Here is a 72,089-nt window from a genome sequence, read left to right on the forward strand (position 1 = left end):
TGTACTGTTAAAGGTCTCAGGTTGTTGTACTGTTAAAGGCCTCAGGTTGTTGTACTGTTAAAGGCCTCAGGTTGTTGTACTGTTAAAGGCCTCAGATTGTTGTACTGTTAAAGGCCTCAGATTGTTGTACTGTTAAAGGCCTCAGGTTGTTGTACTGTTAAAGGCCTCAGATTGTTGTACTGTTAAAGCCCCAGGTTGTTGTACTGTTAAGGGTCACAGATTGTTGTTCTGTTAAAGGTCTCAGATTGTTGTACTGTTAAAGGTCTCAGGTTGTTGTACTGTTAAAGGTCTCAGGTTGTTGTACTGTTAAAGGCCTCAGGTTGTTGTACTGTTAAGGGTCACAGATTGTTGTACTGTTAAAGGCCTCAGATTGTTGTACTGTTAAAGGCCTCAGGTTGTTGTACTGTTAAAGGCCTCAGGTTGTTGTACCGTTAAGGGTCACAGGTTGTTGTACTGTTTAAGGTCTCAGATTGTTGTACTGTTAAAGGCCTCAGATTGTTGTACTGTTAAAGGCCTCAGATTGTTGTACTGTTAAAGGCCTCAGATTGTTGTACTGGTAAAGGCCTCAGGTTGTTGTACTGTTAAAGGCCTCAGATTGTTGTACTGTTAAAGGTCTCAGATTGTTGTACTGTTAAAGGTCTCAGGTTGTTGTACTGTTAAAGGCCTCAGGTTGTTGTACTGTTAAGGGTCACAGATTGTTTACTGTTAAAGGCCTCAGATTGTTGTACTGTTAAGGGTCACAGGTTGTTGTACTGTTTAAGGTCTCAGATTGTTGTACTGTTAAAGGCCTCAGATTGTTGTACTGTTAAAGGCCTCCGATTGTTGTACTGTTAAAGGCCTCAGGTTGTTGTACTGTTAAAGCTCTCAGGTTGTTGTACTGTTAAAGCTTTTAGATTGTTGTACTGTTAAAGGTGTCAGATTGTTGTACTGTTAAAGGCCTCAGGTTGTTGTACTGTTAAAGGCCTAAGGTTGTTGTACTGTTAAAGCTTTTAGATTGTTGCACTGTTAAAGGTCTCAGGTTGTTGTACTGTTAAAGGCCTCAGATTGCTGTACTGTTAAAGGCCTCAGGTTGTTGTACTGTTAAGGGTCACAGATTGTTGTACTGTTAAAGGTCTCAGGTTGTTGTACTGTTAAAGCTCTCAGATTGTTGTACTGTTAAAGGTCTCAGGTTGTTGTACTGTTAAAGGCCTCAGATTGTTGTACTGTTAAAGCTTTTAGATTGTTGTACTGTTAAAGGTCTCAGGTTGTTGTACTGTTAAAGGCCTCAGATTGTTGTACTGTTAAAGGCCTCAGGTTGTTGCACTGTTAAGGGTCACAGATTGTTGTACTGTTAAAGGTCTCAGGTTGTTGTACTGTTAAAGGCCTCAGATTGTTGTACTGTTAAAGGCCTCAGATTGTTGTACTGGTAAAGGCCTCAGGTTGTTGTACTGTTAAAGGCCTCAGATTGTTGTACTGTTAAAGGTCTCAGATTATTGTACTGTTAAAGGCCTCAGGTTGTTGTACTGTTAAAGGCCTCAGGTTGTTGTACTGTTAAGGGTCACAGATTGTTTACTGTTAAAGGCCTCAGATTGTTGTACTGTTAAGGGCCTCAGGTTGTTGTACTGTTAAAGGCCTCAGGTTGTTGTACTGTTAAGGGTCACAGGTTGTTGTACTGTTTAAGGTCTCAGATTGTTGTACTGTTAAAGGCCTCAGATTGTTGTACTGTTAAAGGCCTCAGATTGTTGTACTGTTAAAGGCCTCAGATTGTTGTACTGGTAAAGGCCTCAGGTTGTTGTACTGTTAAAGGTGTCAGATTGTTGTACTGTTAAAGCTCTCAGGTTGTTGTACTGTTAAATGTCTCAGATTGTTGTACTGTTAAAGGCCTCAGACTGTTGTACTGTTAAAGGCCTCAGATTGTTGTACTGTTAAAGGTCTCAGATTGTTGTACTGTTAAAGGTGTCAGATTGTTGTACTGTTAAAGGTGTCAGATTGTTGTACTGTTAAAGGCCTCAGGTTGTTGTACTGTTAAAGCTCTCAGGTTGTTGTACTGTTAAAGCTTTTAGATTGTTGTACTGTTAAAGGTCTCAGGTTGTTGTACTGTTAAAGGCCTCAGGTTGTTGTACTGTTAAAGGCCTCAGGTTGTTGTACTGTTAAAGCTTTTAGATTGTTGTACTGTTAAAGGTCTCAGGTTGTTGTACTGTTAAAGGCCTCAGATTGTTGTACTGTTACAGGCCTCAGGTTGTTGTACTGTTAAGGGTCACAGATTGTTGTACTGTTAAAGGTCTCAGGTTGTTGTACTGTTAAAGCTCTCAGATTGTTGTACTGTTAAAGGTCTCAGATTGTTGTACTGTTAAAGGTCTCAGATTGTTGTACTGTTAAAGGCCTCAGATTGTTGTACTGTTAGAGGTGTCAGATTGTTGTACTGTTAAAGGTCTCAGGTTGTTGTACTGTTAAAGGCCTCAGATTGTTGTACTGGTAAAGGCATCAGGTTGTTGTACTGTTAAAGGTGTCAGATTGTTGTACTGTTAAAGCTCTCAGGTTGTTGTACTGTTAAATGTCTCAGATTGTTGTACTGTTAAAGGCCTCAGACTGTTGTACTGTTAAAGGCCTCAGATTGTTGTACTATTAAAGGTCTCAGATTGTTGTACTGTTAAAGGTGTCAGATTGTTGTACTGTTAAAGGTGTCAGATTGTTGTACTGTTAAAGGCCTCAGGTTGTTGTACTGTTAAAGCTCTCAGGTTGTTGTACTGTTAAAGCTTTTAGATTGTTGTACTGTTAAAGGTCTCAGGTTGTTGTACTGTTAAAGGCCTCAGGTTGTTGTACTGTTAAAGGCCTCAGATTGTTGTACTGTTAAAGCTTTTAGATTGTTGTACTGTTAAAGGTCTCAGGTTGTTGTACTGTTAAAGGCCTCAGATTGTTGTACTGTTACAGGCCTCAGGTTGTTGTACTGTTAAGGGTCACAGATTGTTGTACTGTTAAAGGTCTCAGGTTGTTGTACTGTTAAAGCTCTCAGATTGTTGTACTGTTAAAGGTCTCAGATTGTTGTACTGTTAAAGGTCTCAGATTGTTGTACTGTTAAAGGCCTCAGATTGTTGTACTGTTAGAGGTGTCAGATTGTTGTACTGTTAAAGGTCTCAGGTTGTTGTACTGTTAAAGGCCTCAGATTGTTGTACTGTTAAAGGTCTCATATTTTTGTACTGTCAAAGGCCTCAGATTGTTGTACTGTTAAAGGCCTCAGGTTGTTGTACTGTTAAAGGTCTCAGATTTTTGTACTGTTAAGGGCCTCAGGTTGTTGTACTGTTAAAGGCCTCAGATTGTTGTACTGTTAAAGCTCTCAGATTGTTGTACTGTTAAAGGCCTCAGATTGTTGTACTGTTAAAGCTCTCAGGTTGTTGTACTGTTAAAGGCCTCAGATTGTTGTACTGTTAAAGCTCTTGCAGTGCACTATTTTAGTGGCGGTAGTGGTTGCAGCATGCGATGACAGTGAAATAAAGCAGTATGGCATTTATTAGTTCACTGTTTAACTTATACTGTAATCGTTTAGATGCTTCATCCCTTCTCAAGGTGTCCTTGATTGCTCTGAAAGGCGCCCACACATAAAATGTATTATCATTATCATTATCATTACTAGGGCAACATGGTGGTGCAATGGTTAGCGCAGTTGCCTCACAGCAAGCAGGTTCTGGGTTCGAGCCACAGGGTGGTCCAACCTTGGAGGTCGTCCCGGGCCGTCTTCTGTGTGGAGTTTGCATGTTCTCCCCGTGTCTGCATGGGTTTCCTCCAGGCGCTCCAGTTTCCTCCCACAGTCCAAAGACATGTAGGTCAGGTGAATCGGCCGTACTAAATTGTCCCTAGGTGTGGTGTGGTGTGGTGTGGTTTGGTGTGATGTGGTGTGGTGGTGGTGGTGGTGGGGGTCGTGTGATGGCCTGGTAGCCTGTACAGGTTGTCTCCCCGCCTGCCACCCAGTGATTGGTGGAATAGGCTCCAGCATCCCCGCGACCCTGACAGCAGGATAAGCGATTCAGATAATGGAAGGATGGGTTATTGTCTTATGGGTCAAAATGAGTCATAACAGCGTTTAACAGCAGAGGAAAGACTCTAAATGATGTTTTTTCAACCTGAAATGTGATGACTTTTCCTACAGTGACCCCAGCATTACAAAAAGTGAAACATGGTTTTTGTTCATATTTCCGTGGAAGCTGTGCACCACTAGGGTACTAAGATTGTCTTAGGGTCATGTGTGACCCTAAGACATGTCAGGGTCATGTGTGACCCTATAAAAACGAGTGGTGTCCACTGATTAAATGCAGTCTTTCTGCACCGTGAAGAGGGGAAACCCAGATAGTCACACAGTTTGTGATGAAGGACAGGTTGTGTCCTCATGCAAAACAGATTTGGGGTTTAGAATTAAATTAAGTTGCTGTAATTTAGAGGTTTCATGAAGTCGGGTCATAAAGGACCCTTAAGACAAGGCCAGTTTACCGAACGTGTGGACAACACGAGGGTAATGTATACATAAACAGATAGAGTTTTATCGTGTTTCCCCAAATTTAGAAATGAAGTCAAAGCAGGACATGTTCTTGCCTATCAAACTTTTAATATTCCCTCTCAGTGGGAGGTTTGTTCTGTTCAACATGATGTCGTAAATCATAGCGAGCTTTCGAGCCGGTGGTTCTGTTTGGGTGTGGGGGAAATAAGAGTCCTCCAAATAAGAAAGTGTTTATTCTACTCATTTTGTGATTAATACTGTGGAGGCCCTGCGTCCCTGGATGCCGATATCTCATGTCGAGCTGGCCCCCAGCATCAAAAGATAATTTCTTACGCAACATTAAATTACCAAAGCTACTTTAGCACATCACCGACCCGCTCGATCCCCAAGGTCTTAGTTCTGCCGTACATCTTCCACGAGTACCCTCTATGATCATCGAGACAAACTCTTTCATAACACAAAGCAATATTTCCACTTTGACTGATGAGCTCTGGGCCAAAATCCCCGTCCACAGATAAAACAAGTTGACAGGTGCTCAGTACTCACAGTGAAGGATTCACAACTTGGATGTACTTCCTGCAGTGGCAAAGGAATTTCAAAACCTGCCACTATGTCCAAATTCTACCCCACCAGCAGTGCCTACCTCCACCTCACCCATAAGTGTTTGGGGTGAGACACATCACCCAAGCCAGGCACAACTAAAACTAGACCAGATGCAAGCCAGGACCCTTATCACTGCAGCAACTGAAAGTAACTGAACTGTAACTGTATTTGTTCTCAGCTCAGTCGCCCTGATAGTGTAGTTTGTATGTTTAAAGGTTGTAAAGTAGTCTCTGCAGTTTATACTGTATTTCAAACTAGTTATTACATCAGCACTTTGCTGATCTGTATATACATTCTCCTTACCCTCGTGTTGTCCACACATTCAGTACACTGTCCTTGTCTTAAGGCTCATTCATGACCCGCCTTCATTAAACCTCTAAATTAAAGCAACTTAATTTAATTCTAAACCCCAAATCTATTTTGCACGAAGAAACCACCTGTCGTTCATCACAAACGTTGTGACTATCTGGGTTTTCCCTCTTCATGGTGCAGAAAGACTGCATTTACTCAGTGGACACCACTCATTTTTAGAGGGTCACACATGACCCAGACAGGTCGTGGGGTCAAACATGACCCTAAGACAATCTTAGCACCCGAGTGGTGTACAGCATTCATGGAAATATGTTGGGGTCACTAGGAAAAGTCATCAAATTTCAGGTTGAAAAAAGATAATTCAGAGTCTTTTCTGCTGTTAAACGCTGTTTATGGGTCCTTTTGACCCGTAAGACAACAGACGGGTGACTATGTTTCCTGTCAACACTATAATTTTCCCACCAGTGTCATATTCTCATGCATTAATACTGTATAATGCAGACTTGCTGCTTACATATTTCTCCAGTTGGTGACCTTGTTACAGTAGTTTGTCCTTTGTACTCTGTATTTAAGTGACAGCTTCTATATGTCATGTTACATCACGGTCTATATATGCTCAAACTTACTGAGGCAATGATGCGGAGTAGGATTCCGGTTCATAAAAAAAAATGTATGAACTGGGATCCTTTGTTCTCTTACGCTACTGTTGAGGTCAATATCAGTCAAGATAGTAAACAAATTCTATTATAGGAAAAAAAACAAAAACAAGAATTATATTGGGGACAAAGCATGCTATATGGGATAAATTAAGTGTGTAAGTCATGTCTAGTTTAAATATACACTACCGTTCAAAAGTTTGGGATCACATTGAAATGTCCATATTTTTGAAGGAAAAGCACTGTACTTTTCAATGAAGATAACTTTAAACTAGTCTTAACTTTAAAGAAATACACTCTATACATTGCTAATGTGGTAAATGACTATTCTAGCTGCAAATGTCTGGTTTTTGGTGCAATATCTACATAGGTGTATAGAGGCCCATTTCAAGCAACTATCACTCCAGTGTTCTAATGGTACAATGTGTTTGCTCATTGGCTCAGAAGGCTAATTGATGATTAGAAAACCCTTGTGCAATCATGTTCACACATCTGAAAACAGTTTAGCTCGTTACAGAAGCTACAAAACTGACCTTCCTTTGAGCAGATTGAGTTTCTGGAGCATCACATTTGTGGGGTCAATTAAACGCTCAAAATGGCCAGAAAAAGAGAACTTTCATCTGAAACTCGACAGTCTATTCTTGTTCTTAGAAATGAAGGCTATTCCATGCGAGAAATTGCTAAGAAATTGAAGATTTCCTACACCGGTGTGTACTACTCCCTTCAGAGGACAGCACAAACAGGCTCTAACCAGAGTAGAAAAAGAAGTGGGAGGCCGCGTTGCACAACTGAGCAAGAAGATAAGTACATTAGAGTCTCTAGTTTGAGAAACAGACGCCTCACAGGTCCCCAACTGGCATCTTCATTAAATAGTACCCGCAAAACACCAGTGTCAACATCTACAGTGAAGAGGCGGCTGCGGGATTCTGGGCTTCAGGGCAGAGTGGCAAAGAAAAAGCCATATCTGAGACTGACCAATAAAAGAAAAAGATTAAGATGGGCAAAAGAACACAGACATTGGACAGAGGAAGACTGGAAAAAAGTGTTGTGGACGGATGAATCCAAGTTTGAGGTGTTTGGATCACAAAGAAGAACGTTTGTGAGATGCAGAACAAATGAAAAGATGCTGGAAGAATGCCTGACGCCATCTGTTAAGCATGGTGGAGGTAATGTGATGGTCTGGGGTTGCTTTGGTGCTGGTAAGGTGGGAGATTTGTACAGGGTAAAAGGGATTCTGAATAAGGAAGGCTATCACTCCGTTTTGCAACGCCATGCCATACCCAGTGGACAGCGCTTGATTGGAGCCAATTTCATCCTACAACAGGACAATGACCCTAAACACACCTCCAAATTGTGCAAGAACTATTTAGAGCAGAGGCAGGCAGCTGGTATTCTATCGGTAATGGAGTGGCCAGCGCAGTCACCAGATCTGAATCCCATTGAGCTGTTGTGGGAGCAGCTTGACCGTATGGTACGCAAGAAGTGCCCATCCAACCAATCAAACTTGTGGGAGCTGCTTCTGGAAGCGTGGGGTGCAATTTCTCCAGATTACCTCAACAAATTAACAGCTAGAATGCCAAAGGTCTGCAATGCTGTAATTGCTGCAAATGGAGGATTCTTTGACGAAAGCAAAGTTTGATGTAAAAAAAATCTTATTTCAAATACAAATCATTATTTCTAACCTTGTCAATGTCTTGACTCTATTTTCTATTCATTTCACAACATATGGTGGTGAATAAGTGTGACTTTTCATGGAAAACACAAAATTGTTTGGGTGATCCCAAACTTTTGAACGGTAGTGTATATATATAACAAATATATATGGGTGATTCTTCAATTTGGGACACTTTCGGCTGTTGACATTTTGAAAAAAAAAATCTTTAAAATCTGTTTTTTTTTTTTCAAAAGTTCTGTTATGTGGTCTAGAACACATACAAGTTGTAACAGCAAAATGTGATGGTAAGGACAATTTTCACTTTTTGGAGACAAAGTTGGCTAAGTCCTAAACTTGCTAAGCTAACTTGTTAGCTAGCATACAATGTACAATGAATATACGTGAATAAAGGGGAATGTCTTCTTTCTGAACTAAAATACTCACTTATTAACTTGTTTGGTAATGATGCCTAATAATAATACTGTCAGATCGGGACATATAAATCTTCACATTACTCACATTTTGTGGACGTGAAAAAGTCACGCTTCTGCCATGACTGGGCACGCGCCTCTGGCACTTCTCGTTTCCACGGCAACCGCATTGTTGTTGTTTGAAAAATTTTGTTGCTCTAAAATGTTGGGTGTGATGGTATTGACAGATGTATGAGGGCAGCGATATTTAACTATAAAATATGATCAAATTGCACATATATAAACCATATGAATGTGAAAAGTCTTTTTAAATTATCACGAGAAAATGCAAAGTAAGGCTTTAATCAATTTAACAATTTTTATGACTTTCTATAGAGGGGAAGTTAAAAAGTCTGGGTTAGGGACAGTGAAACAGTGAAATTCTGGCACGTTTGAATTTTCAACATAATGAAAAAGCATTAAAATGTCATCATTGAGACACAAATCTTTTTTTTCATAGCAAACACAACCTACCTCGAACAAATACAATAATTGTTTTTTTTTTAAATTCTTGAAAATCTACCCTGGGGACAGAAAAACTCCCTTAATTGAAGAATCGCCCTTAAAACAAATTTAAATAACAAATTTAAATATAATATACATCAGACCTTTAGGTGTCGCTGTGGTTCGTGAGCTGAAGTACAGCTGGGTAATCGAGAGGGAAGAAGAGAGAGGCTTAGAAAGGAAATAAAGAGCTGGCATGGCTGGCGAGTTACACATTTTAGAGTCTCGTTTCTTATACAGTAAGAATATGACATGGTTTACATTACATTACGAGCTAGAACGACCCCTGCCTTTTATATCGTGAGTGTGCATGACATTCCAGATAAAACGAGAATGAAATCAAACCTTGAGGTTCCTCCCCGAGGCTTGTATAGAGCTCTACTGTTGACAGAAAATGTGTGTAAAGTAATAAGACACGTTAGCCCCTAGCTAACGGGTCTGACTCTTTAGCCGAGCGGTTAGTGATGTCGCCTTGTGGCGCAGTACACCCCGTATCGAATCCCGCACCGGGCAAGAAAATAACCGGTTACGTGTGTTATCCTGAAGAATATATTTCCCTAATAATTTTTTTAGCGGACAAGTTGGGATTTTTTTAAAACTCAGAAATTAAGACAGCCATGCCTGATTGTGTTTACGTAACGAAAAAAAAATCCCATTCAGTTAGTTTTTCAGTTTGAAGTGCATTTAGCATCATACAGAGTTCTTTCCCCTGTCCATGGCTTCAACTCGGAGTCAAATTCTGAATCAGAATTGGTTTTATTTTCCAGGCGACGTTTACATAACCAGGAATGTGACTTGACACAATTAAAAGTTTAGGGGATTTTGACTGAAAAAGAGATTTTGAGAGAAAAAAAGAGCTTTAGGTCAAATTGAAAGATAACGGTGAGAGGTAACACAAAGAGCCAAAGTAAAACTACAGTTGTCAGGGAGTTCTGTGATTTTTTGATGTCTACACTGAACTGATTTCAATAACTACTCTCCACATCAAGGAAACCACATTAAATGCAAATTAATGTATTCACATAACCTCCCCTCTAAACTGTCTACAATCACCTTGAAATGCCTCACCATCATCATCATCGGTGGCCACTCGAAGCGAGTATGACTGTCCTCCTGGGAGGACACCTGTGCGTGACTTTGTTTAACGTGGGGAGACTGGTGCTCAGACAGCCACAGCATGGCCCTTGACCTTGACAGATCTGGGTCAGGATCCTGTGGCATGGAGTCCATGGGGCCCATTTCTGCTGGAGCCTTCATCTGCCTTCCCAGCCATTGTGATGCTTTCTTAAAGTCAGCCATCATCCTCTGCCTGTTCCACCGTTGAGGTCTTGGTTGGATTGCTCTTTGTCAGGGAACTTCCCCTTGACCTTAACGTCTTGGGTGACCTACCAGGAGTATAGCTCCAGACGGCATTGCTCTCAGGACCACACAAGCTTCTCCACCACGACAAGATGACAATCCATGGAGAAGAAAATGCTTAATATTACATACTCACCAGCACAACCCATTGCAATGGTAGGATTTTGTGTAACCTATTTGGAGATCGTCTATGTAGTATTTTCTTATTTAGTAGATGCCAAAACTTTCAGTAGATATGGCCTTGAGTGTGAGGGGAGTAATTTATTTATTTATTTACACCATATGGAATGCACTATATCAGCAGGGTGGACACTAAACCTATTCCAACAAGGCCTTTAAAGTTAAGTTAGAATGATTTTATTTGCTTTTAATACAACCCTAAGGCCAAAGACTAGAGCTGGCTTGTGTTTCCGCCTGTGAATCATTATTCTAATGCCTGGTTTTAAGTTATAGTTCACCCCAAAAAGAAAATTCTGTCTTTATCTACTCACACTCATGCCAGTAGAAACCTGGATTAGTGTTCTGTTTCCATACAAACCTTGAAGAGGTTACCCAAAAAGATGTCAGAGCAGCTTTCTTCCAAACAACTGTGGGGAATGGTGGTCAGTTCATAGGAATTTCGTAAATGTCGAAAAAATTACTAAAAAAAGTACTGCAAACAAGTCATACAGCCCAATCCAAGGCCTCTGAAGCCATATGAAAGATCTGTGAGAGGAAAATACCAGAACTTAAACCATTATTTACTGCAAAGCTGCTCTGACATTTTGTTGGATAACTCCTACAGTGTTCTATGGAGACAGAACACAAATAATAATAATAATAATAATAATAACTTGGATTTAAAAGCACCTTGCAAGATAAAAAAAGGGGGAGGGGGGCCAGATAAGTAGAGAGCTTGACTTGTTGCGGAAACAAGAGGTTTATTTGCCACTGAAAGCCTCTCTGAAGAAGTGGGTTTTAAGCTGAGCCTCAAAACTATAGATTCACATTTCGAATTGAGTCATTCCAAAACTTAGGGGCAGTTGTGCTAAGGGCCCAGTCACCCAATGACTTGAGCTTGGTGGTGGATGGCTAGGAGACCCGTGTCAGAGGTGCGCAGGGAGTGGGATGGTGTATAGGTAGAGAGGAGATTGGAAAGGTAGATGGGCGCTTCTCCACGGAGGGACTTATAAGTAAATAAGTAAGTAAGAAAATAAGCAAGCAATTAAGAGTTTATTTATATAGCACCTTTTAAAGCAAAGTTAAAAAGTGCTGCACAAGATACAGATACAGAAAAAATAATCAACATACAAATACAGTTATATAAAGAAAAGTAAAAATTACAGCCCCATTATGGGGAAGGCAAGTTGGTAGAGATGGGTTTTGAGAAGTTTTTTTTTAAGCTGTTTACAGACTCAGCTAATTTTACGAGGGATGGGGGGGCTGTTCCAGAGGGAGTGGGTACTTACGGCAAAAGCACAGTCACCGTTGGATTTGCAGAGGGAGCGGGGAAAATGTTAAGGGACTCTGATTGGAAGATCTGAGTGGCCTAGAGGTGGAGTAAGTATGCAAAAGTTTAAAAATGTATAAAGTGACAAGACTATGTAGGGCCTTGTATGTGATAAGCATGTTGAAGTCTATTCTATACTTTATGGGGAGCCAATGAAGGGATGCGAGGATTGGTGTGATGTTGGATCCTAGATCGGTATTGGTTAGCAGCCTGGCTACAGTGTTTTGTATGAGTTGCAGACGGGACAGGGCTGCTTGGCTGACTACTACTACTACTACTACTACTTTTGGCTGCTCCCGTTAGGGGTCGCCACAGCAGATCATCCGTTTCCATTTCTTCTTGTCTTCTCCATCTTCCTCTGTCTCTCACACCAGCCACCTGCATGTCTTCTCTCACCACATCCATAAATCTCCTCTTTGGCCTCCCTCTTTTCCTCTTCCCTGGCAGCTCCATATTCAGCATCTTTCTCCCAATATACCCAGCATCTCTCTTCCACACATGTCCAAGTCATCTCAATCTTGTCTCTCTTGCTTTGTCTCCAAACAGTCCAACCTGAGCTGTCCCTCTAACATAATGATCCTAATCCTGTCCTTCTTTGTCACTCCCAGTGAAAATCTGAGCATCTTCAACTCTGCCACCTCCAGCTCTGCCACCTGTCTTTTCATCAGTGCCACTGTCTAGGTATGCAGCTCTGGTAGCTGAGTGTTGGAAGAATGGGTGGAAGGCATAATGTGAGTTGGTTGAAGTGGGCTGCAAGGGCTTTGCATGCCAGTCTCTACACAGGGTCCTGGGACTCTTTGGGATTTGTGGGCTGCAAAGAAGAAGAGCCATTAGGAACATCTTGGAAGCTGCAGAAAGGGCTTCCCGTTGGCTCTGGGTGAAGAGGGGTGATGCGTGGCATATTGCATTACCTGGATCACCCCCGGCTGGGTCGCTCGGGTGAGGGTGTCTGATGATAAGACCAGAAACACCTGATGACCCTGGGTTCATTACTGATGATGTGTCCAGGTTAAACCACATGGTGTATCAAAGAACTTCAAGATCTCTGGTTGATAGCATTGATTTGATTTTTGTGATGTTCTTGAGTTAAATGGCTCTAAGGTCGAAATTCAAATTTTGGTCAAAGAGTACACCCAGATTTCTTGATGAAAGTTTAACATTGGTGGCCAGAGGGCTGATACAAGGTTTCACTTCTGAGACAAACGTATTTGGACCAATAAGGAGAACCTCGGTTTTGTCTGAATCGGGCTAAAGAAAATTGAGGGATATCCATTCCTTAATAGTAGCCAGGCAGTCATAAATGGTGTCAATATTATCCATATCATTTGGCTTAATTGATAAATACAGCTGCATGTCATGTGCTGAGAGATGCAATTGAACTGATTAACTAGACTGCCTAGAGGTAATATGTAGATTGAGTAAAGGATGGGACCAGGGATTGAACCCTGCGGAACTCCAGAGTATAGGGCAATTGAAGACACAAAAAAGTCTATGACAACCTGAAACTTCGTGTTAGACAGCCAGAATGAGAGCCAACTGAGAGCAGAGCCAGAGATAACGACCCACTTATTTAAACATTCAACCAAGACGGAGTGATCAATAGTATCAAAAGCAGCATTTAAGTCAAACAGGACCAGGATATAATGTTCGCCATTGTTAGCTTGCATGAGGATGTCATTTGTCACTCTTAGTAGTGCTGTGCTGTACTATGTGGGTTGCAAAAGCCAGCCACCGAGGATACAAAAGCCAGTGCAAAAGCCCGGATAATTAGGGAAGGTTGCATCAGGAATGGCACCCGACGTAAAACCTTTGCAAATCAATTATGCAGATCAAAAATAAGATTTCCATACCGGATCGGTCGAGGCCTGGGTTATCAACAACCGCCACTGGTACTGTTGGCAGGCAGAGTGCTGGTGGAAACTATGCTATGTTGGGCGAAGCAGAAGGAGAGGGGGAAGGCATGTCCAGAGGTAGTGGGAGAGGAGGAAGGGTAAGGGTGTGGAGGTAAGATACATAGTGTATCCCCAAATTCTTTTACACACAAAAAGGGATACTTGCTACCGTCATGTCTCTTTGACCCACTCGGGTTCGTTGCATCCATCAACATCCAGGGAGAGCTCCTGCTATGAGAATTATCAAGTAAGGTTATTGACAGGGATTCCCCCTCACCTGAAGATAATGAATAAGAATGGAATACCTGGGTGAAATCACTGCAAGATCTCAAGCAGCTGCAGATTCCCAGACCATATGCCATCACCACCCTCTCTACCTTTCTGAGAAAGGAGCTTCACATTTTCTCAGAAGCTTCTGTCAAGGCGATTGCAGCAGTAGCATATCTTCATGTCATTGACAGAGAAGGAGCATGTCACACTGGATTTGTGTGTGGTAAGGCGAAGCTAGCACCACAAGCTGCTCACACCATTCCCAGACTGGAACTGGAGGCTGTTGTTTTAGCTGCCAAGATAGCAGAGATGGTCAAAAGTAAACTGGACTTCACTCCAGATGCCATGGAATTCTACACGAATAACAGAGTCCTCCTGGGATATATCTATAACCAGACAAGATGTTTCGATGTGCACATCAGTAACAGAGTGCAGAGTATTAGGAAAGTCTTAAGCCCAGCACAATGGCATTATGTCTCTACGAGGCATATCCCAGCAGACCACACCACTCGCTCCATACCAGCAGCTCTGCTGTGCTCTACCAGCTGCATGCTCACACGACCTGCTTTCCTGACATAAACTGAAAAGAAATCATCTCTGGAAGAGGAAAGGCCTCATCATTCCATACATAGATGTGGAAGTTCTTTCTCTCGCCACCACTCTATCTAGTATGAGCTCCTATCTAGGATCCCAATGCTTTGAGCGATTTTCTTCACTGAAGTCACTAGTGAGAGTCACAGCTTCTCTAGACATTGCCCAGTCTTATTAGGCAACAGATTGTCAGGACAGAACCTGCAGAGCATGGCACCACTGCACAAGGCCTTGCAAAGGGGAGGAACTGTTGCAAGCAGAAGCAATCATTATCAATAGTGTGCAGAGAACAGCTTACAAAGAAGAGTTTGCCTGCATTGCCAGTGGATAAGACATTTCAAGGAACAGTGCTCTGAAAAAACTGAACCCTTACCTGCACGATGGAGGCCTTCTCAGGATAGGAGGCTGGCTTAAGCATGTTGCTCTGGACTTCAAAGAGAAATTCCCTATGATTTTTCCAGGCTGCAGACTGAAATCTGTTTGTGGAACGCTACACGATCAAGACAAGCATCAGGGTCATGTATTCACTGAAGCCACTGTTTGCACTGCAGAGTATTGGATTGTTAGTGTTAGGAAGTGTATCAACAGTATTCTTCACAAGTATGTGACATGCAACAAGCTTAATGGGAAATTAACTGAGCAGAATATGGCAGACTTACCCATCGATCGCCCGAGCACTAAACCACCATCCACGTATACTGGGCTCCCATGTTTGGCCCTTGGACACTTATCGCAAGACATATGCAAGGAGGGCAGGAACAAAGCAAGTGATGGGTCATTCTATTCACCTGTATGAGCACTTGTGCCATACACATCGAGCTGATTAACTGCATGGATTCATCCACCTTTATAAATGCCTTCAGAGGGTTTTTTGCTGTGCGAGGACCTACCAAAGCAGATTCACTCAAATTGTGCGACCACGTTCATAGGGGCCTGTAAAGAGCTGGAAATCCTGCTGACTGATCCCTGTGAATCCAGAGCGAGGAGGAACCTTAGTGAAGCGGGCTGTTCATAGGTCTTGACTCCACCTTATTCACCTCACATGGGAGGAGCCTGGGAGCGGATGATAGGTGTCTCCAGATGCATACTAGAGTCCATGCTTTAGCAGACTAGCTTCTGTTGCTTGACACATGATGTGCTGTCTACCCTGATAGCAGAGGTCACAGGAATAATCAATTCAATGCCTCTCACTTCTATCTCAATGGACCCAGACTCACCTTTCTTGTTGACACCAGCCATGCTGCTTACTCAAAAAGTCTGCACTCTCCTTCCCCCTCCGGCCGACGTCAAGGAATTTCACCTCCACAGTCAACAATGGCAGGTGCAGCATCTTGCCAGCACATTCTGGGGCAGATGGAGGCATGAATACCTGGAAATACTTCAGAGCTGAAGCAAATGGCAAGAGGAATGACAAAACCTGAAGGAGGGTGATGTAGTCCTTCTTAAAGATGCTCAAGACAAGTGCAATGAATGGCCTATGGCCCTTGTGACCAAGGCATTTGCATTGATAGAAGAGTCAGAAAGATTGAACTCAGGGTTGCGAGACATGGGACAATCAAGATATTCTTTAGACCTGTTTCAGAAACAGATCTTATGTCAACCAAGGACTTATATTTTGAAGTCTTTCCTGTGGACATCCCCTATAATCTCAGTTAGTTACATAGTGGTATCTAATTAATACCAGGCAGGGAGTGTCATGGCACACATTCTGTGTCCCCAAATTCCTATTCTTTAGCACCCCTTGTGGCAGTTTATTGTAAAAAAACGTATTGGCCGTGTCTGCGGGTGGGAGGCCAGATGTGGGTATGTGTCTTGGTCCCTGCACGAGCGCCTCCTCTGGTCGGTTGGGGCACCTGTTCGGGGGGAGGGGGAACTCGCGGGGAATAGCGTGATCCTCCCACGTACTACGTCCTCCCCACAAAACTCCTCACTGTCAGGTGAAACCCCACACGTGCTGGAGGAGTCATGTGGTAGTCTGCAGCCCTCCCCAGATTGGGGGAGGGAGGGGGTGGAGGAGCGATCGAGATGGCTCGGAGAGTGGGGTAATTGGCCAAATGAAATTGGGGAGAAAAAAAGGGGAAACCCCCCCCCCCCAAAAAAAAATTGTGGCCCTCTCTATCATCAAAGTTACCCATCCCTGGTATGGAGGAAAGCTTCTATGTGTAATGTCAAGGTGAGGAAGGGGAGTGGGGCAGCTGGGAGATTCCTCTGTTGAGATGGCACAATTTAATTATATTAATTTCTATCTGTGTGTTATTGATACGATGGCAAAATGTATAACTCGTATCCACTGAAGATAATTAAATTCTGTTTGAAAAAAAAAGAATGGCTCACAGTAATTGAGATAATTCTTTCCCCATTTATTTTACTCCATTCCCACATCCAAAACGCCTTCTAGACAGTGGTTGCATTGAAGCAACTGCACCAAACAACCCCCCTTTCTTCTGTTCTTTAGAATATACGTATATATCTATATATATATTAGTCTGAGTTGGATTTTTTGTCTTTGTTCGAAAAATATAGTAAAGGTGTAAATTAAAATGCAATTTACTGATTGTTTACCATCTTTCAAGATGACAAAGGGAAAGATAATTACTGGAAGGAAGTGACAAATGTGGACATCTGCATTTTGTGAGGGAAATTCCAAGCCCAATCTGACTGTAGACAGTAAAAACACATTTAAACATGAGTAGTACATACAATTGTGATAAATCATATCTAGAATCCATTCGGATATGAACCAGATGTTAATACCAGATGGAAGCATCATCCTTGACATCAGCAGTCACTCAGAGTGGAACATGATTGTTCTCTCGTTGCTTTCTCCCTGCAGGAATGGATTCATTCTGGATTTATTACGCTGTTGGCATAAATATGTGGCATAAATATTGCAAATCCATAATCTGGACCTGAGAAATGCAAGCTGGTCTGACTTCTCTGACGTCATTGCCAAAAACACCAATGCAAATGCCCTGTTTGCTACTCTCGACAGGCTGACAAACCCTCCCGCAGTAGCCTCTGAATTAATCTAATTGATTAATTAATTAATTAATCTACCAGGGCCTACAATGACTTTGTCTCCTTCAGTGATAAAATTCAGAAAATTAGGCAGGCAGTGCCTGCGTACTGGGTATGTGCTGTGCATGTGTCCAAATAAAATAAATTCAAATAGCATGACACAATTTGATCCCATCAACCATAGAAACTTGGGGGACATCACACAATACCGAGGCAGCGGGAGGAGGATTTCTCCTGCTGCCTCGGTATTCTGCCAACAGGCTTTTTCAAATCTGGTTCTAATTGCACATCCTAAGATCTTCTACACGTTCAACACATCTCTTCTCTCGGGGCTCTTCCCCCGGGCCCTGAAAACTGCGGTCATCAAGCCACACCTGAAAAAGAATAATCTAGACACTTCACTAATGAGCAGTGATAAGCCCATATCAAACCTCCCTATTCTACGTAAAATCACTGGGAAGCCGTTTCCCAGCAGCTGAACAGCTTGGCACTAAACTGCTTCGAAGTCTTCCAGTCAGGATTTCGACCACGCCACAGTTAGGTTTGATTTTGTCGTTTTACAGTTTACAATTTATACAGAGAGTTTTAAGTGCTCATTGTTTCCAATGATATTCATTTCATTTTTGTTTTTGCTTTTTGTCCTTGTCGTTTTTTTTTTTGGTATTGTTTTTGGATACATATAAATCCAATCCTTACCCAAATTCCCCTCGGGGATTAATAAAGTATTTCTGATTCTGATCCTTGTAATTCCACTTTTGTAATCTAATTGACAACCCTAATCTAATGTAATCTGTAATCTAACTGACCTCCCCACCCTCCCCCCTGGAGGGAGGGTGGGGGGTAGGGTGGAGGGGGGCTACACTCATGTCATGATTACGCAAACATTTAGATGTCTGTACTCGTTGTTAACAAACGTTTGTGAACACTGAAGACAGCATGTCTGCACGGTGTTTAAGGGCTGAGGGGGAGACCGCATCGGGTCCAGCTCCATTTCGGGGCTCTATCTTCTGAACGGCCTGTTAACAGCCCTCTCCTGAATCAAGAGCGAAGGCGTGGTAGGGGGGAGGGGAATGCTCAGACTAGGAGTTGGTAATGGAAATAGGGTCCTTGGAGGGGGGGGGGGCTTGAATGGAGCTGCTGAAGTAGAGGGGCTGATGGCTGGGGAGTTTGGAGATTCAGTCCAAGCTGACGCTTTGTTTTCCGTTACTGTTTGGCCTCCTTCACTGCCTTACCAAACGTGTATTTTGCCAGTTTAAACCTTTGTCCCTGCTCCTAAATGCCTCCTCCTTTTCCAAACGATGCCATCTGTGTTTGGCTGTAAACCAGGTCTTCTCATTGTTGTAACACACCCTGGTGTGTGTTGGTATACAGCGGTCTTCACAGAAGCTGATGTATGATGTCACAGCCTCTGCGTCCTCGTCCAGACTGTCGGTGGCTGTCGTAAGCATCTCCCAGTCGTTGCTGTCCAGGCACGCGCACACTTCCTCTGCCGCTTTGCTGCTTCACTTTCTGGGTTTCCTTCCTTACAACAGGATTAGACAGTTTAACTTTCTGGTTGTATGAGGGGATCAGGTGAACCAAGACATGGTCAGAGTTTCCCAGTGCAGCACAGGGAACAGTCAAGCAGTTAATAAACTAACTGTACTTCAGGAGTTTGTGACTTAAGTTCCCTTTATTAAAGATGCCAAGGACAATATCATGGGAGTCCAGGTTATTTCGCTCCATATCCAGTATCTGATCATCAAGCAGCTGCTGTGCATCCTGCTTACAGTGGAATGTTAACCCCGACCGACCAGAATGCTGCCAACGTTGCATCGGTTGCTCGCTCCTGCAGATTTCTCCTCTATAACATCAGGAGGATTTGCCCATTCCTCACCGACGAGACGGCACAGATGCTCATCCAGGCTCTGGTCATCTCCCGGCTGGACTAAGGCAACTCCCTCCTTGCTGGAGCCCCGGCGTCGGCCATCAGACCTCTGCAGCTTGTTCAGAAAGCTGCAGCTCGTCTGGTGTTCAACCACCCTAAGTTCTCCCACACAACTCCCCTTCTCATGTCCCTACACTGGCTCCAAGTTGCTGCTCGCATCCAGTTTGACTCTGCTGCTAGCCTACAGGGCAGTGAAAGGAAGAGCTCCTTCCTATCTCCAGGCCATGGTCAAGCCCTACAACCCCGCCCGACCACTTCCCTCTGCTGCCTTGGGACGCCTTGTTGCCCCTCAGAGGCCCCTGCTGCCGATCGACCTGGTCCCGGCTCTTTTCTGTCCTGGCCCCACAGTGGTGGAATGAACTCCCCACTGATGTCAGGACAGTGGAGTCGCTGCCCATCTTTCGGAGCAGGTTGAAAACTCACCTCTTTAAGAACTACTACCCTGTTACTTGTTCTTAGCACTTATTGTATTCACTCATTAAAAAAACAAAAAAATCTCTTTCTTGTACTTTTACTTTAGCACTGGTTTTGCTCTTAGATGCTTGTTTAGATGCACTAGTAGATGACTAGTAGTTCTCCTGATTTCCTACGTTAAATGCACTTATTGTAAGTGGCTTTGGATAAAAGCATCGGCTAAATGACTGTAATGTAATGCCATGTAATGATACGAACTCCCGGGGGGAAGAGGAGGGTTTGCAGCAAACAATTAATGATTCCAGTTCAGGAGAAATGTCCGCACAATCACAGTTACGTCACTGCACCAGCCCTCATTAATGTAAAAGCAGATCCTCCCACCCTTGGCGCGTTGCCTGTCAGATCCATGTCAGGGTCAGCTTGGAAAAGTTGGAAGCTGGGGGGCTGCAGCGCAGAGTATGGTATAATTCCACTCAGCCACGACTCCATGAAGCACAGGGCTGAGGATAGAGAGAGGTTTTGGTTTTTCACCACTATCAGCAGCAGTTCGTCCAATTTATTGCACAGTTAGTACACACTGCAGAGAAATATCGCTGGCAGTGCCATGCATAAACCTCTCATCCAACAATGCATAAGCACTCTGGAGTGGTTTCCTCTCCTGCATCTCACCACTCGTTCAAGGGCCACAACTCCTTTCACCACAATGTCCAGTAATTCCACAGCAGGAGCAAGAAAAGTTGGGAACCCAGCCACTGAAGATGCACAAACCAGTGCATTCTTAGTGCCGGTCCCAAGCCCGAATAAATGGGGAGGGTTGCGTCGAGAAGGGCATCTGGCATAAAATCTTTGCCAAATCAAATATGCGGATTATATATGCGGTACTGTTGGCCAGCAGGGTGCCGGTGGAAACTATTCTACTGTTGGGCGAAGGAGAGGGAAGGCATGTCCAGAGGTAGTTAGAGGGGAGGAAGGGCAGGAGTGTGGAAGTGAGAGTCGAAACTTTGAATGTTGGCACTACAACTGGTAAAGGCAGAGAGCTAGCTGATATGATGGAAAGAAGAAAGGTAGGTATACTGTGTGTGAAAGAGACCAGGTGGAAGGGGAGTAAGGCCACGAGCATCAGCGGTGGGTTCAAACTCTTCTACCATGGTGCGAATGGGAGGAGAAACGGGGTAGGGGTATTTCTGAAGGAAGAGTATGACAAGAGTGTGCTGGAGGTGAAGAGGGTGTCAGACAAAGTGATGACTATGAAGCTGGAAATCGAAGGTGTATTGATGAATGTTATCAGCACATATGCCCTGCAAGTTGGGTGTGAGATGGAAGAGAAAGAATAATTCTGGAGTGAGTTGGATGATGTGGTGGAGAGTGTACCCAAGGGGGAGAGAGTGGTGATCGGAGCGGACCTCAATGGACATGTTGGTGAAGGAAACAGGTGATGAGGAGGTGATGGGCAGGTATGGTGTCAAGGATAGAAATGTGGAAGGACAGATGGTGGTGGATTTTGCGAAAAGGATGGAAATGGCTGTGGTGAATACATGTTTCAAGAAGAGGGAGGAACACAGGGTGATGTATAAGCGTAGAGAAAAGTGCACACAAGTGTACTATATCTTATGTAGAAGGCGCATCTGAAAGGGATTGGAGACTGCAAGGTGGTGACAGGGGAGAACATAGCTAGGCAGCTTGGGATGGTGCAGGATGACATTGGAAACCAAGAACAGGAAAAGAGTGAAGGCAGAGCCAATGATCAAATGGTGGAAGTTGAAGAAGGAAGACTGTTGTGTGGAGTTCAGGCAGGAGTTAAGACAGGCACTGGGTGATAGTGAAGAGTTGCTGGATGGCTGGACAACCACTGCAGAAACAGTGAGGGAGACAGCTAGGAAGGTGCTTGATGTGTCATCAGGACAGAGGAAGGAGGACAAGGAGAGTTGGTGGTGGATGAGGAAGTACAGCAAATTAGACAGAGGGAGAGGTTGGCAAAGAAGAAGTGGGCTAGTCAGAGATGAAGAACGTAGACAGGAGTACAAGGAGGTGCAGCATAAAGCAAAGAGAGAGGTGGCAAAGGCAAAGGAAAAAAGCCTATGGTGAGTTGTATGAGACACTTAAGAAGGGGAAAAGGACTTGTACCGATTAGCTAGACAGAGGGACCGAGCTCGGAAGGATGTGCAGCAGGTAAGGGTGATCAAGGATAGAGATGGAAATGTGCTGACAAGTGAGGAGAGTATGTTGAGAAGGTGGAAGGAGTACTTTGAGGGGCTGATGAATGAAGAAAATGAGAGAGAGAATGTTGGTTGATGTGGAAATAGTGAATCAGTAAGTTGTTTTTTTTAGACATTTATTTCTAGTTTTTCCCCTTATCCCACCCAATTAACCCAATGGCATATGGCCGGAACTCTTGTCGAATAACTCCCCTGGCTCACGTTTCCACAGGAAGGAGATAGTTGTAACACCAGCTTCCTTCACACTCGTGTCGGCTGCGCTCGCTATTTTACACGCTGAAGCCTCGCATGGATTGCCTTACCTTCAGGCCGCGAAGGAGACGTAGGGAGAATGCTTTCGGTTGCTTGGCTGTAGGCGTCAAGCAACCGTAGGGCCAGAGGGGTCGCTGGAGAACGACGAGTGCCTGAACACTACACCGATCTACACACACTATCTCTTGGGTAAGGGTGGCCTAATGAATGCCTTACCCCGTGGACGCTCTGGCCGTGATCGTTTATGGCGAGTCTGGGATATGAACCTCCCAGCCACATGATGAGCGGACTGCAAGAACGGCGGTTTATTCCGCTCGGCCATCAGAGCGGCCGTGAATCAGAAGTGCGGTGGATTAACAAGGAGGAAGTGAGGGCAGCTATGACGAGGATGAAGAGTGGAAAAGCAGTTGGTCCTGATGACATACCTGTGGAGGCATGGAGGCGTTTAGGAGAGATGGCAGTGGAGTTGTTAACTAGATTTTTTTACACAATCTTGGAAAGTGAGAGAATGCCTGAGGAGTGGAGAAGAAGCATACTGGTACCGATTTTCAAGAATAAGGGTGATGTGCAGAACTGTAGCAACTACAGAGGCATAAAGTTGATCAGCCACAGCATGAAGATATGGGAAAGAGCAATAGAAGCTAGGTTATGAGGACAGGTGACGATTAGCGAGCAGCAGTATGTTTTTATGCCACGAAAGAGCACTACAGATGTGATGTTTGCTTTGAGAATGTCGACTGATTGTGTCACACCACCCAGACACTTTGTAGGCCAGGCCGTCCCTCAAAGCTAAGTGTCCAAGCAAGATGTGGGCTGGGGAGGAAAGCCACAGATGATCCTGCAATCATTTGAAGGAGCTCCAGAGGTCAGTGGCTGAAACTGGAGTAAATATACATGAGTCAACCATATCACAGGCTCTCCATAAATATGCCTGTATGGGAGGGTGGCAAGAAAGAAGCCGTTGCTCAAAACTATGCATATCAAAGCACGCTTGGAGTTTGCTACCGAGCATGAGAAAGACCCAGTTAGGATGTGGGTAAAGGTTTTGTGGTCAGATGAGATGAAAGTTGAGCTTTTTGGCCAAAACTCAAAGCATTATGTGTGGCACAAACTTAACACTGCTCATGCCCTAAAAAACACCCTCCCTACAGTGAAGCATGGCAGCGGCACAATGATGCTATGGGGTTGCTTTTCATCTTCAGGCACTGGGAACCTTGTTCAAATGGAGGGAAGAATGGATGGAGCTAAATACAGAGAAATATTGGAAGAAAACCTGTTGCAGTCTGCCATAAAACTGAAGCTTGGGAGAAGGTTCACCTTCCAGCAGGACAATGATCCTAAGCACAAGGCTAAAGCAGCAATGGCATGGCTCGGCAACAAAAAGGTGGATGTTTTGGAGTGGCCAAGTCAAAGTCCAGACCTCAGCTCCATTGAAATCTGTGGCACAGACTGAAAATCGTAGTCCAGAGGCGCCATTCCACCAACCTGCAAGACCTGTAAAAATTCTGCCAAGAAGAATGGGCAACACCACATCATTAAAACCCAATTTTAAATCTAACATTAACAGTCCCATTAGCCATTGTGCTCCCCCAACGCAGAACCGCCAACAGTCAGAGCGACTGCCTTACCCGGTCGCTACAGTATGACGTCATTTCTAATTTTTTTAAGGTGCGTGTGTAGCAAATTTGGAATGCAGTGTTTACTCACTTTATTACTAAACATTTACATTCCACGCAGCCCTAGCCCACTGTTTAAAATAAAGCTGTTTTATTTTTATTTTTTGCATGTGTACATTAGGAAAAGTTAAGCATACTGTTGGGTCTAAGATGTTACACAACCACCTGCCACTACTGGGGGAGGGGGGGGCTGCACCCACCACTAGGGGGAGCTGCAGTGCCACCAGCCCCCACGCGATAATGCTTCTCTGTGGCTACTGCAGCGTTTGAATTTTGTTTTGTTGTGTTTTTGCCCTATGCGATTCACGTTTTCATTTCCTGTCTTCGCAATCTCTTCCCTCGATGGTGCTGACATCTGCTCCTCAAGCCTCTCACAGACCAATGCGACCTCCAACGCACGGGCGAGAGGCAGATCATGCCTTTCTTCCAGAAGTCTGTGGCGCACATAACTTGATGAACATGGTGCGACTACTGCGTCACGAATTTGATTGTTGGCATCAGCACGTCTCTAGCCGCTTGCCTGAGTCTAGCTGCAAATTGATGCACTGTCTCTCCTTGTTTTTGTGAAAGTGCACGAAATGACTGTCGCGCAAAAGTCAGTCTTCCTTCCAACCCTCGCCTACGGTCATGAGCTTTGGGTAGTGACTGAAAGGGAGAGATTGCGGATACCAGCGGCTGAAATGAATTTCCTCTACAGGGTGTCTGGGCTCAGCCTTAGAGATAGGGTGAGGAGCTCGGACATCCAGAGGGAGCTCGGAGTAGAGCCGCTGCTCCTTCGCTTCGAAAGGAGCCAGTTGAGGTGGTTCGGGCATCTGATTAGGATGCCTCCTGGGCGCCTTCCTGTGGAGTTTTTCCAGGCACGTCCAACTGGGAGAGACCCCAGGGTACACCCAGAACTCAGAACATGTCCAATCTGGTCTGGGAACGCCTTGGGATCCCCCAGGAGGAGCTGGAGGGCGTTGCTGGGGACAGGAACATCTGGAGTGCCCTACTTAGCTTGCTGCCACTGCTACCCGACGCCAGAGAAGCGGCTGAAGATGAGATGAGATGACATTTATTTATTTTATTTTCGAAGATGTGTTAAAAAAAAACAACAAAAAAAACAGATAAAAACAAAACAATGATAATAAAATGAAATTAACAATAAACCGATACAAAGTCAATAAACAAATTCTCATAAACAACACAAATTAAATATTACATGTTCAAAAAGGAGTAGGAGAAAGTGTACATGTATCCACTACTCATCAATTAACTCAGAATCTTTATCGAATATACAATTAAAAACAATTTTCCCAATTCTATGTACAACCCAAACATCACCCAGTGTCAGTAATATAAAACAGTTATCCCAACCCTTCCTCATCCCTATACCTCTTAAAAATACTTTTCGTACTTTTTCTTGAACTGAATAGTGTTTTGGCAGCACGGTGGCGCAGTGGTTAGTGCAGTCGCCTCACAGCAAGAAGGTCCTGGGTTCGAGCCCCGGGGTAGTCCAACCATGGGGGTCGTCCCGGGTCGTCCTCTGTGTGGAGCTTGCATGTTCTCCCCATGTCTGCGTGGGTTTCCTCCGGGGGCTCCGGTTTCCTCCCACAGTCCAAAGACATGTAGGTCAGGTGACTCGGCCGTACTAGTACATTGTCCCTAGGTAGGAATGTGTGTGTGTGTGTGTGTGTGGGTGGTGGTGGGGGGGCCTGTGATGGCCCTGCAGCCTGTCCGGGGTTTCTCCCCACCTGCCGCCCAATGACTGCTGGGATAGGCTCCAAGCATCCCCACGACTCTGAGAGCAGGATAAGCAGTTTGGGTAATGGACAGATGGATGAATAATATTTGTACTTCGCTTCAGTTCCACATCCAAACCATTGTAATGAGCATTCAGAAGTGTACAAACAGGGAGATGGAAAGCTGTGGCGCACATGTGTTCTCTGTTCTCATTAAATAAATATCTGTGATTTGAACCCCCCCCTGAACAGGTCTGCTTATCTTATCACTCTCTCACGCCACAATATTCTGATGTGGTAATTTCCCCAACACTACATCTCCACTCTTTGTGTGTAGCTAACTGAAACAGTAATACAAGAGATTGACTGACTTCCTCCACAGAGGATTTGACATGTGGTTTACGTCTTGTAGGGGGGAAATGGCTTAATTAGAAACAAACGGCTTGAAAACGGCCCCATTTCATAAACCTCACCATCTGTCAGCTCAGCACAGGCTGTAATTTTTGTTTAATCTCCACCATCACACTGAACGAGGAGCTATGGTTCCTGTTTTTAAAGAGGCTACAGTTCAGGGCACAATCATAACCAAGCTATATAGCTAACACAAAACAATTATTTATACTAAGGAGAATTCAAATTACAAGGGCCACTACACAACATAGTGCACATCCTAGATAACACTGCCATCACGTCACCATCACCACACCACACCAAACCACACCTCCATTGCTGCACCATATTTCCAACAACACTTTACAACTGAATTGTTGATACAGTGAAAAAAACAATATCTGATTAATATGGATGCAATGCAAATAAAGTATGACACTGCAACCAAATCTCCTGCAGTAAATTCATTTGCAAAGGACTATGGTTTGTCCATGATATTTCTGCAAGCACAGCAAATTGTGTTGCAAAACATAAGACATTTTTTTCCACTGTAGCCAAATGATGCTAAATCAATTTGTCCAACAAATCCATTAATTAATTTACTATATATGCTCAATCAGAAACTCACCAAAAAGATGAATGTCATTCAAAAATGTAGTTTAAGAAAAGCAGACCACACAAAAAACCTCAGTTTCTGGGTGGTGCTAATAACATTGCAATGCCTAACAGGTAAGGGAGTGGATCCAGATAAAGCAGACCTCGAAAGGAAAATTACCCTTGGAAGATGGAACGTGAACCCTCTGGGTGCAAGGGAGCTAGAGCCTTTGTGGAAGATTGAGAGATACCATGTACAGTGGTGCTTGAAAGTTTGTGAACCCTTTAGAATTTCCTGTATTTCTGCATAAATATGACCTAAAACATCATCAGATTTTCACACAAGTCCTAAAAGTAGATAAACTACTACTACTACTACTACTACTACTTTCGGCTGCTCCCGTTAGGGGTCGCCACAGCAGATCATCCTTTTCCATTTCTTCCTGTCTTCTGCATCTTCCTCTGTCACATCAGCCACCTGCCTGTCTTCCTTCACCACATCCATAAACCTCCTCTTTAGCCTTTCTCTTCTCCTCTTCCCTGGCAGCTCCATATTCAGCATCCTTCTCCCAATATACCCAGCATCTCTCCTCTACACATGTCCAAACAATCTCAAAATTGCCTCTCTTGCTTTGTCTCCAAAACCATCCAACTTGAGCGGTCCCTCTAATATACTTGTTCCTAATCCTGTCCTTCTTCATCACGCCCAATGAAAATCTTAGCATCTTCATCTCTGCCACCTCCAGCTCCGCCTCCTGTCTTTTCATCAGTGCCACTGTCTCCAAACCATATAACATAGCTGGTCTCACAACCATCTTGTAAACCTTCCCTTTAACTCTTGCTGGTACCCTTCTGTCACAAATCACTCCTGACACTCTTCTCCACCCACTCCACCCTGCCTGCACTCTCTTCTTCACCTCGCTACTGCACTCCCCGTTACTTTGGACAGTTGACCCCAAGTATTTAAAGTCATATACCTTCATCACCTCTACTCCTTGCATTCTCACCATTCCACTATCATTCATGCATATTAATTCTGTCTTGCTCCTCCTGACTTTAATACCTCTTCTCTCCAGTGCATACCTCCACCTCTCCAGGCTCTCCTCAACCTGCACCCTACTCTCACTACAGATCACAATGTCATCTGCAAACATCATAGTCCACGGAGACTCCTGCCTGATCTCATCCATCAACCTGTCCCTCACCATTGATGTAATCCCACCTCCACCTTGAACCCATCTGTCATTCCAACCGCACACCTCACCACTGTCACACTTCCCTCATACATATCCTGCACCACTCCTACATACTTCTCTGCAACTCCCGACCTCCTCATACAATACCACACCTCCTCTCTTGGTACCCTGTCATATGCTTTCTCTAAATTCCCAAAGACACAATGCACCTCCTTCTGGCCTCCTCTATACTTCTGCATCAACATTCTCAAAGCAAACATCACATCTGTGGTGCTCTTTCGTGGCATGAAACCATACTGCTGCTCGCTAATCGTCACCTGTCCTCTTTACCTAGCTTCTACTACTCTTTCCCATATCTTTATGCTGTGGCTGATCAACTTTATACCTCTGTTGTTGCTACAGTTCTGCACATCGCCCTTATTCTTGAAAATCGTACCAGTATGCTTCTCCACTCCTCAGGCATCCTCTCACTTTCCAAGCTTGTGTTAAACTATCTAGTTAAAAACTCCACTGCCATCTCTCCTAAACATCTCCATGCCTCCACAGGTATGTCATCAGGACCAACTGCCTTTCCACTCTTCATCCTCTTCATAGCTGCCCTCACTTCCTCCTTGCTAATCCACTGAACTTCCTGATTCACTATCCCCACATCATCCAACCTTCTCTCTCTCTCTCTCTCTCTCTCATTTTCTTCGTTCATCAGCCCCTCAAAGTACTCCTTCCACCTTCTCAGCACACTCTCCTCGCTTGTCAGCACATTTCCATCTCTATCCTTGATCACCCTAACTGCAATTCCTTCCCAGTTCGGTCCCTCTGTTTATCCAATCGGTACAAGTCCCTTTTCTCCTTCTTTAGTGTCTCATTCAACGCAACATACACCTTTTCCTTTGCCTTTACCCCCTCTCTCTTCACTTTACGCTGCATCTCCTTGTGCTCCTGTCTACTTCCTTCATCTCTCTGACTATCCCACTTCTTCTTTGCCAACCTTTCCCTCTGTACACTTTGGTGTACTTCCTCATTCCAACACCAAGTCGCCTTGTCCTCCTTCCTCTGTCATGAAGACACACCAAGCACCTTCCTAGCTGTCTCCCTCACTATTTCTGCAGTGGTTCCCCAGCCAACAGGGCTCCCATTTACGAAGTGCAGTAATAATATTGTTTGTCTGTTCTTTCTACCTGTCGTCACGCACAGTATACTTTAATCAGACATTTCTTTTTTTCACTCACAGTTGCAAAATAAACAAGTTGATACTAAAGAATTACGAAGGTGAAAGTGTGCTATCTCTTGGTTTACTAGCAAGCCGGTTAGCCAGGCTTATGCCGAGATCAGACAATACAATATTTTTGTCTTTCACTATGGTCACCACGTCAGATTAGGCAATCATAGGGCCATAAATTCTTGTCCTGTCTTGGCCGGCAGACTGACAACACCACCACTAGTATGACCCCGACCAACCACCGTATGCTGCCTTTCATGATCTTGCGTGAGTTCATAGGTCGTCGGGGGGGGGGGGGTCAAGAAATTTTCAATCAAGGCTACAGAACTGTTATGTATGATGCTGGCAGTCTTGTGTTGTGAAAAGCAAAAGAAAAGAAATGAAAAAAAAAAAAAACGAATGTGGACACTGTTGCGGCTACTGCTGCTGGGGACTGATAATCCAGCATAGTTTAACCAGCTGCTCGCTGTGTTGCTGAAGTGCCTCTGCTATTTCTCAACAACATTTATCTTTTTTGACTCCATCATTGTACTCTCTCGAGGGAATGTCAAAAAGGCAGGAGTATTGTTGCCACTGCTAAATGAACCTTTCTTCGATTTAGTTCAGTGGTGCCCAACCCTACTCCTGAAGAGCTACCCTCCTGCTGGTTTTCACTCCAAACCTGATTTAACACGTCTGATTGAATTAATCAAGGTCTTAGTCAGTAGGTAATTAGTAGAATCAAGTGTGTTAGATTAGGGTTGGAGTGAAAACTGGCAGGATGGTAGATCTCTAGGAGCAGGGTTGGGCACCACTGATTTAGTTGTTCCACCTGACCAGAGAACATTGTGTGTCATCCTACTGGTCAATGTCAAGGAACACGTCATAGTAGTTGTCAAACTAGGCAGGAAAATACAAAAAATTCTGACACGATAGACTTTTCGTTGGTGTGCCCCAAACGCCACATTGCTGTTCTTTGATTATGTCCCTCTACACGAGGTGAAGACGTTGTACCCAATGTTCATAATCAGGCCCAATGCTGAAAATTTGTACTCAGCAATAACAAAATTGTGTCAAAATTGGGCTGAATTCATTTAGTCTGATCCCAGAATTACTAATTACTCCCCAGAACAGCTGCCCGTCATCTAGAAATTGAGGGAGGTTTATGTAGCCACATTATTATTAATATAAATTTCTGTACCATAAGCCACAGGAACTAGCTCATATGGCCGCTTTTACCTGAGCATAATCAGAACAAACAACAGTGATAATGGCAGAATAAGTGTACTGGGCCTTCCCAATGAGAAATCACTGCAACAACAAGGCTTTACAGCTCTCTCCCATCTCTGCTTATCATTAAAAGCTACGTAAGTTAGTAGCCAGCAAGCACAATGTTATAAGATGATAGCCTTGTTTAGCCAGACACAAACACAATTAGGCAGATGGAGGCTATGTCGCACAGTATGTCGCTGTGCTGAACAAATTATCAGAACATTGTGGGTATGGTGCTCATTTTCAATCTGCACTATGTTATAGGTACATGTGTGACCTGAACAATGAATCTATACAGAAGGGAGCTCTCACTTATCAAAAGGCAGTGGAAATAGCTATATCTATCAAGACAGTTGTAAAAGAACCCCGACAGCTCAGTGAAAGTGAATGCAATGTCTCTCTCATCAACTCCAGGGAGAAAATGCACAAGGTGTGGTACAATAAACCAGAAGGGGAGGGAATCATAATAGCGTGGCTTTCAGCCTACAGACCCCCCACCAAATCAAAGAAATTAACAACAACAAAATACACATATACCACACACAGTATAATGTTTAACCAAAATCCAACATTACCCTCCCTCATTCCGCAATCACAACAAAAGTGCTCCCCTCTACAAATCCACCAACAAACTCTTCTTCTCTAACATAACCATACAACATATTAACATCTCTTTCCATTATACTCCTAAAAATATTCCACACTTCAGCTTTCCTCTTTACATAATGGGCTATATTCGTCATTAGCTTGACAGCAAACCTTGCATGGCTTAAAACTTAATTTAATAAACTAACACTACACACGTTCACTTTGCAAGCCACCCCAAACAACCACAATTCTCTCCATTCCATTCTGTCAACTAACCTGCCATTCCAACATCTACTTACACGGTGTGGGGAGTTTTAGCAGAATTCTCAGCATTCAGTCCTAGCTCCAGTCTGTGAGTATAGTGCACAACATTGTTTTTATTTACAGCTTTGACTTGTTCTGAGAGCGCGCCTCTCTGTATCGATGGTATTCACCTTTACATACAAGGTAGTCATAAGCTTGCTAATTTGCAGCATGCTGTTCTGTCCTCCACACATGACTGACTATTTACATCACATACATGCCTTCCTGAACCTTATTCTTCCCCTTTGCCCGCAACAATAATTGTCGCAACCTTTGCTCATGCCAGATCCCCTTGTGGTATGATCACACTGCTGTTCAACCTCTTCCCATTCCTGGCCATATTGGGAACCTCAGAATTGCATCTCTGCTCTTCGCAGATGATGTGGTTTTGTTGATTTCATCAGAACGTGACCTCCAGCGAGCACTGGGGTGGTTTGCAGCTGTGTGAAATGGCTGGGATGAGTGTCAGCAACTCCAAGTCTGAGGCCATGGCTCTCTACTGGAAAATGGTGGATTGCTCCCTCCGGGTTGGGGATGACTTGTTGCCTCAAATGAGGGAGTTCAAGTATCTCGGGGTCTTGTTTTATGAGTGAGGGTAGGAGATTGACAGGCAGATTGGTGCAGCATCAGCAGTAATGCGGACGTTGTACCAGACCGTTGTGGTGAAGAGGGAGCTGAGCTGGAAGGCAAAGCTCTCAATTTACCAGTCAATCTTCATCCGAACCCTCACCTATGGTCATGAGCTTTGGGTAGTAACTGAAAGGGTAAGATCGCGGATAGAAGCGGCTGAAATGAGTTTCCTCCATAGGGTGTCTGGGCTCAGCCTTAGAGATAGTGTGAGGAGCTCGGACATCCAGAGGGAGCTCAGAGTAGAGCCGCTGCTCCTTCGTGTCGAAAGGAGCCAGTTGAGGTGGTTCGGACATCTGATTAGGATGCCTGCTGGGCGCCTCTCTGGTCCTCTTCCGACCGATGGGAGAGGACGGCTCTGATGCCCGTGTCCGACGCGTCCACCTCCACAATGAACTGCTTGGATGGGTGAGTGAGCACCGGAGCTGTCATAAACAGTCCCTTCAAGGCCGAGAAGGTGGCCTCCACCTCCGGGATCCAGAAGGTGCGGAGGGTGGAGGTGAGTGCAGTGAGGGGGGTGGCCACTCGACTGAACCCCCCGATGAAGTGCCGATAAAAATTGGCGAACCCCAGGAAGCGCCAGAGTTGCATCCTGTCGGTAAGCTTTGCCCACTCCTTCTCCATGATGTGGCCGAGAAATTCCACAGAGGTGGAGTGGAACACACACTTCTTGGCCTTCACGAACAGCCTGTTCTCCAGCAGCTGTTGGAGGACCAGGCGGACGTGCTGGTGGTGTTCCTCCTCTGTCCCGGAGAACACGAGGATGTCATCCAGGTACACCACCACAAATGTGTTAAGCATGTTCCACAACACGTTGTTGACCAGCGCTTGGAAAATGGCCGGGGCGATGGTGAGGCCAAAGGGCATGATGAGGTACTCGAAATGGCCTAGGCGCATGTTGAATGGCGTCTTCCATTCGTCCCCCTCCCGAATACGCACCAAATGGTATGCACTGCATAGGTCTAACTTAAGTGAACACTGTGGCGTGAGTGGAACTCATAAGGGGGAGTGGATACTTATTTTTAAGTGATGTTATTTAACTGACGATAATCAATACAGGGCCTCAGGCTGCCATCCTTCTTCACCACAAAAAAGAAGCCCGCTGCAACTGGGAATGACAAGGGCCTTATGATTCCTGAGGCCAGGGACTCTGTGATATAATTTGTGCATAGACTCCTTCTCCGGGACAGAGAGGTTAAACAACCGACCAGTGGGAAGGGTGGCCCTGGGAAGGAGGTCTATGGCGCAATCATCGGGACAGTGAGGGGGAAGTGAAAGTGCACTGTCTTTGCTAAACACGGGAGCTAAATCGTGACAAACAGAGGGTACATCAGTGAAATCCGGGGGAGAGAGCACAGGGCTGGGGCCACTGGACGGAGAGAGAGCGGAGCAAAGGCAGTTGGCATGAAACGCAACACTCCAACCCAATATCCACCCAGTGGACCATGAGATGTGGGGATCGTGTCTCTCCAACCACGGTCTACCTAATTCTAGGGGCACTGTAAGGGCGTGCAAGACCAGTCTCTACGTGATTACCCGAAAGAGTGAGCGTAAGAGAAGCTTTGTTGTGCGTAATCCTACCGAGTGAACGTCCATCTAAGGCTTGGGCTGTGAGGGGAGTGTCAAGGGGGACGAGTGGAATTCCAGCTTGCCGGGCCAGCGAGATGTCAATCAAACACTCGTCCGCCCCCGAATCTAACAGTGCGCTGATTGAAAGTGATTCCTTACCCCAGGTGAGAGTGGCAGGAAACAACTGGTTGTGCTTTTCTTTGGACTGGGGCAGGGCGGTCAAGCTCACTAGGACATCCCCCACTAGTGAGCCTGGTCTTTTGGGCGAGTCAGGCAGGCTCGGATGTAGTGGCCCGACTTCCCACAGGACAGGCAGAGTTGGTCACGCAGCCTCTGCTCCCGCTCCTCCAGTGGAAGTAGTGCCCGACCCAACTGCATAGGCTCCTCCTCTGACCTGGATACAGATGATGCCGGGGGTTGCATGGAGTACTGACAGGGCGGAGAGTGGCTGTGGGATGCTGGAACAGGGGACCCGGTGGTAGTACGGGCGGGGGTAGGTCTATGGGAGGCTCCAGCGCATTGAGCGTGCTCCAGACGCTGCTCCTGAAACCGTTTGTCCATCTGGAGAGTGAGGCTGATGAGCTAGTTGAAGGAAGAGAGCCAGTCTCTAACAATGAGATCCTCGATGGAATCACTAAGCCCTCTCCTGTATGCACTCTTAAGCGCTGTGTCGCCCCATCCACTGTTAGCCGCCAGTATCCTAACCTCCAGGGTGTAGTCTGCCAGTGACTTAGCTCCCTGCTGGATAGAATGGAGGCAGCTAGCTGTGTCTTCCCCGTCCACTGGGTGATCGAACACTAAACGGAATTCGCGGTGGAAGGCATCATCTTCAGTGGAGAACAGTCTGTGATGCCCAACCACCGCCATAGCCCAACTGAGGGCTCTGCCAGATAACAGGGATATCGTAGTCTTGGTGATATCAGGGAAGGTTAGGCTCAACACAGGGATCATGATACGGTTGACCAGAGGGAGGCTCAGAGGGACTGGGAGCTGGAGCTGGGCTGGGGCCAGAGACTGGGGTCAAAGCAGGATGATCGCTGATCTTGAACACTGCCACTGTCAGAGCAGCGATCTGCGCAGAGAGTGATGCAAGTGCGCTCCCTGAGGTATGTGAGTTAGTCTGGAGCCCGCTGATCTCTCCAGTGATCTAGGAGAAGGCAGTGCTAAGTTCTGAATGGAGTTGAATGAGTTGAGTGCTGTGGTCCTTTACCATTGCCTCGAGAGCTATAGGGTTCTGGGGCTTAGGGGCTATGGCTGTCTGAGCGACCGCCTGCCCCTCGGGTTTGCTTTGGCTCATTCTAGCTTCGACGTTCTGTTACGGATCTCGAATTAAGACCAGTGTAGCGAAACCCAAAGGCAGACGGACACAGAGTACAGAGAAACCCGAAGGCAATATTAATGCAGGAAAACAAAAATAAACAAACTGCCACAAAATAATAACAGGGGAATCTAAGGTGGGGGTGTTGTGATGATGTGCCTGCGCCTGGCTACCAAAGTCCAAATCTGTTGAGTGAGGGGTTGTCCGAGGCAGTCTGAGTCCGTGATCCAGGAAGTCAAGTCCAAAGGGAGGGGTCCAGGGAGAGAGACACGGAGGGACATCGTTGGAGGGGGTCAGGGGGAAACGTGATGGTCGCTGGGGACGAGGAGCGAGGGAGACGCGGGGAGCCGTGGAAGTTGCGGAGGGAGGGCCTCAGGGTTCAGTACGTCGAAGCACAGAGAGGCGTTCTGGGAGACTTCTTGTAGAGGGCTGCCTGTTTGCCGCAGGTGTGCCTGATGGATGATGGCAAACACCTGGTGCAGCGCAGTACTCGTCTCCTCAGAGTGCGAACCGAGCGCTCGGATGTTCGTGACGCGTCCGAGCTGGAGAGTGGCTTGAACGTGCCGGCGAGGCAGCTCGGGGCAGTGAAACCACAACACAAGATTCAAGATAACAAGAAAATAGAAACAAGAAAAACAGAAATAAAAGCTAAAATAAGAAATAGAAATAAGAACAAAATATATCAACAAGCATGGTCATGGCCATTATTGGTCATTATGGATAAGCAACAATCACTATCGTATTACAGCTGAGGGTTTGAAACAGTCCACAGTCTGGTGCCAAAAAGATGGAAAATTCACGTGCCGTACAGATGCAGACTGGCCAACGGGGCATCAATCACAGATATGTAAAGATATTGCTAACTCCACAGTAGCCACCCAGACTTCTGAAACCCTTGTAATGTGTGTAAGATGCTATGATACTGTAACCCATCCAGAAATAATGGGTTAAAGAAAAAGAAACTTATTTAAAAACTATATAAGTTATAAACATTAATTTGTTTTGAGTTCATGTTTTATTTTATTTCATATTATAGTTATGATTTATTACTTCGTTAAAATCGGCTACCTCTATCGGCTCCATTCTTACCTGCCTCGATTGATCGAGTCTAGGATAGCGGGAGCGTCTGTGTGAATAGAGAAGGGCGGGGCAGTGACACATGAGACGAGAGCGTGGACGCTGCGAGCACCTTATCAAGCGATAATTGCTTCGCAACGTGCGTGAGCTTGGTAAGAGAATAAAAAGAAAAATTGAGAGATGAAAACATAATTACACTTTTCAAGTGGCTAATTGACTGAATCGGTTTTACAGCACGAGCCACGGGCTGTGAAGAGCGCCGTTTTAACGAGGTTATCGCATGATTCGCATCCCACGTGGCTTGGTAAGCTAGCCTAGCAACCGGGCTATTCGGCTAATCGCCGTACGCTAGCAATAAGGCTATTAATGTAGCATTGTGTTGTTAGCATGTGAATGTTATACGTCCTGATGTGAAATGTTTGTAAATTGTTCATGTATATTAAATACGTGCTGTAGAACTAAATAATTCCAGTATTTGACATTAATTTAGAATATCTTTTATAATATTGTAGCGAATTCGGGGGACAACGCAACCACAGGAACTGCCACGGCTGGGAAGCGAACCCGTATCGCCCGCACCGCAGGAGACGTCGCTAACCGCTAGACTAAAGGGTCGGATCCGCCAGGCAGCGGCCAGCGTGTCTACTTATCCATGCACGTTACAATATATTATTTCAGCAATGTAATGCACTCAGTATTATTTTGAATGTTGATTGTTGAATGTTGTACAGCATAGATAAGATAAATTTAGGAAACTGAACCTGTGTTATATGTACAGGTCAGGTTTTTTTGTTATGATCGGAATCCTGAGAAGTCATTTGAGAGCTGATAGATGGCGAGCCACCAGAGTAGCAGTAAGAAGCGGATCTGGACCTCCGCAGGACAACTCTACTTACCATCCAGTGTGGCAAGTTGTGCCAGTCACCCAGACTGGTATCCTTTGAACAAAACCCCAGAGTGCACTCTGACAATTAACTCTGACAATTACCTCTGGCAATTAACTGTGACTAGTCTTTGACTCATTGAAGTGTAGAAAATCACACTTCAGCACTATTTCTTTATTTTAAGGGCCCAGTTTATTATTTTCATTGTAATTGTAAATTGTATTTGTATTTTCCAACACACTTAAGTTGCAGTTCAGATTAATTTGTGTGTGTGTGGTTATTACACTCTGCCCTTAGCTCCTCCCGAACCTAAAGCATTGCGCATGCCAAGAGTGGGTTACAATACCTATTGGAGAAATCTGCCTATAACTATGATGAAAGAATGGGGCACCTCTCGTAACTTTACTAATTGTTGGATTTGTCAGCGATTATCTACGTCGTCTCAATCACCTATGGTAGTTCTGCAGCGGACTTTAGGGTGTTCGATATTAACTATCTGACACCTCCTCAGTATGTTGTGTCTCTGGGCTTATCCATAATGATCCACCTGATAGTGAGGTGGATATAATCTCATTTGCCTTGTCTGAGTTCAATGAAGTTTACAGGCCGCGTGAGTTGAACTATGCAGTATTATGGAGGGTATCGACATTTGAAAAAGCGGTACGTGCAATGCTTCGGTATCGTGTAGAGTTTCTGGCCATGCCCGCTAGCTGCAATACCGATATGGAATGTAAGCCTATGACTGAATCAGAATATACCTATCGTATTGTAGCTGGGGTGTATTCAGCTCCATGGAATTTGCAAATACAGCTGGCACTTGTAGGATTTACTATATATCATTACTCTAGGCCTACATTCTTTACTACGTCTTTGGCTCGCAACTGTTCATTTACTTGGCCTACTCCGCATGTGCATGCCCTGCCTGATGTTTCTTTGTGTGTACAGGACCCCGGTTATGAAATTACTGCAGACTCTACTTGTTGTAATAGGACAGTAAAGAGAATATTCGGTAAGCAACCCGTACTGTCTGAAAAGGTCTATCTGATTTGTGGTGATCAAGCTTGTAGCTGTTTCCCAGAAGAAACCCACAGTCGGTGTTACTTTGTATTTTTGGTGCTCTTAATCAGGCGTCAGCATCGGAAATATCATCACTCCATCGCAAAGCTAAACATGCCTTATCAACTGCTCAGCACACATTTGGCATATTGATACCCTCGTATGGTATATATATATACAGCTCATTCTCTACTGTGCTAGAAGGTCACATGAACATCTCTACAGCTGCCGTCACAGCCACGGCGAGACGCTTAGATGATGTTGGATGTGCAGCAACTGAAAATAGGATGGCGTTGGACCTTCTGTTAGCTTCACAGGGTGGTGTATGTAGGGGGATCTCCACTGAATGTTGTGCATATATTATGCTAAAGTATCCGAATTGAAACATGATACTGAACAAGGCCTGTTCATGGGTGGGATCCCTTGTCAGAAGTGTTCGGCCCCTTGGTATCTGTGGGTGCGTCATTCATTCATACGCTGATGTTGGATATTCTGTTTTTCCTTATTGTTTTTGTCATTACTTGTATGATTGGGGTGATCCGAAAATATTGTATTAAGACCGTACTTAATGCTGTGCATGTTCAATATTCTCCTGATCCCTGGGTTCCTGTTTTTCTTATTTCTATTTTCTCGTTATCTTGCATCTCGTTAGTTTTTAGTGTTTCTTTACTAGAGTGTGAGTGTCTGTAATAGGACCCAATTTCCCCTCGGGGATGAATAAAGTATTTCTGATTCTGATTCCACCATATGATTTGTGTTGAAAGGATTTTAGCAAGTGTCTACAGTCGCCTCACTTGATAGAGTAGTTCTCCCAGATCCCTTCCTTTAATTAGAGATATTGGTTTCTTTTCTTTTTCTTATGTTAATGCTTCGTTAGTTCATTTGTAACCAATCTACATGTGTGTTATGAATATATCGCTTATTTATTATTTCATCATTTATTCATTGTTTAACGGTACTGGCGACTATGTTGTGTTTTACATAGATATTGAGCATTCACATAAATCTTTCCCAAATGTCAACACTGGGTTTTTTCTTGTGATATGATTGCTCAAATTAATGGAGATAACTTCTCGAGTCTTTTACTCATTTCTAGTCGAGACTTGGGTGAGATGTTTGACTCGAGAGGACGTGGGGTGATTGTGACTCCTGTCTGACTGCTGAGTTTACATGGAGTGTGCTGATGTAAACCTGATGCATTTCAGTTGACTTACAACTGGCAGACGGACCTCACAGTCATTCTGTGTGAGGTAAGATGTTCCCCAAGATACTTATCCATTGTTATGGTTTCTTTTATGCTTTATCTAGACGATTTGTTGTTGATTAAAAGTAATCAAAAGAGGGGATTGTGAGGGCAGTTTACATATGTATGTTGCTTACTTTTAATCGTTGACCACAGATCAGCTACACTATGTTTAGATTGTCTGAATGGATGCCTGGGGCCTCACGTGTAGCAGGACGAAGGTGGTGTCAAATGTGCCTCTTCTTATGCCAAATGGTAAGGGCCTGATAACAGAGGAAGGTGTGAAAGCCCTTTGAGTGTCACGGGAAGTGGTCCTGGAGGGTCCTGGCAGAAGCTGAGGACAAAGGGATGTGACCTCTTGGAACAATAAACAAGTTCTGTTACCCACATTTTGTATATTATTCGTGAGATCACGCACCAAAAAATCGCAATCGCTCTGCAATCCCACATGCAATTAAAGAGTGTGCCTTTTCACATTTAATAAAAGTATCTGGGATATTATTGTTAAACTGATGTAATTTAGCTGGTGTTATATAAGTGCACATCAGCCACATGTACTGCAATAATCTCAACCTTGTATTCACAGTTCGTCTATGCGCCTTAGTACATGTCACACCCCATTCATCCAAGGAGATATCCCCTGTAAATCATCTTTCCAGGCATTTGGCCTGTCAGTACAGGACTCAGATGAGCTAGGGACCAACATGTCTTATAACACTGAGATACGCCCTTTACTATTACAATTATCAGAGATCAATCGTTCCATCTCAGAGAGAGGTGGAGGAGTTAGTAATTGATATGGGAAGCAATTATAAAGCTTCTTATCTGTAAGTATTTAGAAAGTGGCTATTTGAAAGATTATATTTAACATGCAGTTGTTCAAATGACATCAATTTTCATCTTGTAACAAATCTCCTATTATAGTTAGACCATTGGTGGCTCAAAGATGGAAACCTTGGTCTGCTCATCCTGGTTTAAAATAGTCATTCCCCCAAATTGGACTAAACCGGGATATTAAGGTGTTTTCTCCCAAAAGTTCTCAGATACTATCATATATTGATCATATTCAATATAAATGGGTTAGAGGTTTGTTCCCTAAATTACTTAATAGTTGCAGAGTACATGCATGTATTAAGTTTCAGTGTAGGTGTGTCGTCTTTTTACCATTCTTTATTCTAAGCCTTCTCAGACTTCAGAGGTGGTGGTATCATTGGACGCAGAAAAGGCTTTTGACCGGTGGGGAGGGACTCATTTTTGTTTTTATTCTAATTTGCAAAGATTTGGTTTTGGTGATAATTCTATATAATGGGTCAGATTTTTGTACTCGTCCCCGTAGTCCTCAATACGTAAAAATGATATAATCTCTCCCTCTTTCCAGCTACGCAGAGGAACTAGACAGGGGAGCCCTTTAAGCCCTCTGCTCTTTGTGACACCAATAGAAGCTCTGGCCATAGACCTGTGTAGTGACCACAACAGCCTTGGTATTCATAGAGACCAGGAACATAAGGTATCACTTTTTTTTGATGACTGTTTTTTGTTTTTATGTTTTTTGTATCTGACCCCTTAATCTGTATCCCTAAGATCTTGACATTGAAGGATTTTGGAAATTTTCCCGGATATAAACTCATTTTACATAAAAGTGAACGAATCCCAATTAACTCCATGGCAGATAGATATCAGCTTAACTCTATTCAGTTCAAGATTTCACCTAACAAATGTACTTATCTTGGCATTGTTGTCACACGGAGATATAAGGACATTTTTAAACATAACTTTCTAACTCTGCTTGGTTGACTAAACTTGACCTGGAACGCTGATCTGGGCTCCCTCTATCTGTCGCAGGGCGTATTAATGCAGTTAAAATGAACATCTTACTCAATTTTTTCTCTTTCAAACTATACCAGTTTATATTGAGAAGACATTCTTGTCTTTGCTAGATAAATTTGTCTCATCTTTGGAATGGAAAAATGCCTCGGATACGCAAAGTGGTCCTTCAGAAACCACGTGAAGCTGGTGGAATGTCCTTACCAAGTTTTCAGCAATATTACTGGTCCTGTAATGTAAGGGCACTGTCCTTTTGGCAGTCTAATTTCAGAGGTACCGAAATTCCATGTTGGTTAACCTTTGAGATGTCATCTGTCTCTCGTGTATCTTTGCACTCGCTTCTATGCTCAGCACTCCATTGGGCTCACTCTACACCCAAATTTACTGAAAAGCTAGTCATATGTGGTGTCTATTAAGATTTGGAAACAATTTCGACAGGCTTCCAAATTTAAAGATCTCCGTATTGGTACCCCCATTACAAAAAAAAAAACAAAACAAAAAAAACAGTCTTTTATCCCCTCTATTTCTGATGGAGCATTTGAGCTTCGGAGACTCAATTTAATATTTACTTTGGAGGACCTATTTATTGATGACGCTTTTGCCTCTTTTGATCAGCTGTCTGAGAAGTTTAATTTACCTCGAAGTCACTTTTTTAGATATTGGCAGATCCATGATTGTTCTTGATCTAATTTTAATCGTTTCCAGGTTCTGCCTCCGAAGACCCAGCTGGACCACATTCTTGAAATCAATCCTGCTGAGAAGGGTATTTCAGTCAATTTTATTTGGTAATTAATACAACTGGCCAAATACCACTTGAACCCCTAAAAAAAATCGATAGGAGAATGATATGGAAATATCCATTCCAGAGGATCTAGTAATTAAGAGGATACACTCCTCCTCTATACGCACAAGAGTAGTGCGTAAAGTAGTGCACCGCCCTTAATGGTGCAAAGAGAAATTGGCTAAAAGCAACCCAGATTTAGACCCAACATGTGACGCAAACAAGCCGCTGCCAGTCTCTTATAGTATATACATCAGTGGAAATAAATCTAGAGTTTTGGAAAGTCTTACCTTCCCAACTCCCCCGGTACATCCTGACGCGGCTGGCTGTCAAGTCAAGTCGAGTCAATTTTATTTGTCCTCCATCGGCTGCTCCTTCTGACCTTCCAGCAAATGGATTTGACATTCTGGACGACAAAGACTCCCCTCCGCTGCCCAGTGCGCCGCGTCCAGGAGCGCAACGCTCACCATCGGCTACAGCTCACCATTCCAGATCCCGAAAAGAAACTTCATCCGTTCGACGTAGATTGCTGACGGAGGCAGTGTCCAAACACTTCCAGCTCTAAGCTGGCCACCGGTGGCATCCCCCCTGGTGCTGTGTCCCATGATGGACGGGTGCGCTCTTCTACTGCATCCATTCCACAGCCACCTTCAGTTCTGATTCTGGGTGACTCTATCATCAGGGACGTCAGGTCCAACAGGGCTGCAACACACTGCTTTCCAGGTGCCAAGGCAAATGACATTCTGGCAGAACTTCCTCGTCTGCTATCCCAACATACCTCCGTTGAGAAAGTTGTCATTCACGTTGGCACAAATGATATTCCACGGCAACAGTTGGAGCTTTTAAAATCGGATTCCATGCGTCTTTTTAACCTTCTAAACCTTAGCAAGAAGGAAGTTGTTATCTCTGGCCCACTTCCCACTTTCGGCCGTGGCATGGGTCGTTTTAGCAGACTTTTGCAGCTTCACACCTGGCTTCAGTCGCAGTGCTCTCGTTTACAATTTGGTTTTATTGACCATTTTCATCTGTTCTGGGAGCGCTCTTCTATTTTTGAACGTGACGGACTCCATCCAAGTCGAGCAGGCTCACGAATGCTGTCTGCAAACGTGTTTTATTCCATTGTCTCCAGCTCATGTGTTCGTGCTATTGTAAACTACTAATAAGACACATTAGCTCCTAGTTAACGGGTCTGACCCTTTGGTCGAGCGGTTAGTGATGTCGCCTTGTGGTGCAGGACACCCCGTGTCGAATCCCGCACCGGGCAAGAAAACAACCGGTTACATTGGTGGCAGCGGTGGGATCCGGAAGTGTGCAGATCCTCAGAAGTCTCTTCGGAGCGCGGGAATAACAAAGAGTGAGAGCGCGCTTCCGGGGAGGGTGACGACTGCAAACTACTAATAACACACGTTAGCCCCTAGCTAACGAGTCTGACCCTTTAGTCGAGCGGTTAGTGATGTCGCCTTGTGATGCAGCACATCCCTTATCGAATCCCGCACCGGACAAGAAAATAACCGGTTACACTATGAACAACAACGGTTGGTGCTCGCACACAAGTGCGGACAGTTCCGTCACTAATTGATGTCCACAGGGGCAGAGTGCTTTCAATTCTGGTTCCGCGGTCAACCATGCCTTAGGTGAATCCGATCCATCAGACTAATGACTGTCACTCTGCCATACTAATTCCTGTAATAATAAACCATAGACACAGACCCCGTAATCTCCCCGTAACATACAGGGATCTAAATAATTTATTACTAGTTCGGACTTCAATTATCAGTCCTCCACAAAGCCATGCACCTCGGACAATAAAAATAGCTTTATTAAACGTATATGTACCCATAACCTGGATTTCACCCTACTGACCGAGACCTGGCTGGATAGAAATACTTGTTAAATTAATCTAACCCTTCAAATATGAAGAGATTAAAATCTATGTAAACATATTGTAGAGAATTCGGGGGGGGGGCAGTCTGGGAGACCGTCGCCACAGCCGGGACGCGAACCCGTGTCTCCCACTCCGCAAGCGGCAACGTTAACCAGTCGACTAAAGGAGCCGACCCGCTAGCCAAGGACCAACGTGTCGACTTATCCATGCATGTTACAATATTAAATATAATTTAGTTGTATAATGCAAATAATTACGAAACAAGTGTTTTCAGTTTGCGAGCACCTGTCAGCAGCCATTAAATATGGGTTCCAAATGGTATTTGGTTGATCTGTGTCTGAATACATATACTTCCTGGGTGAGGGGCGCCGGCCAAACAATACCTTATGTAAGCCCTCAAACTTGTGGCGAGCAGGTGACGTGAGGCTGCTGTCTGATTGGTTTCTTCAGACTTTCCAGGGGGCGCAGGTCTGTGCGCCCCAGGCACTCCCACTTTTATTGGCAGTGAATTGGTGTTGTTTTAATCTTCTTTGGTCTAATGTGATTGGACGATTCTCGTGGCTGTCAATCATGTTCACACCCACCACGATGCCTCATCTCGACTGCCAATCATCCACCATCTACCAACCCTGATAAAATTTATAGGCTACATTGTCCTTCTTAATAACTCTGTGACTGTGTGGACATTAAAGCAGCAGACAGGTGCGCTGCACCAAGGTAAATTGCGCCCCCCCATTTTTTTTAGCACCAGCCGCCACTGGAAATGACAAAAAAATTGTTCCTGATTCCTGATTGTTTAAAATAAACTTATGGATTTGATAATTGCTGTTTTGTGTAGAGTGGTGGAGACAGCACAACTTGCAGCTGCGCTAAAGGGGACATTTGGAGCAACACATTTTGTTACAATACCACAACCTGTTGCAATGTGTCTTCTTGCTATGCCAACGTGTCCCACTTCACCCCCCTCTGCATTGCCAAGGTCAAAGGTAAAGGAGTTGAACTGGTGACTACAGACACATTTAGTAATAACTGGCACTGACATTCCACTCTTCTCTTGTACAGTAGACTTTTCTTTTCTCTTTTTCTTTTTGGGGTGTTACCACAGTGTCCATGGGTGTGAAATTTAACAAAAAAAACAACATAGTTGATGCCAAACCAAACACATAGTCAGGAGTGTTGCTAATACATTACATTGGGTTTCGTCATTATTTCAGTCTCTATTTGCTTGTTTGAGTCTGGTTAGCCTTATTGTATTGTTTAACTAGTTATGCTTATCATTTTTTTTATTCTACCTCTTGTTCTTTTAATATTCTTCTTGTTATTTAACCTCTTTATCCTGTTCCGTATCTCTCATTTAATGTGTTTTTATGTAATGCACTTTCATTTGCCTTTGTGCATGGTGTGCTATATATATAAACTTAGTTTTCCCTGCAAAAAAACCAAAACAAAACAAACAAAACAGTAGGACGTTTTTTGAATGGCTTCTTTAGAGTATGGTGGAGGTTAGAAACCCAAGAAAAACTAGTCTCCAGGTTTCCCGTCACCCAGCTGACATCATAAACCTTCACTTGTCAGATGGAAGAAAAAACCCCTCTTTCACCGCCATCCCAAAGACCCCGTTTACACTTGGATTTAAAATGCGTTTATTTTGCGATCGGATCACAAGTGGACAGCGCTTAACACAAGTGTAAACGACCAGCAAAACGTTTTGTGAACCGGTTACTCAGACCACTTGCCGAGGTGGTCTGGGACGCATTTGACCACACATCTTTTGCAGTGTAAATGCTAATGCGTCCTGATGCGTCCCCGACAAGGACGTAACAGGACAACTTCTTCTTCTTCTTCGGAGTAACGCCATCTGATCACAAGTGGTCAGCAGGACGCATCTGGAGACACATGATAAACACAGGTGTAAACGGCGATGTGTCTCGCTGTCCGCTCCGATCGCCCAAAACGCATTTTAAAACCGAGTGTAAACAGGGTCAGAGATACAGCAATCGGGAACAACTGCAGGCGTTTTCAAATGCTACAAGGTACCCTTAAAAGCCCCTTGCCTTGACATTTGTGGCTCGAGTAAAAGTGACCTCTTGGCCTTTGCAAAGCCTTAGGGGCGACCCAGCATGTCTGAGTTTAATGACCTATCGAGGGAAAGCCTGCAGGTAATGCACTGCAGGTGACCCGGTGTAGCCAGTGGAATGCCACTGCGTCGGTGTGTGCGTGCTAACTAACGCTACACTACCCTCAAAAAAAGGGGGGGGGAGAGAGAAGGAGGAAATGCTGGAATTTCTAAAAAATGTTACACCAAGTGGTGCCATGCAACTGTGTTAAGTAACTTGTAAGCAACTTGATTTGTTAATATGTGCTCAAGGAATTGGAAGTTTCTTGAGGGGAACCCTCTAGCGCAGTGTTTCTCAACCGGGGGTCCGCGGACCCCTAGTGGTCCGTGGTGTAATTGCAAGGGGTCCGTGGAAATAAAATATCTTTAAAAAAAAGATCCTATGACATTTATAGAAATAGGATTATTTTACTCAAATGTGACTAAGACCTTTATCTCCCTAAACTATAAAGGGTAACGGGACTTTTTTCTCTAATTACATCTGTTTCACAAGTGTAATTTATTGTATTTTAATAAGAGATCTCGCTCCCGTTTGCATTGTTAAAAGTTACTGCATAAAAGTTCTGCTGTTACATATATCTGAAAGTTACTGAATACATATTCTGTGTTGTTACATATATCTGAAAGTTACTGAATACATATTCTGTTTTGTTACATATATCTGAAAGTTACTGCATCAGAATTCTGTTTTGTTACATATATCTGAAAGTTACTGCATCAGAATTCTGTTTTGTTAACTATATCTAAGTTACAACTGAAAGCTCTTATTTTTGCCCCAAAGAGTGAATAAATGATATAATGCAATTCAAAATGCAGTTTCTACTGTTTCTATCAAATTGCAACCCCCCTCCCCCAAGATCAGGTGGAGGGGTCCTCAGGGTAGATCAAAAATACGCAGGGGGTCCAGGACCCCAAAAAGGTTGAGAACCACTGCTCTAGCGAAGCGTTTTCAGATAAATCCAGCATTTCAGTGTTTTGGTGGTATCAGCCATCGTCCCTTCACTGCTATGAATTTGGTCGTGTCTCAAGGTGCTGCAACGACCAGGGCATGCACAGCATTTCCCCCCATCTCAGCGGCCTGGCAGCGTTTTTCCTAAACGCACAACATTTTTGGCGTGAGGTGCCCCAACACGGTGGACGTAAGCATCTCGCTTGGTCAACACAGTGTGCGTGAGGAGAGAAGGACTACGAGAGGTGTTTGAGCACATGGGAGATCTCAGAAATGTCCTTCCTCCACTGCTCTTATATTTATATAAAAAAGGCATCTGCTAAATGCGCAGTAGTTAAGGGGTTAAGTATAGGAGTAGTACTTTTCCTATGTGGCCTTTCGTGGCGTCCTACACTGGTCTCCATACACCCCTGCGTCACGCAAAATATAGCCCCTCCATGATGAATGACCGCGCGTGCGTGGTGAAGAGCCGCGCCCTCCTCGCGGCCACCCCGCTAACGTGGTCAGGAGACAACAGAGCAGAACATGGCGGCTCCAGAGGAGTAAGCCTCCATAATAAATGCTGCTGCTCTTGTGGGCGGCGGTAGTCCTAGCTGCATTCATCGGTAGACTGATGATGTGGCCCGGGGGGCATCGTGGCTTTGCAGAGGATCAATGCATCTTGACAATGGAAAGGCACAAACTCTCCAGCTAGCGGAGAACCATGGAACTGCACGCGGAGTAGCGCCCCACGCTTTAAACAAACACGCGCAACCGAAACCCTGTGGGGGCGTCCTGACGCACGACCTAGGGCAGTGGTTCTCAACCTTTTTGGGGTCCTGGACCCCCTGCGTATTTTTGATCTACCCTGAGGACCCCTCCACCTGATCTTGGGGGAGGGGGGGTTGCAATTTGATAGAAACAGTAGAAACTGGATTTTAAATTGCATTATAGCATTTATTCACTCTTTGGGGCAAAAATAAGAGCTTTCAGTTGTAACTTAGATATAGTTAACAAAACAGAATTCTTATGCAGTAACTTTCAGATATATGTAACAAAACAGAGTTTTTATGCAGTAACTTTTAACAATGCAAACGGGAGCGAGATCTCTTATTAAAATACAATAAATTACACTTGTGAAACAGATGTAATTAGAGAAAAAAGTCCTGTTACCCTTTATAGTTTAGGTAGATAAAGGTCTCGGTCACATTTGAGTAAAATAATCCTATTCCTATAAATGTCATCGGATCTTTTTTTTTAAAGATATTTTATTTTCACGGACCCCTTGCAATTACACCACGGAGCACTAGGGGTCCGCGGACCCCCGGTTGAGAAACACTGACCTAGGTGAGGTGAGGTAAATGCCCGGTCTTACGGTCTTCTGAGAGATCACTGTGGCTTACCTGTTCAGTCCCCCCAGTTGCATTTTAACTGGCTGTTCACCCAGTCCGTCAGTATTCGCTTTGGCTGACAGAAACCACCCAGCAGGCACCCCTGAGTTCGCAGCCTCCCACCTCCAACATGTCCTGATTGGCCACTTCAAATCTGTGATGTGGGGGACATTTGCAGAGGTCATCTTTTCAATGTGGGTCGGACCCACGCTGAGGCTACTAAATGCCTAAAATGTGTTATCAGTTTGTACATACAGAATGTATTTTTGTATTTTCAAATTACAAAGTACTTGTGTTTTTATTAAATAATTTTTCTCATACCAGTATTTTGTATTTGATTTTGATACATTTGATGAGCGATTATCTGTGAACTGTAACAAGATACTTTGTACTTGTGCCCATCTCTGTCTGCCTCCTCTATGGTCATGGAGTCTAATAAATCTAATAAAGGTAAAATAAAATAAAAAACACCCCCCCAAAAAAAATTGTTTACCTGAGTTAACAAAAGAGGAGATATGTGGATGTTCAGGTTAGGTGTCATCATACTGAAAAACAACATGACAGTTGTCTTTCTTCCATAAGTCGATGTCCAGATACAATCAAGAAAGTACAAGTACACACATGTCTACAGCGGCAGTGAGGAGTCGGAGATGGCAAGGGCCGCTCTGTATGCAGGTTTACACCACGACTGCCAACCCTCGTGCCTTCACCTGCACTAGCCGGGTGGTGAACGTGTGATATCTCTTTCTAAGTACGGGCAGTAATTATCTGCTACAGCAGGTGCTATGAAGAACTGGGCTCGAACGGGAGAACTGAACTGGAGGCCCAACAGAACCGGAGCAGTGCATGCTTATTACACCACAGTAATGTGGAAGCCAGAGCATGACACAATGTTCACTTCCTTTCAAAGGGGCTGCCTGGTGGAGGAATACAGTACATGCCTGTTTAGCCACAGTTGATCCACTGACAGAAATAACTTGAGCAATGGAAAGTACCAAGCCCGTGGCACCGAGCCCTGACCCAGATCCTTTTCCCATGCATATCCTGTGAGAAGTGAAGGTTGCAGAGACAACCACATGCAGCTGTTGGCGGAAAGTGACGCCACATCCTCACGTGTTCCCAGAGCTCTTGGGGGTGAATTGCTTCAGACAAAGAGGCCCGGCCTTTTCTGAGCTTAATTCCCAGGTTACGCTTTGGGGCACAACACTTCGGATTAACGTTGTTTGACCGAGATAAAACAATGATAGGGGTAAATAAAAGGGTTGCGTGACACTTTTCAATTTTCCCTTTAACAATTTTTGTTGATATTCACAATACATTTTTATGCACATACACATGAATATATATGGGACTACATAACCATGAATGCATTATACCGAATCCATATACATGGATTAGTACACAGATTGCACATGTATTGCCATACACATATAGAAAAAAAGAAAAAGGAACATAAAAAGACAACAAAAATAGAAAAATAAAGAGGGGGGAGGGGGGAAGTTAGTTCTCTGCCGCCTCAGTCTAACTCTAATGGCACTTTTCAATTTTGTGCACCTTTCAGTATTAGCTTTATCTAATTCCGGTCATAAACTGCAGTTTGATTTGAATGCCAGCTTCGTGGCTACAATAATAGTAATAATAATAATAATGATAATGGCAATAATAAGGTCCGTAGAAGTTCAACCCCTCCTCCACGTGGCACAGACCAGGCAACGCAAGTATGGCAAGCCAGCAATATAAGCGGCCAAAGGGGCTCTGAGAAACACAAAAGCCCAGAGACCCCAAAGTACCAGGTTGGCCTCTGGCAGGGGTTACCTTGCCTCATGGGCAGGAGAGGCTCTTTAACCATGGTCGGTAACTCTCCTAGAGCTGGTATCTCGAAAAAAATACTGGTGGTTGTGCAACCTAAAATTCACTAAAATGTTTATCATGGAAACTCGTATTACCAGATTATTCATACCGCATCGGCCGTCGCGCGGGTTACCAAGGACCGCGATCTTTAGTTGGGAACCAGGCTGAGATCGAAACGTGTGCTACTGGAACAAACTCTACCCAAAATGCACCTGAGGATCACCACACCGAGCACATTCCTCAAAGAGGCCTTCATGTTGCAGCATCTCAAAATCCCACTAAAGCCAGTCGACAGAAATGGTCTAGGGAAGAGTACAAAGAAGTCATGGAAGCCTTCTACACTGCTTCCTTCAAACCAAAAACATCAATAATTCAAAGCACCTATGATATCTGGTGTGCCAATAACCCCACAAACAGGCTAAATCTAGACGCCAACAAACTTGCAAATGTCCGCCGTGATATCGTCAATAAGAGTAGACTAACCAAAAGGGAGCTGCAAGCCATCCAGGCAGGAGTAAAGCAGTGAGATGAGAATGTAAAACCTGATGAGAGGGATACAAATGCAGATCCAGAGGAGCGAAATGAAGATGAGAATCACAAAAATGAGAGAACTGATAAGCCAGGTGACCAAAAACCACCGAACAAAGATGAACAAGATGAGAAAGTGAGTGCAATGGAAGAAAGCATCCTTAGAAAATATGAAATAGCCAAAGAAACCCCAATAGGCCAGAGGCCACCAATTCCAAAGATAAAAAGTGATCAGCACTCAAAATCAGCCACAGAAACAGCAAACAAAGCCATCAATCAGATAAAAGACCAACTCCCAGAAGTGCTGTCCCTCACAGACATTAACCACCTTGTCTATGCATCTGCCTCTGCCATCACTGAATCACTGGGCATCAAACAAAAGAGGAATAACAGACCAAGAAAAGATAACCAACCAGAATGGAAAAAGAAAACTAAAAGTGAAATATGCAAAATTAGGGGAGACATATCTACACTAAATGAGATTAAAAACGAGAAACCAGTCAAAGAAAAACGAAAAAGAGCACTAATCAGGAAACACAACATTAAACAGAAAGAGCAAATACTAACAGCCATTGAAAATTTGAAACAACAACTACAAGCAAAAGCCCAACGAGGGAAAACGTTCGATAAGAGACAAAAAACGCAAATAAATTCTACAGAGAACTATAGTCTGGTTCATTATGTAATTTCGTAGGATTTTTTGGGGGATTAGGTAAACTATATATTTTTGGAAACCTTCTAGTGTAACAAATCAGAAAATACTTGATGGCATTTTTTTAAATGTCAGTATGGCAGCCATCTAGGATCTTTAAAAATGGCTACTTTCAACAATGAACTCAATCTCTCGCCTCCTAGATCACCTAAAATTAGGCTTGCAGTGGTCAAATCTTAATTTTTTGGGACGAGGAATCCAATGGAGCGCATTACATTATCAATGAGACATGTATGGGTGGCTATTTTATATTTTTTAACATATTTTACGCTGTCTTACATTATCGTGTATGGAACTATTATCATCAATGGCACTTTTCTGGTAATCTTGATATGTAGGCCTAAAGTATAACTTCCAAAACATACAAGATATTTCACAAAAAATTTAAAGCAACTCTCAAGAGAACAAGAAACAACTTTCTTAACAGGTGAGGGCCCTTTAATCAAGAACTTAGCTCATAATACAACGGTTTGGTCATCTATAACAAAAAAGTCCAACCATAACATAAAGCAGGCAGTCTCTGTCCTCACACACTCACTCATTGTCATTGTCATTGTCACTTGCATATGCAAATTCATGACAGTCCTCTTCATTTTGACAGTCAGAGCTACACTGACAGAGCTCTGTGCAGGGGAGCGCCACTGACTGGCAAAAACATCTGCGTGATGAACAGTCTGTTCTGCACTGACACCTGACCATCTCAATGATGGCCTCTGGTGCTGGGAGGAGCTTAGTTGTCACTGCTTTCAGGCTATCGCCCTTGTCCTTGTAGTAGCCATTCACCAGTGGGTCAAGGAACTCTTGCCGGGCAATGGCTGCCTGACCCCACACTCTGGCCTGGATGTGGGCTCTGAGCACATGTTGCTTGAGGGCACTAAGCGTGGGCGGAAGCTTTTCACTTTCTGCCATGTGCTTGCAGAAAAGGTGCCATCTTAGTTCAGGAATGTTCTCAATTTGGATCCCCTTAGTTGAGTATACACTGCATACAAATCTTGTTAACGTGGAATGCACATCTTCTGGCACTTTGTTGGTTGTAGACAGCATTTGAAGAGCCTTGAGGACATCATCATCTGCTTTGAGGTAGATGTTGAACCAGGTAGCTTTGCCTATTCTAGAAAGGTGCCCCGTGTTATCTGCTCCTGTAAATGCATGAAAGGCAGGCAAAGCTTTTGCTCGATCTGCACCTACAGCATTCCATATTGGCTTCACTTCCACAATCCCAGATGCCATTGAAACACAAGTATTTTTCAGCAGGATTTCATATTGTGCAACAACCAACACAAGTACATCTGTGTCTGGGGAGAAGAACATGAGCCGTGCATTGGATGGGTTGTGACATGAAGTGAGAACTGCATGGTGGATTAACAAGGTGTCTGCTTCTTCATGGTTGTTGTCTTCAAAGTGCAATTGACTGTTGCTCTCAGTGTGTCCTGCTGCAGAAGCAATGACCAGCTTGGGGGAATCTTTGCTGTATTCAATGGTCTTTGATGCCAGATGCTCTGTGAGATCAGCCTTTGTTTGGTCATGAGATAGTAAGTGGCTCATTGGAATGTTCTTGATGCTTGTGTCATCTCTGATTTGGTACTGGATTTGATCCTTTCCTTGTCTTCTTTTCTCCCTTGTGATGTGCTTCAAAGAATCAGCCTTGTAGGTGTCAAACACTAGAATCACCTCATCATAGTCTCTGGTTAGGGACATTAATCTACCGAAGAACCATACACTTAAATCTCTGATTGTGATCACTGTTGGTGGCTTCTTTGTCAGCTTCTGGACAACAACCACGCCATCCACAAGTGCAATCTTGCGACTGGATCCTATAGTTTCAGTAGCCATTGGAGCTTCACCTGCTGCTTGTACTTGATCTTGATTCTGATCTGCTGTGACTTCCTTTGCCAATTTCTCACCTTCAGTGTGTAGTTCCTGATCTGCCGTGTCTTCATTTGTCAGCTCTTCGCTTCCAGTTTCTGTGTGGTCCTGATCTGCTTTGTCTTCCTTTGCCAGCTTTTCTAGGGGGTGAATCAACTTTGACTTATCAGTGCATGGCAGTATATCCCCATTAGGGGCAAAGAGCGCTCTTGGTGTCTGTGTGAACTCACAGTTGCCAACAGCCTGTTTCTGGTCAATATGTCTGTTTGACCGGGAAAGGACCAGCAGTCTGTCATACAGATCTTTGGTCTCCTTCAGATCAATTGCGTTGTCTCTGATTTTGACAGTGGACCTTTTGTTGCCGGACATGAACGTTTTGTTGTTTTCTTTCTTGACTGGTGCCCAGAGGCTGATACCTCCATTGATTCTCTCTGACACATAGTCTTTGTACAGTTTCTGCCCAGTGTCATTGATGCCCAAGATCTGTGAGACATGCTCTTGTGGGACATAGGCATGAGTGATCATGTTGTACAATGTGTCTCCGTCCGCAGTAACTGGGTTGCCATGACTCAATATTGCAGCCTTGATTTTGTCAATGGCCTCTTGATCTCTTCTGATCTTACTCGGTTCTAGTCCAGGATGTTCTGTATTCTTGCCAGATGTTCTGATATCAAACTGACTCTTGAACTCTCTTGACATGGATAATATTTCGGCTGTAGCCATGAAGAATCTCTGTCTAGCGTTGCCGTTGTTGGAGATTCCGATTAGTCCAGAGTGGACCTTCATCTGCTTATTGAGATGTTTGCATGCATGGTCTGCACCTATGGACACAAATGGAATGTCACTTCAGGTGACTGACAGATTACCTGTTTGAAGCTCTTTCCAGGTCTCAGAATGGTTGGTTTTGAGGTCATGCATATCAGCGATGTACTTGGGCCAGAGTCGTTTGTACTTGATCCGGTCAAAGGCAAAGAACAGGGTACTCAGTTCTTCTGCAGCTTGCAGATGGAGTGTCAGATCAGCATTCCTAGATGCAGCTACAAAGAACAGGACTGTCTCAACTCGGTGTAGGTAATTCATAATAGATCTGAACATGGCATTTTGGCTTTTTTGTGTTTTCCATTTGTTGAATGCTTTGACTAACTCTGCAGTAGCAAAGACATTTAGAAGTGTAGCATTGGCCTGCTTGGCAGATTCAGCCTTTGTAGATTTGTTCTCCTCAGAACAGGCTGCTTCCACTTGCTCTGTTACCTTCCAGCAGTCTTCTTTCATCTGTGGGTTTTCTCGAAAGAACTGCTCCAGCAACAGTTCATAGAGAGCAATATATGAATGGATGTGGGCCTATAGAGAACGTTTGTAGTGTGCACACTTCAGGATCTGTCTTGTTGTTGCTGCACCATAGACGTCGGCCTCTATCCAGGCACCATCTATGCTGGAATTCTCTATGGACGTTCCAAGAGCTGCAGCACAGCCATGACAGCATGCAGTTCTCCAAGTCTGGGGACAACAGTGTGCTTCAAGTCAGGCCTGGCATCCAACAACTGCACAACCTTCTCATAGAGTGCCATGTCAAATGAGATGACTGTTGGGTGTTCTTCGCCAACTACCAGACGCCTTAGCTCACTTGCCTGCATTATGACGGTGAGCAGGGTTGACCATTCATGTGCCACCTCTGAAAGCAGTGGTAGACATCCAATCTGAGTGACCAGCAGACCTGAGGACAGCAGTGAGTTGTAGCCTGCCCAACAAGAAACCATGCTGGGGTTCTCTCCCGTCTTCTGCCTGGATACTGCATGAGCAACTATCCATCCTAGTTGAGTCAGCTGATAGTGTCCAGAGATGCCATCTTTGTTGATTGCAAAGTGGTTTGTCCGTTTGATGGGTTGTGGTTTGGGCTTGTCACAATGCATCATCTGTACATGGTATGGCGTGACCGACAGACTTTTTGCATCACCAATGGTCAGAGGTGGGGCAACTGGTTCTCTGGGAGCATTGGCTTTCTGGTATACTGCCACAATGGTTCCATGAGTGGTGCCTTTGCCATCAGCAGTGTCTTCAGGGCACACTGTATAGACTGGTAGGTCTCCAGCTCTCTTTTGCACAACATAAACAGTGGATTCCCACCGATCAGCGAGTTTATGCTTGCTGCGGACACGGAGGTTACGCACAAGGACTCTGTCTCCTGTCTCTAGACTAGACTCTCTCACCCGCATGTCGAACCTTCGTTTGTTCTTGTCAGCAATTTTTTTTGCATTTGTTATAGCTAATTGATAGCTTGCTGTCAGGTGAGACTTGAGGTTTTTCACATATTGCGAGTGTGATATGGGTGAGCTGCCTTTTATGGGTAATCCAAAAGCAATGTCAATAGGCAGTCTTGGCTGGTGCCCAAACATAAGCTCGTATGGTGAAAACCCGGTTACTTCATTCCTTGTGCAGTTATGCATGAGTGAGAGGCTTCACATACTCACGCCATTTTGTCTTTTCTTTCCCCTTTTAAAGTACCCAACATGCTCAGTAGTGTACGGTTAAACCGTTCTACTGGGTTACCCCTGGGGTGATGAGGACTTGTTCTAGTTTTCTTTATACCAACTAAAGCACACAGTTCCTTGATTAATGCCGACTCAAAGTCACGGCCTTGATCGCTATGGAGACATTCAGGAAATCCATAGTGTACAAGAAACTGTTCCCAAAGGCATCGAGCTATTGTAGTGGCGTTTTGATCTGTGGTCGGTATGGCCACGGCATACTTTGTAAAATGGTCAGTAATGACCAAGATATATTTGGTGTTGCGGCTGCCTGGTTCAATAGACAGAAAGTCCATACAGATGAGTTCCATAGGACGGCTGGTTTGGATACTGACCAGAGGTGCAGCCCTTTCTGGCTGACTTTTCCTTTTAACACATCTTGCACAGGTTTTGATCTTTGACTCAACATCTGATGACATCTTAGGCCAATAAAACCTGGATCTGATCAATTCAAGTGTGCGTTCCATCCCCATATGACCCATCTCATCATGGAGACTGGTGAGTACAGACGCTCTTAACACACTTGGAAGGACAAGTTGATACACTGTTTGGTTATCACATTGTCGTTTCCTGTATAACAGACCATCTTTAATTTCAAAGCGAGCGATTTCTCTGAGCGTCAGGGAAAGTTCTGGCGACTTTGACCTTGAACTGACATTCACAAGCTCCCCTGATTCAAGCAGCTTGATGACCTTACTGATGATAGGATCTGCCTGCTGTAGCCTGATTAGATCTGTGTCACTGTATTTTGGGACTGTAAATAGACCATTAAAGGACCCTTCCCCCTCTTGAAATGCAGCTGGGATAGCATCTGGATGAATTGCTAGTGACTCAATGAGACAGGTAGATAGTAGGGGCTCATTCGGTATCATAGTATGAACCTGACAGGTTGACTTGACAACCTCCTCGGGTGCCAGGTGATGAGAAATAAACTCATGGATCTTCAAGCTTTCCTTTTGAGAGCAGCTGTCATTGGTCAACTCTCCATGTGGTCTCCTTGACAGACCATCAGCATCCTGGTTCTGCCTTCCAGCCTGATATTAGATGTCGAATGAGATGGCGGACAGGGCAGCCAACCAGCGGTAGCTGGTAGCATCAAGACTGGCAGTGGTAAGAATGTACCTGAGTGGATTATTGTCGGTTACCACTGTGAAAGTGTTGCCGTACAAGTAGTCATGAAACCTTTCCATTATAGCCCATTTCAAGGCTAGAAATTCCAGCTTGTGGGCTGGATACCGAGCCTCACATCTTGACAGACCTCTACTTGCATAAGCAATAACACGATTCTGCCCATCCTGCTCCTGGTACAATGCTGCACCAATGGCTGTCGTGCTAGCATCCGTATGGAGAGTATAGGGTAACTTAGGGTCTGCAAACCCTAGGACTGGGGATGATGTTAGTTTCCCAATGATCTCCTCAAAAGCTTTCTGACAAGTTGGTGTCCATCTTTCTCCAAATGGTTCCTTAGGGTTGAAGTATTTGGCGTCTGTTTTGGTCACTTTGGTCATTTTCCGGGTTGGTGGATAGCCTGCAGTGAGATTTGTTAAGGGTTTCACAATTTTTGAGTAATCTTGCACAAATCTCCTGTAATAACCAGAGAACCCAAGAAAGGATTTTAACTCCTTTAAGGTCTGAGGTCTTGGCCAGGTCTTGAGTGCTTCAATCTTTTGAGGGTCTGTCTCCACCCCACTCCGAGACACAATGTGTCTGAGGTAACGCACTGATGTCTGAAAGAAGCGACACTTTTCTGGTGATAGTTTCAAACCGATCTCTCGCAAGCGGTTCAGGACATTTGTCAGTCTAACTTCGTGTTCCTCTAATGTCTTAGAGCAAACGATAAGGTCATTAAGGAAAACAAGCACCTCTCGTAGGTGTATGTCGCCCATGCATTTTTCCATCAAGTGTTGGAAAGTGCTTGGTGCGTTTGTTATCCTTTGCGGCAAATGATTCCATTCCCAAAAACCTATTGGACACACAAAAGCTGTCTTTGCCTTGTCACTTTCTTCCATCTCAATCTGGTAATACCCTGACTTAAGATCCATCACTGAAAACCGTTGAGATCCAGTAAGTGCAGAGAATGACTCCTCGAGGTCTGGAAGTGCATAAGCATCTTTGATTGTTTGAATGTTCGGTTTTCTGCAATCCACGCACAACCGAACATCACTATTCTTCTTTTTGACAATCACGATAGGTGATGAGAATGGGGACTCCGATTCACGGATGATTCCAGCTTCCAGAGGTGTTTGCAGGTGACGCCTCGCAGCATCACAATCCTGTGGGTGGATTGGACGTGGTCGATGTTTAAAAGGTGTTGGGTCCTTGAGTTTAATACAATGTTTGACTTTTGTTGTATGACCAAAGTCAAGATCATGATGTGAAAACACGTCAGAGTAGGAATTCAGCTTTTTGGTTAGTCGAGCTTTCCACTCTTCAGAAAGTGGGGAATCACCGAAGTCAACCTTGAGATTAGCATTCATGTCACGCTGCTGTTGGCTTGTCTGGTTAGCATTTTGTTGTTGACTTGAGCAGCTAGCTGTTTTTGGTTGACATGACTGACTAGCTTCTTGTTGCTGACTGTGAGCAGTGTTCTGGATTTGAATAATTTCTTGAGGAACACTGAGCTCTGCAATAACACAATTGGTTGGCAGGATAATATCATGAATGGTCTCATTTCTCAATACAACAGGGATCTTAAAGGGTGCATATGCTGGGAGAGTGATGAGGCAGCTGTCTGTGAAGATTCCACCTGGTAAGGATGTGATGGTGGGTTGTTCAAGCAATGCCCACTTCTCATTGTTCACACTACTGATGCTGACAAAGCCTTCTAACACAACTTTCTGACCAGAAGGAATGCCATCTGGCTCACGGCCTCGCAGTTTGACATAGCCAAGTCGACCTTCACTGTTTTGTTTGTGCCTGAGCTGCAGAGTTCTCAGGACCTGGTGATAACCACAGTATGGATTAGCATGAAGGGTCTATCATCAAAGAACTGCTCATAGAGTGGATCCAGGGTGTTGGTTCCAATCAACACTGGTACATTTCTGTTGGAACGGATATCTGACACCACTAGAGCGAGAGTTTCAGGCTCAGAAGCGATGAACTCTTTTGGAAAACGCACATTTAAATGTACATAGCCACTGTATGGAACTGCTCACCATTTACTCCTTCAATTTCCAGTAGATCACTCACTGGATGGATGGTCTGATCAGACAGGTGCAGGTCGTAGAAGATTGAGAGACTGTAGTAACCTGTGATCCTGTGTCAAGCAATGAGTTGCAGTCAACTCCATTAACTTTAATATTTGCCCGTGCTCTTGCGTCCAACAAGACCTTTAGCTAGTTTTCTGGTTCGTACATTTCTGTTCTATTTTAGCGATGCTCTCAATTTTGTTTCATACTCAGGGTTGGGACTTTTATTTTCATCTGTTTCCATTTGTCCCTCCATAGAAACAGTTCCTAGTTTAAAGTGAAACTATTATTGTTTGTGTTGCCTTTTTCCCAAGATTGCTGTTTTTCTTTTAGCTCTTTTCTTTTGGCCTCAGCTAATGTGGGATTTGGAGGATTGCTGCAAGTGCTAGCAATATGACCATCTTCGCCGCATCTAAAGCAATACCAGGCTTTGGGTCTTTTAGCTGTAGAGACAGGTTTGCTTGGAGTTTGTGTTGCACTAACAAATTCTTTTGATTTAGCTTTTTTCTTTGCTGTTTGCTTTTGTCAGGTTTTCCTTCTTTAAGGTATTGAGAGAGCTGCAATCTGGGCTTGAAGATCAACTATTTGCTTTTGGAGTTGCTTTATTGCTGAAGGTTCAGCGCTGACTGGGGCAGGTAAGTCATATCCATCATCATCAAGAAAACCAGCAATGTGTGCCTGAGACTGAGCTTTGGGTTTAGTAAAACCCAAATATTGTTTCATCCTGTTAGCTTTAGTGGTCTGTTTATCTTCTTCAGTGTGCAAAAGCAGCAAAAGCTCTGAGAAGGTAGGTGGGTGTTCTCTCTTTTGCTCTAGCTGTAGTGTAGTGATCAAGTTGTTGTTCCAGCATCCCCTACAAAACTGCTTCAGGAGCTGCTTATCTGCATCACCTACTGAGATAGCTTTCATCTTTACAGATTTGCTCAGGACTAACTGTAGCCTCTGGAGATGGCTAAATGGCTTCTCACCTGTGTTCTGCTTAATACTGAGGAACTTTGCAAATAACTCATCTCCATCCTCAACTGTGGCATAAGCTGAGTCAAGTAAGTCTAAGTAAGCTCTTGGAGTAGAATGTGGATCTAATGACTTAACCATATTGACAGCTGGAGGCAGAAGACTGTCAACTATTTTCCTCACAAGCTGAGTGCTAGATATAGTGGTATCAGCTAGGTAAAACTCTACACTGCTTCTCCAAGTGTCATAATCAACCTCAAAGTTGGGACAAGGTATTCGACCTGAAAAGGGTCTCAGCTTTGCTGATGAATGTAACTGTGAGGGGAGATCTGTGCTCTTGACAACGTGCTCCACTACGACACACTGTACCTCAGGTGGGCTAAGGTGATCTGGTGACAGCTTGAATCCGTGTATTGATTCCTTTGAACCTGGTGCTGCAGCTGCTTTAGGAGCAGGGCTAGGCTCATCTGAGAGAAGCTCGAACAGAACTAATGGATGTTCTCGCGTATTTTCAACAATCGAGGGAGAATTCACAGCCGTGTCACTCTGTTGCACAACTGGAGCTGATTTCTGGGTTACGGTGACATCTTTCTCTTCACTCTGTTCTCCCACAAACTCAGTGATTCTGGCTAACTCATCTCGCAAAACTTCCTCAAATGTCTTACCGCTACGTTTTGCCACACCTTTAAGATCAGACAAAAACGCGTGTGTAATGCCTGTCCCCTTTTCACATGAATAAAGACTGGAAAGAGCTTCAACATGATGGACAATATCTGCATCTGCATCAGTAGGCCTCTCTAAAGGCAACATCCTTTCAAGTGCTTTAACAGCTGTGCCAGAAGAAAACTCCACAGTAACCTTTTCATGGAGGTCTGAACTGGAATCTGTAACTTTGATTGTCCTAGCAATAGACCCACATTGCTTCAAGAAGTCAAAAAATTTCCTCATCTATAGTTGTATGAGACAACCCTGTAATGATTAGGGCATTTGGAACCTTGACATTTTCTGACTCAATTACATCCATCTTGATTTTATTTTAGTTCACTCAAAATTGCTTGTTTCAATAACAATTTAAGATTAAAGGCACAGTAAAAATATACAATTTGCTAATCAAAACACATATAACATGTGCTACGGTACCACACTACTGCACAAAGCTCCTCGCTGGCTCGCCAAGTTGGACCCTGTAACCCACTCTTGGGATGCGCAATGCTTTAGGTTCGGGAAGAGCTAAGGGCAGAGTGTAATAACCACACACGCACAAATTAATCTGAACTGCACCTTTAGTGTGCTGGAAAATACAAATACAATTTACAATTACAATGAAAATAATAAACTGGGCCCTTAAAATAAAGAAATAGCCCTGAAGTGTGATTGTCTACACTTCAATGAGTCAAAGACTAGTCACAGTTAATTGTCCGAGTTAATTGTCAGAGTGCATTCTGGGGTTTTGCTCAAAGGATGCCAGTCTGGGTGACTGGCACAACTCGCCACACTGGATGGTAAGTAGAGTTGTCCTGCAGAGGTTCAGATCCGTTTCTTACTGCTACTCTGGTGGCTCGCCATCTATCAGCTCTCAAATGACTTCTCAGGATTCCGATCATAACAAAAAACCTGACCCAAGACACGTGGGATGCCATAACCTCGTTAAAACGGCACTCTTCACAGCCCGTGGCTCGTGCAAGCTCACACGCGTTGCGAAGCAATTATCGCTTGATAAGCTTCTCGCAGCGTCCGCGCGCTGTCTCATGTGTCACTGCCCCTCCCTTCTCTTCACACAGACACACCCTCTATCCTAGACTCGATCAATCGAGGCAGGTAAGAATGGAGCCGATAGAGGTAACCGATTTTAACGAAGTAATAAACCATAACTATAATAGGAAATAAAATAAAACAAATTAATTTTTATAACTTATATAGTTTCTAAATAAGTTTCTTTTTCTTTAACCCATTATTTCTGGATGGATTACACATTGATGGCCTGGAGTACTGCTCGGAGATGGGCATCATGTTGTTCCCTGGTTTTCCCATGGATGATCACATCATCCAAGTAGCATTGGCACCCGAGTAAGTCTTTCAGTATGGTCTTCATCATCCGCTGGAAGCAGCTAGGCCCTGAAGCCAGTCCATATGGGGCACGTTTAAACCTGAAGAGACCCTTGTGTGTGATGAAAGCTGTGAGATTTCTGCTGTCCTCATGGAGCAGCACCTGATGATATGCACTCTGCAGGTCCAGTGTGGAGAAAACAGTTCCCCCTCTGAGCTCTGAAAAGATTTCCTCCATGTGCCGGAGAGGGTAGCTGTCCACCACTACAGCCTTATTAGGCTCCCTTAAGTCCACACATAACCTAATAGCTCCCTCTTTCTTTGCGGTCACTACAATAAGGGAAACCCACTCCGATGACTCGATAGGCTCTATAATGTCCTGTCTTTGAAGCTTCTCACGCTCCTGCGTAACTGCACCTTTCACTGCAAAAGGTAGCCACTCTTGAGCTCCACCTCCTGTTGGGAGGTGGAGTTTCCCAAATGGGTTGTTTGTGCCTTCTGTGCTCCGTTCACAGGTCATTCATTGGGCCCATACCTCTCTCGTCTCCTGTCACCCTGGAGTTAAACACACCCTCTTCATCATCTGTCAACGCTCCTGGTGGCATCCCTCTACCAGTCTCCTGTGCCACACCACCCCTGGTCAGACATATCTGTGGACTTTGTTACCTTCTGAGAGAGGCAGTCCAGTAATACCACCATCCTAACTGTGGTTGATCGCTTCTCCAAATTAGTTCAATTTATTCCCCTGCTTAAGCTTCTCTCTGCCAAGGAAATGGCGGAGGTTATGTTGCACCATGTGTTCCATCTCCATTGTTTCCCCAAAAACATCCTGTATGACTGGGGACTGCAGTTTGTAGATCAATTTTGGAAGGCATTCTGTTACCTCATCAGCGCCACCGTCAGCCTCTCATCTGGCCACCATCCCCAGATTAACGGACAAACAGAGAGGTTAAATCAGGGGTTGGAGACCGGGCTAGGGTGTTTGACCTCGCAGAACCCCTCTATGTGGAGTAAGCACCTCATCTGGGTTGAATACGCACATAATGCATTACCTTGTTCCTCCTCTGGCCTGTCCCCCTTCCAGTGTGCCTATGGTTGCCAATCTCCACTGTTTCCATCCCTGGAGAAGGAGGTCTGCAATCCCCTCTGTGTTGGCCCCTAGTGCGTTGCTGCCGGCGGAAAGGACCAGGGCTCGCCGGACACTGCTCAAGAGCTCGGCAGCATATTAGAAGGCTGCTGACTGGCATCGGACCCCGGCACTGTTCTATCAGAGCGGCCAGAAGGTCTGGCTCTCGACCCGAGACCTCACATAAATTGGCTCCCCGGTTCATTGGCCCATTTCCTGTGTCCGAGATAGTTAATCCTGTTGCTGTAAGGTTCAAGTTACCCAGATCCATGAGAGTTCACCCCACGTTTCATGCCAGCCAAGTCAAGCCAGTCAAGGAAAGCACTTTGGTCCCTGCCTCCGGACCCCCCCCCCCCCCAGGCTCGTGGATGGTGGCCCAGTGTACAATGTTGGGGAGCTCCTGGCTGTGTGTCGACGAGGGCGTGGCTTTCAGTACCTGGTGGACTGGGAGGGCTACGGTCTTGGGTCCCCACCAGGTTCATTACGGACCCCGACCTCATCAGGAATTTCCACCGACAGCATCCCAAAGATCCTGTGCTGGCCGTGGGAGGTACTATCATGACCCGCCCCAGATCCTAGATGTCTCTTCCTGTCAAATTTCCCTCCTGTGATTACTGGTCCTGCCCTAACTTGTTCCAACTGTGTGTCATTGTCTTCCCCATGTGTGTATTTGAGCCATGTGTTTGCTCCCTTATGTTGCCAGTTCGCCTTTACCCCCATGTGAGTGTTCCAGCATTATTTTCTTGTCTTCCCAATGAGTGTTTTGGCCATTACCTGTTTTTTTGGGTTTTTTTTTTTTTTGTGACTGCCTTTTGCCTGCCGTTTTTGATGCCTTTACCTGATCTGACTGATTCCTGTGTACTGACCTTTTTGCCTGATTAAATATTTTTGGAACTTTTACTACCTGACAGTCTGCTTTGTGGGTCCTTAATCATTGTGAGCCTGATATCTTCTGACAGTTCCGTCAATGAGGTGTTTGTTGGATCGCACTTTGTCTGGAACCTCCCCCTTGACCTATCCACCTTTGGGTGACCCTACCAGGAGCCAAGTTGCTGACGGCCTGGCCCTTGAGTTCACTGGTACATGCAAGCTTCTCCACCACGGTAAGGTGGTGGTCCAGGAGAAGTTATAAATGTTAAATGTCCTAACAACCTCTCTGTTCTTAAATGTTTTTAATCTCATTGGTCCCTGTTTAGTTAATATTTTAACTGCTCTCTTTTATCAGGGTATATCCCCGGCTATTCATTTTAAACTTTTGTTGAAGACACCAAACCTGGGCCCCTCTCTGCCAGAGATTTATAGGTCTATTTCTAAACGTCCCTTTTCTAAAATTTAGGAAAGCCCTCATTAAGTTTTCAACTCATATTTTAATGGCTGGAGATTGTTCGGATTTGGTTTTATCGGACCAGCATTGATGATTGACCAAAGTACCTGGTGGGCATTTTTGGGACTGCATTGGATTGGTTCTCCTCCTACCTCACAGATATGACCGTCTTTGTCGTTGAATTTTTGTCAGACACTGCTGCTTTGTCATGCGACGTCCCCCAGGGATCAGTCTTGGGACTTATTTTACTCTCCAATACATGCTTCCTCTAGGAAAGAAGATTCAGTGGTTTCAGTGACATCTCCTTGATGACATCAGGTTCTAATTCTCCTTCAAATTGGATGAGCTTGATAGACTTTCTGTACTGAACAACTGTTTAAATACAATTAGGAATTGGAAGGCAAACAATTTTCTGCAGTTAAATGCAGATAAAACTGAAGTGTTTATTATTGCTCCTGGTAACCTTCGCTCAGTGATCAGGCAGTACCTTAGTGCCTTATCCTCATCTTCTCGATCTAGTCTGCATAATCTTGGTGAGATTTTTGACCAATCCGTGAGTTTTCATGCTCATGTTAGGACACTGACTCATGTTTCTTTCACTTGAGAAACATAGACAAACTTAGATCTGTCGTGTGGAGATGCTAATACATGCTTTTATCTCATCACGTTTAGACTTTTGTGAATTTTCTTTTTACCTGCCCTAATATATCTTCATTTGGACAGTGTACAAACCATCCAAAGTACTCCTGCTAGGCTTTTAACACAGTCGAACAGACAGTCACAAATTGTACATATTTCAACCTCTTTGCACTGACTTCCTGTTAATATTAGAATTTTTCTAAAATCTTGGTGCTCACTTATAGAGCCAAACATGGTGAGGCTCCCCATTACATCATGGACCTTCTGCACCTCCTACACCATGAGCCGAGCTCTAAGGTCATCTAACTAGGTTCTTCCAAGTGTCCCTCGGACACGTTTTAAGATTCGGGAGCTCGTGCTTTCCAATCGGCAGCACCCAAGCTTTGGAATAGTCTCTGAATGAGTATGTGGTCTGTGGACTCTGTGGACTCTTAAAAACGGTAAAAAAACTCTTCAGACAAGGTAGCATGTGGTACTTGGTTTTAACTTGTGTAACACCCATCCCACGTAGCTATATAGTTTTCACTGTATAACTGGGGTTTGTAGTATGATGGGCGGGGCCCTGGGTACTTTTATCAAATGGCTGCCGTGCTAACCTGTGCACAATAAATGAAATTCCTAAGCTAACCATTTTTCTTTTATACAAAAATGAATTTCAATTGGCGACGGTGCCTCCACTTAGCAGGAATATAGATATACTACTTTTGTTTAATCCTACTAAGAATGATGTTTTAAAGTATTTCTTCCCTAATGAACAATTTCTTTAATCATTATTTTATACTTCTAACCCAAAATACACCTTCATGAAATGTAAACATGACACACACAATACTGTGACGTGGTTAAACAATGGACTTCTTAACCAACCTTTCAGAGTTAACAAGTAAGCTTTTAACCACAAGTCAAAACAGACACAAGTTTGTATGGGTCTTGGCTCCACCCCTTTTCTTGGCCACCGAAGCGACCCTACTTCTTTACCCTCATGGTGGGAAATGGCATGTTGTCTAATACAACTTCTCTCATAAATTCCCCATTATCTTCCACACATCACCGCTATCTGTAACAGATATGTCCGTCTTTAACATGTTCCATATCCCACAACATAACCAAAACAACAACACCTCACTTGCATTGTGGGTAATATTCGAATGAACCCGGAGCAGAAACATTAGTAGAATTCGCCACAATACTTTAAATGCAAATTATGAATTTAATAAATGTAAAAAGAAATATCTAAATCCATAATAAAAATAACAATTATTCAAAGGACAAGATACTTCACATCACTTAAATGTATTGACCTTTTGATAATGGGCTTTCTAATTAAATTCCATTTGACTTCAAACACCTTTCTTATTTCGTTACCTTATACCTCCTATCCAACGGGCCCACACACACACTCACACACACCCTCAGTACTGCAAAAAACAAAACAAAAGCATGTCTCGTTTTTCAAAATAAAACGTTGCAGGCCTGTGTCCATGCTTGGGAGCGTGGTGACCAAAAACAAATGGCCGTTTCACGTGACTACGTCACGCAGCAACATAAAATAGCAGCTGCATTGGTTATTGTTACTCACGGGCCGTGAGTTGGAACCCGGGTGATGGCTGACGAATGAAGCGAGTCAAGGCCATGGAAACCTCGAGTGACACACAGGCGGGAAATCGTCAACATGTCCGGATGAAGGGAAAAGCTGAGTGGAAGACATCTACTCGTCTTTAAGGTCCAAGGAGTACTTCCTGGTCCTCTCGGTCTAATGAGTGGACATGACAGGTTTTTCCTCAGTCACTGTACTCGTCATGAAACTCATCACTTTCCATACTGAGTTCAGTTTAGCTTTAGCGGGTTGCTAACATCAATATATGCTAACACACAGTAACATGAGCCGCTACTACAGCAAACACAGGCTAATAGGCTAATAGGCTAATCGCGACTAGCATGACAATTCTTTACTCGGATATCGCATCGTTACAGAGTGATACAGAACACATACACCGAGATATTTACCTTGGGCAGATTGTACACAACGTCCTTTACACACTGGGAAACTCTGCATTCCCCGGGTGGGTAAAGTACATGACGCTCCGCTCTCTCTCATCAGTACGTCCTTCACACGGCTGTCTGCTCAGAGGGGCGGAAAACTCAACTTGAGTTTTCCGCCCCTCCGCCGTTCTGATTGGCTTTTAAGTTGGCAACAACCAATGCAATTAACAAGATATCATGACAGACAACCAAATACTGCCAAAGTTAGTTAGTTAGTTAGTTTGTGAACTGTTCACGTTTTTCCCTTGATTTGTATAGCCAAACAAACTATTTGAATTTCAATCAGCTTTATTGACACTACAATGAACGTAACGCAATGACATTGATCAGCCTATATTGCTTTTCTTTTTCTTTTTTTTATTCACATGAACTGTATTAACCCTTCCGCTGCCCTAGCCCTTCTGATGCCCTAGGTGTGTGTGTGTGTGTGTGTGTGTGTGTGTGTGTGTGTGTGTGTGTGTGTGTGTGTGTGTGTGTGTGTGTGTGTGTGTGTGTGTGTGTGTGTGTGTGTGTGTCAAACTCCCCACTCTGCAGATGTAGGAGCGCAGGCAGGACAGCATGCAACTGTACAGCCTTTGCATGTATACCGCCAACAGCTGCGGCAGATAGTCTGAGTCGTACGGTCGTTTGCCGGTGGCCATATCTGACACCTTTGCCGCTTCCGGGGCCTAAGTTCAGCTCCCGCGCCCTCGGGTTGGGCATGAGACAGCCTTCTGCGCAGCTTTCACTACAGCAGCGGACGCCTCCGTGCAAGGCACACGTTCCCGCCTTTGGATGAGAGGCGCAACGAGTGCCTTCCCCAGCTGCTCCAGGAACTACCTCCTCTTGCTGCGCCTGCGAGGCAGCCAGTCAGGGTTGAGCTCTCTCCATACAACAAAGGCATTGTAGGCAGGAACGTCAATGATGTTGTGAAAGATGACCAAGGGCCAGCGGCTAGTCATCCTTCTGCATCTGTAGGTTCCAGTGACCTTATCCAGGTTGTCCACGCCTCCTTTATGGGATTGTAGTGTAGGATGATGGCCGGCTTGCTGTGCTTGCGGTCGCTGACGGCAGCCTGCGTATGCCGCGTACTCAGAAGCAAGACGTTCTTGTTCTTCTTCAGGAGGTAAGACACCACTGTGGTACTGGGCGTGAAGGCAAACATTGAAGACAGCACCTCTCTCTTCTAGGCCTCCAGCAGCGCGGGTGGAAGCTCGACTTTTCCAACACGTGCCAACCATGGTGATTCCCCTCTTCAGCAGTTGCTGTCCGAGCTCATAGGAAGAAACTGTCACATGTGACGTTGCGACCCCTCAGTCCCTCAGTCACATCGAGCACAACCCGCATGCCCTGGTTTCTCTCTGGGTCTCCGCTGGTCAGCTTCCCAGTGTACACTTGCATATTCCAAGTGTAGCTGGATTTGGAGTCACAGGCAACCCATGACTTGATCCCGTACCTCGCTGGCTTGCTGGGCGTGTACTGTCGAAAAGGACACCGACCTTTGACCAACACAGAGAGAGAGAGAGAGAGAGAGAGAGAGAGAGAGAGAGAGAAGACAAATTGATTTTTGATAATTACCGCCAGTGCCACACAACACTATCACACACATCAGTTGTAGTACGCTTTGCTTGCCTGCAAGGTCAAATGAGACATGTAATATACACTACCTCTGAACGGAACCAGCTGCTCGTCCCCTGTGACGTCTGTCCCTGGGTTGTGGAGACAAGGCAGCCGCTCCAACCAGCTATCCCAGCCCTCTGTAATGGCTGCTAGTTTGTCTGCTGCACGTCTTGCAGGCCTTGACTCATCCAATTGTAGCAGCCGTGAGTACCTGTGAAACACTTTGAGTGGCATCGTGGCCCAGAAAATCCCTCTTCCACCCTCAGCGTCTCACAGGCTAGCAGCTGCCTCACCTCGGGACCTGTACACCCCTGCTAGAATCAGCAACCCTATGTAAGCACGCAGGTCAACCACAGCCATCCCCTTCCACCCTCCCCGATTTTCCGCACACCCTCCAGGTTTGTCATATCCAGGATGATTTGCGATATAGCCGGTGTGACAAACAGGTAGAATGTCGATGCAATGTCCAGGGCATGTGCAACTGCGTATGTTGTGGGCCCCGGGATCAATGCTGTAGTGTGTCTTCCTTTCGCTCTCCTTATCTCCTGCTTATATGCCGCCGAGGACCATGTCAGTTTTCCGTTCCGCGACAGGAACATCTTCCGCTTCACCTGACTATCATCATCATCATCATCATCATCATCATCATCATCATCATCATCATCATCATCATCATCTTCTTCTTCTTCTTTCCTCTTTCTCCTTCCCACATTCCCCCCTTTTTGTCCTTTCTTTCTCCTGTGTTTTCTTTTTCCTTTCCATCTTTACCTTTCTTCTGTTCCTTTCTTCTTTCTCCTTCCCCTATTTCTCCTGCCCACATTCCCCCCTTCATCCTTTTCCTCTTCTCTTTCCTCCCCCTCTTTCCCTTTCACCCCCCCCTTCTCTCCTTACCCACTTTCTCCTCTTCTGTTCCCTTATGGATATACAGCACTACACTGTAAAGACCGGTCAGTGCCATAAGTCATTGTAATGGTTACAGTGTAGTCGGGGACGACCCTAAAGACAGCAGAAGGGTTAAACCAGTGTTTCTCAACCCAGTCCTCAAGGACCCCCTATCCTGCATATTTTCTTTGCAACCCTGAATAGGTACCTGTTTGTAGTTATTCAACCAATCAGCAATGGATTTTGTCAGATGTTGCACACCTTGCATAATTAAGTGCTGCGAGATGATTGGTCGAGTAAGTACAAGCAGGGCTACCTATGCAGGGTTACAATGAAAATCTGCAGGATAGGGGTTCCTTGAGGACTGGGTTGACAAACACTGGGTTAAACATTCATCTTAACTGATTTTAATGAAATACTTTTTTAAACTTTATTAAGTCATATATATATTTGTCTGAAATGTCAGATTTTAGACGGGGCTACACTTGTGTTTATCCCCTTTCCTCTGGTGTGCTTTATCTGTTCTTTGTTTTATTTATTGGCTGCAAATCACTATTTGTTGTTTTGTGGGGATACACACTTGAGCATAGATTCACCAGCGGCTGCTCCTCCTTTAAGGCAGACGTTCAGAGTGCTGAACTTCTGCATTTTGGGTCCGTTCCATCTTTGATGATGCGATGGTGATAGGATCTGGTTGCCAGGCTCTGGTCTTGTGCAGCCATTATCAGGCCCTCCGTCTCTGCTTTCAGCCCGGTGCTCCTCAGCCACTGGTGTGTCTTTTGTTGGTCCACGTCTGGGTCTTTCATTCTTGTTTGGGTACTTCCCTGCATTGCTTTGTCCTCCCAGGTTTTTTGCAGTTGCCGCTGGCCTTGGTGTTTTACCTTCTGCTTCACTCGTTTGGCGTAGATGGTAGTTGCCTCATTTTCTGTCGGTGGGGTTTCTGGGACACCAAGCTCTTTCTTGAATTGTGCAGCTTCTTTATTGATGGAGTAGATCTGATCTTTTACTATTCGGAGGAGTGGGTCATCTGTTTTTGTCAGGTATGCATCCAGCCCGATAGTGGTAGTCTTGAAGGTCAGTTCGAGCTGGACTCGGCCTCGTCCTCCTGAAGCTCTTGGTAGGTACAGCCTGTCGACGTCTGCTTTCGGGTGGTGCATCTCCTCCACGGTCAGCATCTTTCTTGTCTCGGTGTCTAGTCCCTTAATGTCGTTCAGGTTCCAGCTGATGATGTCGACTCTGTACGTCCCTACAGGTATCGCTAGGGTGTCGATAGCTTCAGTTCTGTTAGCCGCATTGAGTCCGCTCTTCAGTACCGTACGTACTCTCCTGTGGCACTCTTTCCAGATCTTCTCCTTCATGGTTGAGTGTTGTATGCCGTCTCCTTCATTCACTCTGAGGTACTTGTATGTGCTGTCTTGGTCTCGCTCATCATTATTTATTTATTTATTATCCATCCATCCATTACCCAAACCGCTTATCCTCCTCTCAGGGTCGCGGGGATGCTGCAGCCTATCCCAGCAGTCACTGGGCGGCAGGTGGGGAGACACCCTGGACAGGGTGCCAGGCCATCACCGGTATTATTATTATTATTATTATTACTATTACACATTGGACAAAACACACAACGTGTTGCTGATGGCTTGTCTTTGTGGTGTTGACTTGATGACGGATGTTGTCGTCCATATAATGATGCGGGTGGCAAACAAGTCATTTCCTAGGAAGAGTTTTGAAGCTGTTATCAGGGGCATGTCATTTCTTGCAAAACGTTTATGTGTATGTTGAAGTTGTTATTTCTTTTCTTTCACTTGTCCTCGGCGTTCCTGGTCTTGCCTAAGGCCAGTTGCGTTGATGTGCAGCTGTGTGTCACGCTAAACTCCTGCGTAACCTTCATGCGTTCTCGACACATGGGGGTCAAAGGGAACGCGAAGCACGGCTGAGTTGTTTCAGGAGAGATGTGTTTTCCTTTGTTTATGAGGAAGCTAAAGCAAAACACACAAATGATGCCCACCGTGTGATGTCATGGCTTGGGCATCCCAGTTTTTGTTTTGTGTTGTTTTCTTCAGCCAGAGCCCCGGAGGAGTCAGCTTGTGGTCTAACATATTGTGGCCTGCACTGCCCATTAAACAAGTAAACCAAGACTCCATAAAATGGAAGGCTTTTGATGATGCATATAGTTTTGGGCGTTAAAAAAACAGACACACAAAAATAAAAAACAGGTTACTTGTTCACCGGGCTACACGAAATCACACTGAAGTTGGAGATATTTCAACTCGGGGCTAACTCAAGACCTGTAACGTGACAGCTTGATTTTGCTGAACTCAAAGGACGTGTAGACTTTACGAAGACAAAAGGGTGACGGTGTCAACGTGTGAGTCTTTATTTATATATCGGAGCATTTAACAACGCACAGGACATCGTATTACACTGACGGTGCCATACCCCCGTCAGCAGTCACGCTGGAAACCAGTACAGAGACTCAAAAAGGACGGAGAACACTTCACACAAGGGAACACAGAGGAAAGCAAGGGCCATAGCCGGACAAACTGTATGGCAGTTTTGATAACTTCCAAACAAGGCAACATGTTTTTGAGGCTGGCGGCACGGTGGCGCAGTGGTTAGCGTGGTCACCCCACAGTAAGAAGGTCCTGGGTTCGAGTCCCGGGGTGGTCCAACCTTGGTGGGTCGTCCTCTGTGTGGAGTTCGCATGTTCTCCCCTTGGCTGCGTGGGTTTCCTCCGAGTGCTCCGGTTTCCTCCCATAGTCCAAAGACATGTAGGTCAGGTGAATCAGCCATACTAAACTGTCCATAGGTACAAGTGTGTGTGTGTGTGTGGGTGGGCCCTGGGTGATGGCCTGGCAGCCTGTCCAGGGTGTCTCCCCACCTGCCGCCCAATGACTGCTGGGATAGGCTCCAACATCCCTGAGAGCAGGATCAGCGGTTCGGATAATGGATGGATGGATGGATTTTTGGGGCTCAGTGCTGTCCTGACACTCACAACTCAGGTGAGACTGCATGCACACCATTTAGCAATTTGTTAACAACGACGCGAATTAGCCTGGTGCCATAGTTAACATAAA

The sequence above is a fragment of the Lampris incognitus genome, chromosome 8 (assembly GCF_029633865.1).
Source record: "Lampris incognitus isolate fLamInc1 chromosome 8, fLamInc1.hap2, whole genome shotgun sequence".
NCBI classification, from domain to species: Eukaryota; Metazoa; Chordata; class Actinopteri; order Lampriformes; family Lampridae; genus Lampris; species Lampris incognitus.